This window comes from Oncorhynchus keta, chromosome 29, assembly GCF_023373465.1.
Source record: "Oncorhynchus keta strain PuntledgeMale-10-30-2019 chromosome 29, Oket_V2, whole genome shotgun sequence".
Lineage (NCBI taxonomy): Eukaryota > Metazoa > Chordata > Actinopteri > Salmoniformes > Salmonidae > Oncorhynchus > Oncorhynchus keta.
This window is the reverse complement of record NC_068449.1, coordinates 2967369-3037841: the sequence shown is the minus strand read 5'-3', so window position 1 is coordinate 3037841 and position 70473 is coordinate 2967369. Positions and strand designations below refer to the sequence as shown.

The following is a 70473-nucleotide window of genomic DNA, read 5'->3' as shown; positions in this document are numbered from 1 at the left end:
TATGTTGTCTTGATGTTGTCTTTATGTTGTCTTTCTCTTGGCTTTATGTTGTCTTTATGTTGTCTTTGTTGTCTTTATGTTGTCTTTCTGTTGTCTTGATGTTGTCTTTCTCTTGTCTTTCTCTTGTCTTTATGTTGTCTTTATGTTGTCTTTCTCTTGTCTTTATGTTGTCTTTATGTTGTCTTTCTGTTGTCTTGATGTTGTCTTTCTCTTGTCTTTCTCTTGTCTTTATGTTGTCTTTATGTTGTCTTTATGTTGTCTTTCTGTTGTTTTATGTTGTCTTTATGTTGTCTTTTCTGTTGTCTTTCTGTTGTCTTTATGTTGTCTTTCTGTTGTCTTTTTTGTTGTCTTTATGTTGTCTTTATGTTGTCTTTCTGTTGTCTTTATGTTGTCTTTATGTTGTCTTTGTTGTCTTTATGTTGTTATGTTTTCTCTTGTCTTTATGTTGTCTTTATGTTGTCTTTATGTTGTCTTTCTTTATGTTGTCTTTATGTTGTCTTTCTGTTGTCTTTATGTTGTCTTTATGTTGTCTTTCTGTTGTCTTTATGTTGTCTTTCTTTCTTGTCTTTATGTTGTCTTTATGTTGTCTTTATGTTGTCTTTATGTTGTCTTTATGTTGTCTTTATGTTGTCTTTATGTTGTCTTTATGTTGTCTTTTCTTGTCTTTATGTTGTCTTTTCTTTCTGTTGTCTTTATGTTGTCTTTATGTTGTCTTTATGTTGTCTTTCTGTTGTCTTTCTGTTGTTGTCTTTATGTTGTCTTTCTGTTGTCTTTATGTTGTCTTTCTCTTGTCTTTATGTTGTCTTTGTTGTCTTTATGTTGTCTTTTATGTTGTCTTTACGTTGTCTTTATGTTGTCTTTTGTTGTCTTTATGTTGTCTTTATGTTGTCTTTATGTTGTCTTTATGTTGTCTTTCTGTTGTCTTTATGTTGTCTTTATGTTGTCTTTATGTTGTCTTTATGTTGTCTTTATGTTGTTGTCTTTATGTTGTCTTTATGTTGTCTTTTGTTGTCTTTCTGTTGTCTTTATGTTGTCTTTATGTTGTCTTTATGTTGTCTTTGTTGTCTTTATGTTGTCTTGATGTTTCTTTGTTGTCTTTATGTTGTCTTTATGTTGTCTTTGTTGTCTTTGTTGTCTTTGTTGTCTTTCTCATGTCTTTATGTTGTCTTTATGTTGTCTTTGTTGTCTTTCTCTTGTCTTTATGTTGTCTTTATGTTGTCTTTATGTTGTCTTTATGTTGTCTTTGTTGTCTTTTGTTGTCTTTCTCTTGTCTTTGTTGTCTTTATGTTGTCTTTATGTTTCTTTGTTGTCTTTCTCTTGTCTTTATGTTGTCTTGATGTTGTCTTTATGTTGTCTTGATGTTGTCTTTCTGTTGTCTTTATGTTGTCTTTATGTTGTCTTTATGTTGTCTTTGTTGTCTTTCTCTTGTCTTTATGTTGTCTTTATGTTGTCTTTATGTTGTCTTTCTGTTGTCTTTATGTTGTCTTTATGTTGTCTTTGTTGTCTTTATGTTGTCTTTATGTTGTCTTTATGTTGTCTTTCTCTTGTCTTTATGTTGTCTTTATGTTGTCTTTGTTGTCTTTATGTTGTCTTTATGTTGTCTTTCTGTTGTCTTTATGTTGTCTTTATGTTGTCTTTGTTGTCTTTATGTTGTCTTTATGTTGTCTTTATGTTGTCTTTATGTTGTCTTTCTGTTGTCTTTATGTTGTCTTTATGTTGTCTTTCTGTTGTCTCTTGTCTTTCTGTTGTCTTTATGTTGTCTTTCTCTTGTCTTTCTGTTGTCTTTATGTTGTCTTTATGTTGTCTTTATGTTGTCTTTATGTTGTCTTTATGTTGTCTTTATGTTGTCTTTATGTTGTCTTTATGTTGTCTTTCTGTTGTCTTTATGTTGTCTTTATGTTGTCTTTATGTTGTCTTTATGTTGTCTTTCTCTTGTCTTTATGTTGTCTTTATGTTGTCTTTCTGTTGTCTTTATGTTGTCTTTATGTTGTCTTTATGTTGTCTTTCTGTTGTCTTTATGTTGTCTTTATGTTGTCTTTATGTTGTCTTTATGTTGTCTTTATGTTGTCTTTCTGTTGTCTTTATGTTGTCTTTATGTTGTCTTTGTTGTCTTTATGTTGTCTTTATGTTGTCTTTATGTTGTCTTTATGTTGTCTTTATGTTGTCTTTCTGTTGTCTTTATGTTGTCTTGATGTTGTCTTTATGTTGTCTTTATGTTGTCTTTCTCTTGTCTTTATGTTGTCTTTATGTTGTCTTTATGTTGTCTTTATGTTGTCTTTATGTTGTCTTTGTTGTCTTTATGTTGTCTTTCTGTTGTCTTTCTGTTGTCTTTCTGTTGTCTTTATGTTGTCTTTCTCTTGTCTTTATGTTGTCTTTCTGTTGTCTTTTGTTGTCTTTATGTTGTCTTTATGTTGTCTTTATGTTTTGTCTTTATGTTGTCTTTATGTTTCTTTGTTGTCTTTATGTTGTCTTTATGTTGTCTTTATGTTGTCTTTTCTGTTGTCTTTATGTTGTCTTTATGTTGTCTTTGTTGTCTTTATGTTGTCTTTATGTTGTCTTGATGTTGTCTTGATGTTGTCTTTGTTGTCTTTATGTTGTCTTTATGTTGTCTTTATGTTGTCTTGATGTTGTCTTTCTGTTGTCTTTATGTTGTCTTTATGTTGTCTTTATGTTGTCTTTATGTTGTCTTTATGTTGTCTTTATGTTGTCTTTATGTTGTCTTTCTGTTGTCTTTATGTTGTCTTTCTCTTGTCTTTATGTTGTCTTTATGTTGTCTTTATGTTGTCTTTTGTTGTCTTTATGTTGTCTTTATGTTGTCTTTCTCTTGTCTTTCTGTTGTCTTTATGTTGTCTTTCTCTTGTCTTTCTCTTGTCTTTATGTTGTCTTTATGTTGTCTTTATGTTGTCTTGATGTTGTCTTGATGTTGTCTTTATGTTGTCTTTATGTTGTCTTTATGTTGTCTTTCTCTTGTCTTTCTGTTGTCTTTATGTTGTCTTTGTTGTCTTGATGTTGTCTTGATGTTGTCTTGATGTTGTCTTTATGTTGTCTTTCTCTTGTCTTTTGTTGTCTTTATGTTGTATGTTTTGTTGTCTTTATGTTGTCTTGATGTTGTCTTTATGTTGTCTTTATGTTGTCTTTCTCTTGTCTTTCTGTTGTCTTTATGTTGTCTTTTGTTGTCTTTATGTTGTCTTTATGTTGTCTTTATGTTGTCTTTATGTTGTCTTTATGTTGTCTTTCTCTTGTCTTTATGTTGTCTTTCTCTTGTCTTTCTGTTGTCTTTATGTTGTCTTTATGTTGTCTTTATGTTGTCTTTCTCTTGTCTTTATGTTGTCTTTCTCTTGTCTTTCTCTTGTCTTTATGTTGTCTTTCTGTTGTCTTTCTCTTGTCTTTATGTTGTCTTTATGTTGTCTTTATGTTGTCTTTATGTTGTCTTTCTCTTGTCTTTCTGTTGTCTTTATGTTGTCTTTCTCTTGTCTTTATGTTGTCTTTCTCTTGTCTTTCTGTTGTCTTTCTGTTGTCTTTATGTTGTCTTTATGTTGTCTTTATGTTGTCTTTATGTTGTCTTGATGTTGTCTTTATGTTGTCTTTATGTTGTCTTTATGTTGTCTTTATGTTGTCTTTATGTTGTCTTTCTGTTGTCTTTATGTTGTCTTTCTTGTTGTCTTTATGTTGTCTTTCTGTTGTCTTTATGTTGTCTTTATGTTGTCTTTATGTTGTCTTGATGTTGTCTTTATGTTGTCTTTCTCTTGTCTTTATGTTGTCTTTTGTCTTGTCTTTATGTTGTCTTTTCTTGTCTTTCTGTTGTCTTTTGTTGTCTTTCTGTTGTCTTTATGTTGTCTTTATGTTGTCTTTATGTTGTCTTTCTCTTGTCTTTATGTTGTCTTTCTGTTGTCTTTATGTTGTCTTTATGTTGTCTTTATGTTGTCTTTATGTTGTCTTGTCTTTCTCTTGTCTTTATGTTGTCTTTTTATCTTGTCTTTCTCTTGTCTTTCTGTCTTTATGTTGTCTTTTATGTCTTTATGTTGTCTTTCTCTTGTCTTTCTCTTGTCTTTATGTTGTCTTTCTCTTGTCTTTCTCTTGTCTTTATGTTGTCTTGATGTTGTCTTTATGTTGTCTTTATGTTGTCTTTATGTTGTCTTTGTTGTCTTTATGTTGTCTTTCTGTTGTCTTTATGTTGTCTTTATGTTGTCTTTATGTTGTCTTTATGTTGTCTTTATGTTGTCTTTCTCCTGTCTTTATGTTGGCTTTATGTTGTCTTTATGTTGTCTTTCTCTTGGCTTTCTCTTGCAAAATAACTTTGAATTAACTTTGTTTGAAATGTCAACATATTAAATCACATTAAGGTGGGATGTTCACTGTATTAAAAGGAACAATATCAGGTAAATTTTGCACCAGTAGCTGAGAGAGGGAGGAGGAGTGAAGAGGTGGAATGGTTCTGGGTGTGGAACGACCAATGAGTGGGTCTCCCTGTAGGTCCTGCTTTTTATGTTACACATCCATAGGCTTATCAACACTAAAGATAACAATTACAATAATTATATCACTTATTTTTAAAAAATAAAGAAATGCACAATGGCAACGCTAGCTAGGCCTCAACTGTCCTTACACAATGGCAACGCTAGCTAGGCCTCAACTGTCCTTACACAATGGCAACGCTAGCTAGGCCTCAACTGTCCTTACACAATGGCAACGCTAGCTAGGCCTCAACTGTCCTTACACAATGGCAACGCTAGCTAGGCCTCAACTGTCCTTACACAATGGCAACGCTAGCTTGGCCTCAACTGTCCTTACACAATGGCAACGCTAGCTAGGCCTCAACTGTCCTTAGACAATGGCAACGCTAGCTAGGCCTGAACTGTCCTTACACAATGGCAACGCTAGCTTGGCCTCAACTGTCCTTACACAATGGCAACGCTAGCTAGGCCTCAACTGTCCTTACACAATGGCAACGCTAGCTAGGCCTCAACTGTCCTTACACAATGGCAACGCTAGCTAGGCCTCAACTGTCCTTACACAATGGCAACGCTAGCTAGGCCTCAACTGTCCTTACACAATGGCAACGCTAGCTTGGCCTCAACTGTCCTTACACAATGGCAACGCTAGCTAGGCCTCAACTGTCCTTACACAATGGCAACGCTAGCTAGGCCTCAACTGTCCTTACACAATGGCAACGCTAGCTTGGCCTCAACTGTCCTTACACAATGGCAACGCTAGCTAGGCCTCAACTGTCCTTACACAATGGCAACGCTAGCTAGGCCTCAACTGTCCTTACACAATGGCAATGCTAGCTAGGCCTCAACTGTCCTTACACAATGGCAACGCTAGCTTGGCCTCAACTGTCCTTACACAATGGCAACGCTAGCTAGGCCTCAACTGTCCTTACACAATGGCAACGCTAGCTTGACCTCAACTGTCCTTACACAATGGCAACGCTAGCTAGGCCTCAACTGTCCTTACACAATGGCAACGCTAGCTAGGCCTCAACTGTCCTTACTAAACCATCCCAGCTGTCTTGATGCAAAAAAAAACATGTTGATATTGCGATGTTCCAGGAAACATATCTCGTCCGTCAGGACGCACATAGAAAAGGTGAATCATTTGTACAAAAACATAGAAAAGGTGAATCATTTGTACAAAAACATAGAAAAGGTGAATCATTTGTACAAAATGGCTGCTCTTTCCATCAGCCCCAAACACAACTAAAAGTTTAAGCATAATGATGCATAAGGAACTCTAAAATCATCAACGTGACTAAAGAGAACGACCAAGAAGGTAGAATCACTTCCCTTTAAATGTATCAATAATGGGGGACTGGCTTTATTAATGTGGACGATTCATTTGATACTACATGTGATTCTCTGAAACGGATATTGTTAGAATGAACGAAAACGATCGTAATATTCACAAATGGATCCATGCAGGCAAGTCCCTTGATTGTATTACAAAATGAACAATACATGTTTAGATTAGAAAGATTGGAAACATTTAATTATAGCGGACGGGGGGGTGGATGTAATGAGTAATACGTTCAGACCATATGACAGACACATCTTCATCTCAAGCCAAGCCTGGGGGGGGGATATTATTTTAGATCGGAAGGGGGGGGGAGGACTGGAGGACTGGAGGACTGGAGGACTGGAGGACTGGAGGACTGGAGGACTGTAAGACAAGAGACAGGAGGCAGGAAGGACACAATCTTGTCTGGTACATTTTGATTGTTTAAAAGCTCAAATCCAGCAGGACACACGACAACATACAAACAGTACGCAGTAAAGTGATTATGCATTACAACACACACACACACACACACACACACACACACACACACACACACACACACACACACACACACACACACACACACACACACACACACACACACACACACACACACACACACACACACACACACACACGCAGCACCTTAAATACTAAGACAAAGAACTGAACTGACTATCCTCATCCTCTCTATATAAAACAACTGACATCTACACAGCTAAGACGCTCTATCGGGATGAGAGTTTTTTTTGTCTTTAGTCCAACATATTGCTGCAATGGGACAATAGAGATGTGGTCGTAGAGTATGGACCTGAGGACACACGCTGGGTGTGTTGTGAAATCTGTTACAAATGTATTGTAATGTTTTTAAAATTGTATAACTCCCTTAATATTGCCAGACCCCAAGAAGAGAAGGTGTCAGCTAATTGTGATCCATAATAAATACAAATACACACTCCGATCTACACTTGTAATATCTAATCTGTCCAGCAGGTGGCGGCAGAGGGCTTTATTATAAAACGATAAATATCCAAAAGCAACCACCAGGGATAAACCCACAACCACTTTCTAATAATTAAATAATTAAATCGTTCACCAATCGTTAAAGGGGTAATCTGCAGATTTAAAAAAAACAAAAAACAAAGACGCCACCATGCGATTGTTTTGGTAAACAGCTGAGAGGATGGGGCTTGAGAAATGCAACCACTCTCAAATTCATAGACAGAGCTATGGATACAAAGAATGACAATCCATGATGTGAAAATTATAGTTTTAACCATGTTTAGAGGCTATACAGTGTTTGTTAACAAACAACGGAGTATTCAAGTTTATATTTTTGCGTTGTAATGGAGTAAGACAGTTGAACGATGCTCATTAGGCGTGTATTAATTATATTATTCTAGAATCATTGGGGACATATCATTTAAAAAATTACAATCCCCAAGATAATGTAGCAACTGCAAATTGCCCCTTTAATACATTGCTATTAGTTTGGCCACATGATGGTGGTACAAGACGGTTAATGATTTATCTCCAACATCTGAACCACAGACAGGAAGACAACAGGTAACTGAGTCACCGTGTCTAGCAGGACTACAACAGGTAACTGAGTCACCGTGTCTAGCAGGACGACAACAGGTAACTGAGTCACCGTGTCTAGCAGGACTACAACAGGTAACTGAGTCACCGCGTCTAGCAGGACTACAACAGGTAACTGAGTCCCCGTGTCTAGCAGGACTACAACAGGTAACTGAGTCACCATGTCTAGCAGGACGACAACAGGTAACTGAGTCCCCGTGTCTAGCAGGACTACAACAGGTAACTGAGTCACCATGTCTAGCAGGACGACAACAGGTAACTGAGTCACCGTGTCTAGCAGGACGACAACAGGTAACTGAGTCACCGTGTCTAGCAGGACGACAACAGGTAACTGAGTCACCGTGTCTAGCAGGACGACAACAGGTAACTGAGTCACCGTGTCTAGCAGGACTACAACAGGTAACTGAGTCACCGTGTCTAGCAGGACGACAACAGGTAACTGAGTCACCGTGTCTAGCAGGACGACAACAGGTAACTGAGTCACCGTGTCTAGCAGGACGACAACAGGTAACTGAGTCACCGTGTCTAGCAGGACGACAACAGGTAACTGAGTCACCGTGTCTAGCAGGACGACAACAGGTAACTGAGTCACCGTGTCTAGCAGGACGACAACAGGTAACTGAGTCACTGCGTAGCAGGACGACAACAGGTAACTGAGTCACCGCGTCTAGCAGGACGACAACAGGTAACTGAGTCACCGCGTCTAGCAGGACGACAACAGGTAACTGAGTCACCGTGTCTAGCAGGACGACAACAGGTAACTGAGTCACCGTGTCTAGCAGGACGACAACAGGTAACTGAGTCACCGTGTCTAGCAGGACGACAACAGGTAACTGAGTCACCGTGTCTAGCAGGACGACAACAGGTAACTGAGTCACCGAGTCTAGCAGGACGACAACAGGTAACTGAGTCACCGTGTCTAGCAGGACGACAACAGGTAACTGAGTCACCGAGTCTAGCAGGACGACAACAGGTAACTGAGTCACCGTGTCTAGCAGGACGACAACAGGTAACTGAGTCACCGTGTCTAGCAGGACGACAACAGGTAACTGAGTCACCGTGTCTAGCAGGACGACAACAGGTAACTGAGTCAAGTCTAGCAGGACGACAACAGGTAACTGAGTCACCGTGTCTAGCAGGACGACAACAGGTAACTGAGTCACCGTGTCTAGCAGGACGACAACAGGTAACTGAGTCACCGTGTCTAGCAGGACGACAACAGGTAACTGAGTCACCGTGTCTAGCAGGACGACAACAGGTAACTGAGTCACCGTGTCTAGCAGGACGACAACAGGTAACTGAGTCACCGTGTCTAGCAGGATGACAACAGGTAACTGAGTCACCGTGTCTAGCAGGACGACAACAGGTAACTGAGTCACCGTGTATAGCAGGACGACAACAGGTAACTGAGTCACCGTGTCTAGCAGGACGACAACAGGTAACTGAGTCACCGTGTCTAGCAGGACGACAACAGGTAACTGAGTCACCGTGTCTAGCAGGACGACAACAGGTAACTGAGTCACCGTGTCTAGCAGGACAACAGGTAACTGAGTCACCGTGTCTAGCAGGACGACAACAGGTAACTGAGTCACCGTGTCTAGCAGGACGACAACAGGTAACTGAGTCACCGTGTCTAGCAGGACGACAACAGGTAACTGAGTCACCGTGTCTAGCAGGACGACAACAGGTAACTGAGTCACCGTGTATAGCAGGACGACAACAGGTAACTGAGTCACCGTGTCTAGCAGGACGACAACAGGTAACTGAGTCACCGTGTCTAGCAGGACTACAACAGGTAGCTGAGTCACTGTGTCTAGCAGGACTACAACAGGTAACTGAGTCACTGTGTCTAGCAGGACTACAACAGGTAACTGAGTCACTGTGTCTAGCAGGACTACAACAGGTAGCTGAGTCACTGTGTCTAGCAGGACTACAACAGGTAACTGAGTCACTGTGTCTAGCAGGACTACAACAGGTAACTGAGTCACTGTGTCTAGCAGGACTACAACAGGTAGCTGAGTCACTGTGTCTAGCAGGACTACAACAGGTAACTGAGTCACTGTGTCTAGCAGGACTACAACAGGTAACTGAGTCACTGTGTCTAGCAGGACGACAACAGGTAACTGAGTCACTGTGTCTAGCAGGACTACAACATGTAGCTGAGTCACTGCGTCTAGCAGGACTACAACAGGTAGCTGAGTCACTGTGTCTAGCAGGACTACAACATGTAGCTGAGTCACTGTGTCTAGCAGGACTGGTCTGGTTCCTGACAGGACTACAACAGGTAACCGAGTCACTTTTACAATAGCTCCACCTAATCCTAGGCCGTCATTGAAATAAGAATTAGTTCTTAACTGACTTGCCTAGTTAAATAAAGGTAAATAATGTGTCTAGTCTGTGTACTTTGAGATGCAGAGAACAAGACTTTAAGTCCTTCAGCAATCTGACCTGTTCCTTGTGGTTACACTGCCCCCTAGTGTCCACTTAAAACTTCACATCTGACTTATTGACATTCAATTTGAATGTGATGGATGCCACTGGGAATGTTCTCTGACACGCTGTAATTGTAAACATAACCTCTACTTCCTCGTTGTTTTGTTCAGTTGATGTGATGTGTCCAGGTTTTGTCTGTATTTGTTGTGTATCACTTGTTTTCTTTGGTGAAGAAAAAAAATAATCTGTGGAATGGCATGTCTCCTTTAACCTGAGCCAGATCAACCGTTATCATCCCTGTCAGCCCTGTCATCCCTGTCTTCTGATTTCCTGCCAGACTGGTCATCTTTGAACTCTATTCCATGACCATTGTTGTGTCTTGTTTTTATTCATTCACTATTATAATTCAATATTTTTTTTAAATAATTTGTTCTGTAAAGTCTGTTGAGACATGGTGAAATACACTTGACATAAAAAGTAGTGGCCACCAGGCTAATGCCCTGCGTGTCTGGTCGGTAACCGGCCTTGCTGCTATGTCAGGGGTCCCTAAACTTTTTCTGCAGATGACCCCAAATTGACACTAGAAAATGCAGGGGACCCTATTTGGAAAAATGTGAACCCCTTGGTAATGCAGGTAGCTTAGAGGTTAATAGCATTGGGCCAGTAACCGAATACCCTAGCCGACTAGGTAACACATCTGCCAAGGTACATTTGAGCAAGGCACGTAATCCTAATTGTTCCTGTAAATCACTCTGGATAAGAGTGTCTGCAAAATGACTAAAATGTCAATGTCAATGCTGTTTGTTCATATTATAATTCACTCCATTGTAGGTGCAGCAGCCTGTACCAGCACACACAATGACGTGAACGTGCATTCTAATAGTGTAAAAAGCCCTTACTTGAAACTAAAAGGCTGTATTCTATACCCATTTGGAGAGAAACAAGTACTTCGATTTGTTTGATAAAATAAATATAAATATCAACTTCTGTCCATAGCTGTACCCCTTTCTAGCCGAGACCAAATCGCATGGCGAAAAAATAAGGAATATGACATCACTTCCGCCTGTACTTCCTGGAGCCACAACCCTCAGACGTCGACTTCAAAACGCTTCCGTAAAATATTCCACTCCGGTGCGTACTGCTACGTTTTCAGTGTACTAGCTAGTATACGACGTTTTTGGAAATATTTTTCAACATTTATCTAAATAGAATGAAGGCCAAGGGATTTGCAGTTACCCATCACCTGTAAAGGTAAAGCGTTTAGTTAGCAGGTTACGGACAACTAACATAGTTATTTTACTCGCCATTTTGATAAGAGCTACGACCCGAAATTATTTTAATAGCAAGTTAGGAGGGCAGTTTTGCCATCCCTAATTATTTTTCATAACCTTAACCAAATTGTCCGAACCTGCAACATTGAATTTCATAAACCCGTTGCGTAATACTTTGTACTAATCTGCTACGAAAAAGTAACTTCCGGTCGTAACTGTATCGAAGTGGCGCGAAGAGTGTTTCTCATGGTTAGATAACGACATCTCCAAATACGATGTAGGCATTTGGCCAGGTAATTTATATAGTGGAAATTACATTATCTGTCTAGTTCATGTGGAGAGGAATGTCATCGGGGTGTTTTTGATTACTTTGTAGAGACATTGGTCCAAAATGGATGTTGACGTTAAACTAGAGGAAGATGAGAGGGAGATATCCCATACAGTAATTTGGTCTGATTCGATTAATGCCTGGGTAGATTACCCAAATTCAACATTGTCAGAAAACACAGAAACAGGTTACCATGTGGGTTTACTGAAAGAGCATTCACATGTACCTCCCATCAGTCCCCAAACAACAAGCCACGGGCAGATTTTACGTCTTTTTCCTGAAATGACCGGGACCGGAGCAAGTGATGGGGAGAACAGGGCTGTCAAAGTGGTTTATTTCTGTAAAGATCAAGATACCATCGGCACATCTGAAGGGAATTCAATCAAAGAGCAGTCATGGCATTTAGCACCGTCCAGTGATATTCTGACAGGACATGCATCCACTTTCAGTGGTTATTTTGAAGCTCAAATCAACCCAACTTCACAGGTTTCTAGGCAAACACAGACCAATAATAAATTGCCCTCTGACAATGTTAATATCCCAAGCCCTAGTACTGCCATTCATTCTGTGCTAACCTCACCTGCTCCAGAAAACGACTGTCATTTAGCTGTATCTACTAGGCCTATTCTTCCGGAATATTGTGAGCCATTGAACTTTCCCTCTGATGAAGAGGAAGACTACAATGCCAATTTAAGTCAAAGACGACAATGGCGGAAAACGTTAGAGGATAAATGGATACGTCAGTGTCGTGGCAGTTACTCAAGACCCAACCTAAGAAAGTTTACGAGATATTGGAAAGATCCATATGTCAAGTGCAAGGAGATCGGTGTAGATTTCAATGTTGGATCTGGAGCGAAACAGAAACTGAATTTGCATTTACTGACAGTTGGTGTAATGCTTGAGGTGTCAGAATATGCTAGAATCATTAATAGATCTCGCCCTCATGTTATCTTTGATATTCTAGATTACAACTTTGTTCTTGGTGTACAAAATGAACAACAATATGACTTTTCACACAGGGTAGAAAAGAAATTAAAAGAAATGCTGAAGATGCATTCTAAGAGAACACCTGAGTGGTTAACAGAAGTCTTTGACCTTCCTGATCCAAAGACAGTTACAGTTTTGGAATACTCCCTTAAATGGGCACAGTTCTATTTGCAAAACAGCTTGTCAAATCCTACACCTTTTGACGTTTGCATAAAGGAGGAGCCTGTTGTGGGCCTGATCTCTCCTCTGCATGTGAAGACTGAGAGCTTCTCCACTGAGACAGATGTGACACGGTGTGCTGATGAGACGGCAATCCTTGGCCCTGAAAATGGACGTAATGATACCTGCACAAGGTATGAGCCTTATATGGGCATCGTCTGTCCTCAACATGTCCAGACGGAAACCTTCCCAACTCAGACAGATATAAAAATGGATCAATCCTTCATGATGCCTACTGTAGAAGAAGCATTGAGGGAACTCTACCCGATCTGTAAGGGAAAAGGACTTGACCTTGTTGTGAAATCAAAATATGGGAAAAATAAGAAACTTGACTTGCATCTATTGACCAGAGATGTAATGTTTGAATTGGCTGATTTTGCCTCACAAGTGTGTGGAAATCGGAAGCAGGTTGTGTGTGAGTTTCTCGAGCATAATTTTGATTTGGATTTAAAAAGTGGGAAAACTGAGCTGGCCGAAGATATTATGAGAAGGTTAAGAGCAGTTTTACGGCGCAAGACAGGTAAAAAACGTACATGGAGATTGGGACTTGAAAATGAAGCTTTCTTAAAGAAGTCACGCAAACGAAAGAACCCTGCGGAGATGTCCACTAACCAGAAGGTCACTACAGCATCACTTGAGCCGAAATACCAAATGAAAGAAGTATCGAAAAGGAGGAGATTGAATTTAATGAGGAAGAAGAAAGACATGGACATGTTAGTAACCAAGGAGACCGAGGGAGGCCATTTCTCTGAAGTAGTACAAATAGAACCTCGTCTTGTCAAAATAGAGAGAATCTCTGATGAGACTGACCTTGCACTTTGTACTGACGAAACAAAGCAAATTGACGTTAGCAACTTGGACCAATCAAATGTGACGTCTCACACCATAAATATGGTGAAAACCATAGCGTGCTACCCACTCTGTGAGGAAATAGGTGTGGACCTAGATGTCACATCCAAACCATCTAAACAGAAACTGGAATTGAATTTACTGACAAACGGTGTCATATTTGAGGTGCATAAATATGCAGGGGTAAAATCCCATCATAAAAAAAAAAAAAGTGGGCGCATTCTCATTGATATTCTAAAATACAATTTTGATTTTAGTTTGCAAAATCAGAGACGTGATCTATTTCCACTGCATATTTGCTGTAAAGTGAAACAAATGGTTCAGAAACACAAATCTGAGCTTGTGAGAAAAAGAGAAATCTCAAAAGAGGTGTTCATAATACCGAGTGTGCTTAAAAGCCAAGCAAAAACAACTGCGCTTTCAGATGATTTTCCTGACAAAAATATGGAACAAAACGCAAGGCTGGTTTATCCTCATCATGGTAAAGACACTATCTCCGTGGAGACAGCTGAAACAGTCTCCAGTGATGAAGCAGCGATGCTTGACCGGGATAATGGACCTGCTGAGATCTGCATAAAGGAGGAGGAGGAGTCAGAATCTTCACTCTGAGGTCAAACTGGTTTATTTCTGAAAAAGACCCAAGATACCGTCAGAACATCTGAAGAGCATTTGATCAAAGATGGATCATGGCATGGATCAACACCCAGTAATATTCTGACTGGAAATGTATTCAGCCTTCCACAGTCACCACTACCAGCTGCAGAAAGTGGTCCTTTCGGAAGTAAAACCGAGCCAACTTCACAGATCTAACCAGACGGTCCAATGCAGAATCACTCGAGACAAAATACCATAAACTTGACAGAAGTAACCAGGGGAAAAAGGGGTTTAATGAGGATAAATACATGTTTATAGCCAAGAAGGAAAAGAAAGTTGTCAGACAAGTAGAACCTCATTGAGATGAGATGGATCTGCCAGGGAAAAGAAAAGCGCTTCCTTTACTTCCTGACTGAGATCTCAGGGGGGGGGGGTACAAGATGGAAAGAAAAGTCTGATCTGCTCGCTGTGAAACGCCAGTTTATCATTTGCCTGAAAAAAAAGTGAGAAAAAGATTGATATTGTTGGACAGGATGGAGTTTCAGTCTGGACAGGATGGAGTTTTAGTCTGGACAGGATGGAGTTTTAGTCTGGACAGGATGGAGTTTTAGTCTGGACAGGATGGAGTTTTAGTCTGGACAGGGTGTAGTTTTAGTCTGGACAGGATGGAGCTTCAGTCTGGACAGGATGGAGCTTCAGTCTGGACAGGATGGAGCTTCAGTCTGGACAGGATGGAGCTTCAGTCTGGACAGGATGGAGCTTCAGTCTGGACAGGATGGAGCTTCAGTCTGGACAGGATGTAGCCTAACTGGAAAAACAGAAATTGGTACACAAGAAGGAGGAGCACTAGTATTTTTAGGATTAAGTGAAAATAGGGAGACAATGTATTTGCATTAAGGGTTTAGTCTTTGAATCGTGGATTTGTGCAGATTCCCTTGGCCTTCCTTCCTGTTTAACCTCTGATGTCTGGTCTTGCTGTAGAGACTGAATACAGCAGGATTATTGCCAGACTTTTATTTGTTTTCTTTCTTTCTTTTACGACGTATTCATTGACGAAACGAACTCCACTACAAATACAAGCCTCTATAGAAGAACCTCTGATCCTTTTTTTTGTCAGAAATAAAAAGACAAAGATGTTTTATTTTCTAAGAGTATGTAGTAGTAGCATTAGTGAAATAACCTACTATGATGGATCATATTTTTTCTTTTTTTATCAGTGGGCTATTTTTTTATTTATTTTTTCCTTTTTTTGTGGAAAGATTCAGAGACTGTATCCAGACCTGCCTTACTGTTACCAATATATTCCATTTTTTTGTGGAAAGATTTAGAGACTGTATCCAGACCTGCCTTACTGTTACCAATATGTTCCTTTTTTGAACAGGGAGTTATTCTACCGTAAACTAAGATTATTTTCACATATTTTTTTTTTTTTTTAAGGATACTTCCACTGACATTCTTAGAGCTGTCATTTTATTGCGAGGAACTGCAGTTCGATCGGAATAGTTTTTCTGTTTTCGTCCTCTGTTTTGTGAGTGACCCTCTCACTCAGTCAACTCGTCTCAGTGCACAAGTCTCCCCTTCTCCAGACACCGCGTATGAATCAGAATCCGTAGCTCGTTGTGACACGTGAGCCTCTGGATGAAAAGGTATGCAAAGTCATTTGTTTTTTATGAGGGGGGTTAAATTATGATAACATTTTAAGAATTCATAGAATCTGACTGGTGCCAATAGCATTCAGGTCAACACTTAAAGGAATGTGAATTAGCTGTAATTGCTTGGTCTGATATCTTCATACATGTGTTTGTGTTTCCAGCAGAGTATCTCTAAAGCAGCGTGGTCCTATCAGCCCCTCATGTTGGACTAAACACTTTCAACTCTACACAAGTGAAAACCCCAAATCCCTAAAGGTGTGTTTAAATCCCTAAATGTTATTTTTAAGAATCAGAATTTTTTTGGACAATTTGTCTGAATTTGTTTTCTTTGGTAATTGGTCTCTTGACTTATCAGATCAGCTTTGAAAAATATCTGATGTGATTGGTCAAACATTGTGGCTTAGAAGAATAGCTTAATGGGGATGTCAATGTTATCCAATTATTATACTGTATGTGGAGTGGACATCACTGTGATTAACAATGGAACTAAACACTGTGATTAACAATGGAACTAAACACTGTGATTAACACTGGCACTAAACACTGTGATTAACACTGGCACTAAACACTGATTAACACTGGCACTAAACACTGATTAACACTGGAACTAAACACTGTGATTAACACTGGAACTAAACACTGTGATTAACACTCAAACTAAACAATGTGATTAACACTGGAACTAAACACTGTGATTAATACTGGCACTAAACACTGTGATTAACACTGGAACTAAACACTGTGATTAACACTGGAACTAAACACTGTGATTAACACTGGAACTAAACACTGTGATTAACACTGTCACTAAACACTGTGATTAACACTGTCACTAAACACTGCGATTAACACTGGAACTAAACACTGTGATTAACACTGTGATTAATACTGGCACTAAACACTGTGATTAACACTGGAACTAAACACTGATTAACACTGTGATTAACACTGGCACTAAACACTGTGATTAACACTGTGATTAATACTGGCACTAAACACTGATTAACACTGGAACTAAACACTGTGATTAACACTGGAACTAAACACTGATTAACACTGTGATTAACACTGGAACTAAACACTGTGATTAACACAGGCACTAAACACTGATTAATGAGTTCTTTAGGGGCGGCAGGGTAGCCTAGTGGTTAGAGTGTTGGACTAGTAAACGAAAGGTTGCAAGTTCAAATCCCCGAGCTGACAAGGTACAAAATCTGTCGTTCTGCCCCCTGAACAAGGCAGTTAACCCATTGTTCCCCGGTAGGCCGTCAATGAAAATAAGAATTTGTTCTTAACTGTCTTGCCTAGTTAAATAAAGGTACAAATAAATATATATATATAATATTTAACCACCTATGGAATGTTGATTGCATCATTTCTCTCTTCATTTTATTCACAGATCCTCTATTTGCCATACTAGAGGGACATGAAGTCTGACTCCATCCTCAACATGTGGACCTGCCCTGAGGATGTTGGACACCACTGTTACACCTTCAGCCTTCGTTGATTTCCTGTCAGACTGGTTGTTTTTCAACTCCATTCCACGGACGGACTGACCTGAACTTTTACCAGAACAGGAACACAATGTTCATCAGACTCCCTCCTCACCAGTGGACTGACTACTCAGACTGGTTGTCTTTGAACTCAAGAGGATCACAATGTTCATCAGACTCCCTCCTCACCAGTGGACTGACTACTCAGACTGGTTGTCTTTGAACTCAAGAGGATCACAATGTTCAACAGACTCCCTCCTCACCAGTGGACTGACTACTCAGACTGGTTGTCTTTGAACTCAACAGGAACACAATGTTCAACAGACTCCCTCCTCACCAGTGGACTGACTACTCAGACTGGTCGTCTTTGAACTCAAGAGGATCACAATGTTCATCAGACTCCCTCCTCACCAGTGGACTGACTACTCAGACTGGTCGTCTTTGAACTCAAGAGGATCACAATGTTCAACAGACTCTACTCAGACTGGTTGTCTTTGAACTCAAGAGGATCACAATGTTCATCAGACTCCCTCCTCACCAGTGGACTGACTACTCAGACTGGTCGTCTTTGAACTTAAGAGGATCACAATGTTCAACAGACTCCCTCCTCACCAGTGGACTGACTACTCAGACTGGTTGTCTTTGAACTCAAGAGGATCACAATGTTCAACAGACTCCCTCCTCACCAGTGGACTGACCACTCAGACTGGTCGTCTTTGAACTCAAGAGGAACATAATGTTCATCAGACTCCCTCCTCACCAGTGGACTGACTACTCAGACTGGTCGTCTTTGAACTCAAGAGGATCACAATGTTCAACAGACTCCCTCCTCACCAGTGGACTGACTACTCAGACTGGTTGTCTTTGAACTCAAGAGGATCACAATGTTCAACAGACTCCCTCCTCACCAGTGGACTGACTACTCAGACTGGTCGTCTTTGAACTCAAGAGGATCACAATGTTCAACAGACTCTCTCCTCACCAGTGGACTGACTACTCAGACTGGTTGTCTTTGAACTCAACAGGATCACAATGTTCAACAGACTCCCTCCTCACCAGTGGACTGACTACTCAGACTGGTTGTGAGGTCACAGGAAATAGAGTCACGTTTTGGAAATTCAATGGTCATTAAAAAATAAAATCTGCATTTACACTGTTTCGCTTTTTTGTGGTGGAGATTTTTTTTGTGCATCTTAAGAGTGGAAACCCTATGTGATTCGCTCTTTCAACATTTCATCTAGCCTATCAGTGGGTATGTTTTGTCACTTTGCTTTGTTACACCACGATCGTTTGAGTTTTATGTTAATTCTAGTCTGGCAAAAGGTTCTTCGGTTTAAATCAAATGAGATCTCCTGGGGCCAGTTTCTCAGACGTACATAAATCGAAAAAGGGGGTCAAATACAACAAAAAAATGATTTGGGGTGTAGGTTTTTCCGTCTAAGTGACTAGTCCAACAAATTGCTGCAATGGAACAATTCACACTCCAATGTACAACTTTAACATATCGTCTGTCCAGAAGACTGCAGCAGAGATCACTATTATATAAAGATAAAGAACCAACTGTCACCACCAGGTGGCGACACAACCATTATCTAATTCACTAATGCGACCCTCAGTTCAGACAAAATAAATTGGTCCAATAATAATATATGCCATTTAGCAGACGCTTTTATCCAAAGCGACTTACAGTCATGTGTGCATACATTCTACGTATGGGTGGTCCCGGGAATCGAACCCACTACCCTGGCGTTACAAGCGCCATGCTCTACCAACTGAGCTACAGAAGTCCAGACGTTGCTGGAATAATCATTGACTGTCTTGTACCAACATCGTTTGCCCAAAAGATATCAATACATTCACCTGGGAGTTGGTCAATTAAATATATCTCAATTGTACATGAGAAATTCAGAGTTTCCGCACTTCTGATCTCCTCCAATGAGTTGCGAGAAGTCCAATGAACGCAATTGAGATTCTCCCACTGACCCACACCCAAGCTAATTCATATTATCTTTTGGCCACACGATATCTAATCAATGGAAGATGGAATTAAAATTATGTCATTAAAAGTTAGGCTACAACGACCAAGTGCCAACAGGTATACTTCTACTTGATATTCTGAATGGAGTGATTGTTATCTGTAGGATTGGAAAGCGCGTGCTCTGCAGCCTTAATTAACCTAGCGAGCTAACGTTATCTGGCTTAACTAGTTTCTCCTCGTTTGATGCCGTCAAAGGGACCTGCTAGAACCTCTCTCTCGCGCCCTTTATTATCTCCGGTTAATGAAGTAGCTTTAAAAAAAAGTTGTCCTCAGGTCCGGTTCGTAACAGGTCTCCTATATTTTAAACATATCTGGTCCTCGTGGGAAAGCCCCAGGTCCGTTTCGTAACAGGTCCAACTTTTTTAGACCCACGAAGACCCCCTAGCGTGTGTGCGCGTGCACGAGAAAAATGTATGGGTCTAACCAGAGAATTGTATATAAAATCCCTATTAATTTAGTATAATTTCTGTAGGACCTAGTAAAGATTGTTCATGTAACTTTTATCATGCCTTTTTAATGTGGCATAAATACAACCAGTCATGATGTTTTCATCTGATTGGTCAACCACTTCAAAAGGTGCTCCCGTTGGCTTCCCGCACACGTTTTGTCCAATCACAGAATCATTCCATCATCCAAACAGTGCGCTGATGGAACGAGACACCCGTTACGTAAAACCTGAAGGTGTTTGTCATTAAGTCCACGTGTCGTCTGAATTGATGCTGCCAGTCTGCTGTACACGCGCGTCTCACTTATCTCCACCTTGGGGTGAATAAAAATGTTGTTCTCTAACCTCAGTTTAGAAGTGTATAGCGCCCGTTTCAAAGTGAATTCGCTCATTTTCCTGCAGCTGACATGCCGTAATGTTAAATAATGGTCTGAATTATTGTGACAGGTTCAAGTTTTACTGGGGTGATTATTTGTTTTTACCGGACAATACCGGATGACTTTCATTCTTGGCTATTCCACCCTTTCCCAAAATTCCCAGAACTCCAGGTTGGAAGATTTCCTTCTTAATCCCGATTTCAAATATACTTATGTAAATGTAATATTGCAAAGATTTCTAAAAATGTGTTTTTGTTCTGTCATTATGGGGTATTTTGTTTAGATTGATGTTGGAAAAATACTATTGAATCCATTTTAGAATTAGGCTGTAAGGTAACAAAATCAAGGGGTATTGTATTTTTTTATTTTATTTGGTCCATTTAATTGTAGTTATAACATCTTTGAATCTTAATTCATCCCATTACTCTTGAAGAGTTATTCCACACTAATTTGACCTGGTGAGGAACAACAAAGATGAAGGGAACTGTGAGGCAGTGGGCCCCGTCAGTGTGGTCTTCAACTGTAGTGGGCCCCGTCAGTGTGGTCTTCAACTGTAGTGGGCCCCGTCAGTGTGGTCTTCAACTGTAGTGGGCCCCGTCAGTGTGGTCTTCAACTGTAGTGGGCCCCGTCAGTGTGGTCTTCAACTGTAGTGGGCCCCGTCAGTGTGGTCTTCAACTGTAGTGGGCCCTGTCAGTGTGGTCTTCAACTGTAGTGGGCCCCGTCAGTGTGGTCTTCAACTGTAGTGGGCCCCAGTGTGGTCAGTGTGGTCTTCAACTGTAGTGGGCCCCGTCAGTGTGGTCTTCAACTGTAGTGGGCCCCGTCAGTGTGGTCTTCAACTGTAGTGGGCCCCGTCAGTGTGGTCTTCAACTGTAGTGGGCCCCGTCAGTGTGGTCTTCAACTGTAGTGGGCCCCGTCAGTGTGGTCTTCAACTGTAGTGGGCCCCGTCAGTGTGGTCTTCAACTGTAGTGGGCCCCGTCAGTGTGGTCTTCAACTGTAGTGGGCCCCGTCAGTGTGGTCTTCAACTGTAGTGGGCCCCGTCAGTGTGGTCCAACTGTCAGTGGGCCCGTCAGTGTGGTCTTCAACTGTAGTGGGCCCCGTCAGTGTGGTCTTCAACTGTAGTGGGCCCCGTCAGTGTGGTCTTCAACTGTAGTGGGCCCCGTCAGTGTGGTCTTCAACTGTAGTGGGCCCCGTCAGTGTGGTCTTCAACGTCAGTGTAGTGGGCCCCGTCAGTGTGGTCTTCAACTGTAGTGGGCCCCGTCAGTGTGGTCTTCAACTGTAGTGGGCCCCGTCAGTGTGGTCTTCAACTGTGCAGTGGGCCCCGTCAGTGGGCCCCGTCAGTGTGGTCTTCAACTGTAGTGGGCCCCGTCAGTGTGGTCTTCAACTGTAGTGGGCCCGTCAGTGTGGTCTTCAACTGTGATGCAGTGGGCCCCGTCAGTGTGGTCTTCAACTGTAGTGGGCCCCGTCAGTGTGGTCTTCAACTGTAGTGGGCCCCGTCAGTGTGGTCTTCAACTGTGAGCAGTGGGCCCCGTCAGTGTGGTCTTCAACTGTGATGCAGTGGGCCCCGTCAGTGTGGTCTTCAACTGTAGTGGGGCAGTGTGGTCTTCAACTGTGTGCAGTCAGTGTGGTCTTCAACTGTAGTGGGCCCCGTCAGTGTGGTCTTCAACTGTAGTGGGCCCCGTCAGTGTGGTCTTCAACTGTAGTGGGCCCCGTCAGTGTGGTCTTCAACTGTAGTGGGCCCCGTCAGTGTGGTCTTCAACTGTAGTGGGCCCCGTCAGTGTGGTCTTCAACTGTAGTGGTGCCCCGTCAGTGTGGTCTTCAACTGGGCCCCGTCAGTAGTGGGCCCCGTCAGTGTGGTCTTCAACTGTGTAGTGGGCCCCGTCAGTGTGGTCTTCAACTGTAGTGGGCCCCCAGTGTGGTCTTCAGTGTGGTCTTCAACTGTAGTGGGCCCCGTCAGTGTGGTCTTCAACTGTAGTGGGCCCCGTCAGTGTGGTCTTCAACTGTAGTGGGCCCCGTCAGTGTGGTCTTCAACTGTAGTGGGCCCCGTCAGTGTGGTCTTCAACTGTAGTGGGCCCGTCAGTGTGGTCTTCAACTGTAGTGGGCCCCGTCAGTGTGGTCTTCAACTGTAGTGGGCCCCGTCAGTGTGGTCTTCAACTGTAGTGGGCCCCGTCAGTGTGGTCTTCAACTGTACAGTGTGGTCTTCAACTGTAGTGGGCCCCGTCAGTGTGGTCTTCAACTGTAGTGGGCCCCGTCAGTGTGGTCTTCAACTGTCAGTGTGGTCTTCAACTGTGAGTGGGCCCCGTCAGTGTGGTCTTCAACTGTAGTGGGTCTTCCTGTAGTGGGCCCCGTCAGTGTGGTCTTCAACTGTAGTGGGCCCCGTCAGTGTGGTCTTCAACAACTGTCAGTGTGGTCTTCAACTGTCAGTGTGGTCTTCAACTGTCAGTGGGCCCCGTCAGTGTGGTCTTCAACTGTAGTGGGCCCGTCAGTGTGGTCTTCAACTGTAGTGGGCCCCGTCAGTGTGGTCTTCAACTGTAGTGGGCCCCGTCAGTGTGGTCTTCAACTGTAGTGGGCCCCGTCAGTGTGGTCTTCAACTGTAGTGGGCCCGTCAGTGTGGTCTTCAACTGTAGTGGGCCCCGTCAGTGTGGTCTTCAACTGTAGTGGGCCCCGTCAGTGTGGTCTTCAACTGTAGTGGGCCCGTCAGTGTGGTCTTCAACTGTAGTGGGCCCCGTCAGTGTGGTCTTCAACTGTAGTGGGCCCCGTCAGTGTGGTCTTCAACTGTAGTGGGCCCCAGTGTGGTCTTCAACAGTGTGGTCTTCAACTGTAGTGGGCCCCGTCAGTGTGGTCTTCAACTGGTCTTCAACTGTAGTGGCCCCGTCAGTGTGGTCTTCAACTGTAGTGGGCCCCGTCAGTGTGGTCTTCAACTGTAGTGGGCCCCGTCAGTGTGGTCTTCAACTGTAGTGGGCCCCGTCAGTGTGGTCTTCAACTGTAGTGGGCCCCGTCAGTGTGGTCTTCAACTGTAGTGGGCCCCGTCAGTGTGGTCTTCAACTGTAGTGGGCCCGTCAGTGTGGTCTTCAACTGTGAGGCAGTGGGCCCCGTCAGTGTGGTCTTCAACTGTAGTGGGCCCCGTCAGTGTGGTCTTCAACTGTAGTGGGCCCCGTCAGTGTGGTCTTCAACTGTAGTGGGCCCCGTCAGTGTGGTCTTCAACTGTAGTGGGCCCCGTCAGTGTGGTCTTCAACTGTAGTGGGCCCCGTCAGTGTGGTCTTCAACTGTAGTGGGCCCCGTCAGTGTGGTCTTCAACTGTAGTGGGCCCCGTCAGTGTGGTCTTCAACTGTAGTGGGCCCCCAGTGTGGTCTTCACTGTGTGGTCTTCAACTGTAGTGGGCCCCGTCAGTGTGGTCTTCAACTGTAGTGGGCCCCGTCAGTGTGGTCTTCAACTGTAGTGGGCCCGTCAGTGTGGTCTTCAACTGTAGTGGGCCCCGTCAGTGTGGTCTTCAACTGTAGTGGGCCCCGTCAGTGTGGTCTTCAACTGTAGTGGGCCCCGTCAGTGTGGTCTTCAACTGTAGTGGGCCCCGTCAGTGTGGTCTTCAACTGTGAGGCAGTGGGTGTGGTCTTCAACCAGTGGGCCCGTCAGTGTGGTCTTCAACTGTAGTGGGCCCCGTCAGTGTGGTCTTCAACAACAGTGTGGTCTTCAACTGTGGGCCCCGTCAGTGTGGTCTTCAACTGTAGTGGGCCCCGTCAGTGTGGTCTTCAACTGTAGTGGGCCCCGTCAGTGTGGTCTTCAACTGTAGTGGGCCCCGTCAGTGTGGTCTTCAACTGTAGTGGGCCCCGTCAGTGTGGTCTTCAACTGTGAGGCACTGTGTGGCCCCGTCAGTGTGGTCTTCAAGTGTGGTCTTCAACTGATGCAGTGGGCCCCGTCAGTGTGGTCTTCAACTGTGTGGGCCCCGTCAGTGTGGAGGCAGTGTGGTCTTCAACTGTGGGCCCCGTCAGTGTGGTCTTCAACTGTAGTGGGCCCCGTCAGTGTGGTCTTCAACTGTAGTGGGCAGTGGGCCCCGTCAGTGTGGTCTTCAACTGTGATGGCAGTGGGCCCCGTCAGTGTGGTCTTCAACTGTGATGCAGTGGGCCCCGTCAGTGTGGTCTTCAACTGATGCAGTGGGCCCGTCAGTGTGGTCTTCAACTGTGAGTGGGCCCCGTCAGTGTGGTCTTCAACTGTAGTGGGCCCCTCAGTGTGTCTTCAACTGCAGTGGGCCCCGTCAGTGTGGTCTTCAACTGTGATGCAGTGGGCCCCGTCAGTGTGGTCTTCAACTGTAGTGGGCCCCGTCAGTGTGGTCTTCAACTGTGTGGGCAGTGGGCCCCGTCAGTGTGGTCTTCAACTGTGGGAGTGTGGTCTTCAACAGTGGGCCCCGTCAGTGTGGTCTTCAACTGTGAGGCAGTGGGTCCCCAGTCAGTGTGGTCTTCAACTGTAGTGGGCCCGTCAGTGTGGTCTTCAACTGTAGGGCCCCCGTCAGTGTGGTCTTCAACTGTGAGGCAGTGGGCCCCGTCAGTGTGGTCTTCAACTGTGGGATGGCAGTAGTGGGCCCCGTCAGTGTGGTCTTCAACTGTGAGTGTGGCAGTGGGCCCCGTCAGTGTGGTCTTCAACTAGTGGGCCCCGTCAGTGTGGTCTTCAACTGTAGTGGGCAGTGTGGTCCCTGTAGTGGGTCAGTGTGGTCTTCAACTGTGAGTGTGGCAGTGGGCCCCGTCAGTGTGGTCTTCAACTGTGGGCCCGTCAGTGTGGTCTTCAACTGTAGTGGGCCCCGTCAGTGTGGTCTTCAACTGTAGTGGGTGAGTGTGGTCTTCAACTGTAGTGGGCCCCGTCAGTGTGGTCTTCAACTGTAGTGGGCCCGTCAGTGTGGTCTTCAACTGTAGTGGGCCCCGTCAGTGTGGTCTTCAACTGTAGTGGGCCCCGTCAGTGTGGTCTTCAACTGTAGTGGGCCCCGTCAGTGTGGTCTTCAACTGTAGTGGGCCCCGTCAGTGTGGTCTTCAACTGTAGTGGGCCCCGTCAGTGTGGTCTTCAACAGTGTGAACTGTAGTGGGCCCCGTCAGTGTGGTCTTCAACTGTAGTGGGCCCCGTCAGTGTGGTCTTCAACTGTAGTGGGCCCCGTCAGTGTGGTCTTCAACTGTAGTGGGCCCCGTCAGTGTGGTCTTGGTCTTCAAGTGTGGTCTTCAACTGTAGTGGGCCCCGTCAGTGTGGTCTTCAACTGTAGTGGGCCCGTCAGTGTGGTCTTCAACTGTAGTGGGCCCCGTCAGTGTGGTCTTCAACTGTAGTGGGCCCCGTCAGTGTGGTCTTCAACTGTAGTGGGCCCCGTCAGTGTGGTCTTCAACTGTAGTGGGCCCCGTCAGTGTGGTCTTCAACTGTAGTGGGCCCCGTCAGTGTGGTCTTCAACTGTAGTGGGCCCCGTCAGTGTGGTCTTCAACTGTAGTGGGCCCCGTCAGTGTGGTCTTCAACTGTAGTGGGCCCCGTCAGTGTGGTCTTCAACTGTAGTGGGCCCCGTCAGTGTGGTCTTCAACTGTAGTCAGTGTGGTCTTCAACTGTAGTGGGCCCGTCAGTGTGGTCTTCAACTGTAGTGGGCCCCGTCAGTGTGGTCTTCAACTGTAGTGGGCCCCGTCAGTGTGGTCTTCAACTGTAGTGGGCCCCGTCAGTGTGGTCTTCAACTGTAGTGGGCCCCGTCAGTGTGGTCTTCAACTGTGTAGTGGGCCCCGTCAGTGTGGTCTTCAACTGTAGTGGGCCCCGTCAGTGTGGTCTTCAACTGTAGTGGGCCCCGTCAGTGTGGTCTTCAACTGTAGTGGGCCCCAGTGTGGTCTTCAGTGTGGTCTTCAACTGTAGTGGGCCCCGTCAGTGTGGTCTTCAACTGTAGTGGGCCCCCAGTGTGGTCTTCAACTGTGTGGGCCCCGTCAGTGTGGTCTTCAACTGTAGTGGGCCCCGTCAGTGTGGTCTTCAACTGTAGTGGGCCCCGTCAGTGTGGTCTTCAACTGTAGTGGGCCCCGTCAGTGTGGTCTTCAACTGTAGTGGGCCCCGTCAGTGTGGTCTTCAACTGTAGTGGGCCCCGTCAGTGTGGTCTTCAACTGTAGTGGGCCCCGTCAGTGTGGTCTTCAACTGGTCTTCAACTGTGGGCAGTGGGCCCCGTCAGTGTGGTCTTCAACTGTAGTGGGGCCCCGTCAGTGTGGTCTTCAACTGTAGTGGGCCCCGTCAGTGTGGTCTTCAACTGTAGTGGGCCCCGTCAGTGTGGTCTTCAACTGTAGTGGGCCCGTCAGTGTGGTCTTCAACTGTAGTGGGCCCCGTCAGTGTGGTCTTCAACTGTAGTGGGCCCCGTCAGTGTGGTCTTCAACTGTAGTGGGCCCCGTCAGTGTGGTCTTCAACTGTAGTGGGCCCCGTCAGTGTGGTCTTCAACTGTAGTGGGCCCCGTCAGTGTGGTCTTCAACTGTAGTGGGCCCCCAGTGTGGTCTTCAACTGTAGTGGGCCCCAGTGTGGTCTTCAACTGTAGTGGGCCCCGTCAGTGTGGTCTTCAACTGTAGTGGGCCCCGTCAGTGTGGTCTTCAACTGTAGTGGGCCCCCAGTGTGGTCTTCAGTGTGGTCAGTGTGGTCTTCAACTGTAGTGGGCCCCGTCAGTGTGGTCTTCAACTGTAGTGGGCCCCGTCAGTGTGGTCTTCAACTGTAGTGGGCCCCGTCAGTGTGGTCTTCAACTGTAGTGGGCCCCGTCAGTGTGGTCTTCAACTGTAGTGGGCCCGTCAGTGTGGTCTTCAACTGTAGTGGGCCCCGTCAGTGTGGTCTTCAACTGTAGTGGGCCCCGTCAGTGTGGTCTTCAACTGTAGTGGGCCCCGTCAGTGTGGTCTTCAACTGTAGTGGGCCCCGTCAGTGTGGTCTTCAACTGTAGTGGGCCCCGTCAGTGTGGTCTTCAACTGTAGTGGGCCCCGTCAGTGTGGTCTTCAACTGTAGTGGGCCCCGTCAGTGTGGTCTTCAACTGTAGTGGGCCCCGTCAGTGTGGTCTTCAACTGTAGTGGGCCCCGTCAGTGTGGTCTTCAACTGTAGTGGGCCCCGTCAGTGTGGTCTTCAACTGTAGTGGGCCCCGTCAGTGTGGTCTTCAACTGTAGTGGGCCCCGTCAGTGTGGTCTTCAACTGTAGTGGGCCCCGTCAGTGTGGTCTTCAACTGTAGTGGGCCCCGTCAGTGTGGTCTTCAACTGTAGTGGGCCCCGTCAGTGTGGTCTTCAACTGTAGTGGGCCCCGTCAGTGTGGTCTTCAACTGTAGTGGGCCCCGTCAGTGTGGTCTTCAACTGTAGTGGGCCCCGTCAGTGTGGTCTTCAACTGTAGTGGGCCCCGTCAGTGTGGTCTTCAACTGTAGTGGGCCCCGTCAGTGTGGTCTTCAACTGTAGTGGGCCCCAGTGTGTCAGTGTGGTCTTCAACTGTAGTGGGCCCCCAGTGTGGTCTTCAACTGTAGTGGGCCCCGTCAGTGTGGTCTTCAACTGTAGTGGGCCCCGTCAGTGTGTCAGTGTGGTCTTCAACTGTAGTGGGCCCCGTCAGTGTGGTCTTCAACTGTAGTGGGCCCCGTCAGTGTGGTCTTCAACTGTAGTGGGCCCCGTCAGTGTGGTCTTCAACTGTAGTGGGCCCGTCAGTGTGGTCTTCAACTGTAGTGGGCCCCGTCAGTGTGGTCTTCAACTGTAGTGGGCCCCAGTGTGGTCTTCAACTGTAGTGTGGTCTTCAACTGTAGTGGGCCCCGTCAGTGTGGTCTTCAACTGTAGTGGGCCCCGTCAGTGTGGTCTTCAACTGTAGTGGGCCCCGTCAGTGTGGTCTTCAACTGTAGTGGGCCCGTCAGTGTGGTCTTCAACTGTAGTGGGCCCCGTCAGTGTGGTCTTCAACTGTACAGTGTGGTCTTCAACTGTAGTGGGCCCCGTCAGTGTGGTCTTCAACTGTAGTGGGCCCCGTCAGTGTGGTCTTCAACTGTAGTGGGCCCCGTCAGTGTGGTCTTCAACTCAGTGGGCCCCGTCAGTGTGGTCTTCAACTGTAGTGGGCCCCGTCAGTGTGGTCTTCAACTGTAGGGCCCCGTCAGTGGGTCTTCCTGTAGTGGGTCAGTGTGGTCTTCAACTGTAGTGGGCCCCGTCAGTGTGGTCTTCAACTGTAGTGGGCCCCGTCAGTGTGGTCTTCAACTGTAGTGGGTAGTGGGTCCCGTCAGTGTGGTCTTCAACTGTAGTGGGCCCCGTCAGTGTGGTCTTCAACTGTAGTGGGCCCCGTCAGTGTGGTCTTCAACTGTAGTGGGCCCCGTCAGTGTGGTCTTCAACTGTAGTGGGCCCCGTCAGTGTGGTCTTCAACTGTAGTGGGCCCCGTCAGTGTGGTCTTCAACTGTAGTGGGCCCCGTCAGTGTGGTCTTCAACTGTAGTGGGCCCCGTCAGTGTGGTCTTCAACTGTAGTGGGCCCCGTCAGTGTGGTCTTCAACTGTAGTGGGCCCCGTCAGTGTGGTCTTCAACTGTAGTGGGCCCCGTCAGTGTGGTCTTCAACTGTAGTGGGCCCCGTCAGTGTGGTCTTCAACTGTAGTGGGCCCCGTCAGTGTGGTCTTCAACTGTAGTGGGCCCCGTCAGTGTGGTCTTCAACTGTAGTGGGCCCCGTCAGTGTGGTCTTCAACTGTAGTGGGCCCCGCCCAGTGTGGTCTTCAACTGTAGTGGGCCCCGTCAGTGTGGTCTTCAACTGTAGTGGGCCCCGTCAGTGTGGTCTTCAACTGTGTCAGTGTGGTCTTCAACTGTAGTGGGCCCCGTCAGTGTGGTCTTCAACTGTAGTGGCCCCGTCAGTGTGGTCTTCAACTGTAGTGGGCCCGTCAGTGTGGTCTTCAACTGTAGTGAGTGTGGTCTTCAACTGTAGTGGGCCCCGTCAGTGTGGTCTTCAACTGTAGTGGGCCCCGTCAGTGTGGTCTTCAACTGTAGTGGGTGTCAGTGTGGTCTTCAACTGTAGTGGGCCCCGTCAGTGTGGTCTTCAACTGTGGGAGTGTGGTCTTCAACTGTAGTGGGCCCCCAGTGTGGTCTTCAACTGTAGTGGGCCCCGTCAGTGTGGTCTTCAACTGTGTGGGGCAGTGGGTCTTCCTGTCAGTGTGGTCTTCAACTGTGAGTGCAGTGGGCCCCGTCAGTGTGGTCTTCAACTGTAGTGGGCCCCGTCAGTGTGGTCTTCAACTGTGTGGGCAGTGGGTCTTCCTGTAGTCAGTGTGGTCTTCAACTGTGAGGCAGTGGGCCCCGTCAGTGTGGTCTTCAACTGTGAGGCAGTGGGCCCCGTCAGTGTGGTCTTCAACTGTGAGGCAGTGGGCCCCGTCAGTGTGGTCTTCAACTGTGAGGCAGTGGGCCCCGTCAGTGTGGTCTTCAACTAGTGGGCCCCGTCAGTGTGGTCTTCAGTGGGCCCCGTCAGTGTGGTCTTCAACTGTGAGGCAGTGGGCCCCGTCAGTGTGGTCTTCAACTGTGAGGCAGTGGGCCCCGTCAGTGTGGTCTTCAACTGTAGTGTCAGTGTGGTCTTCAACAGTGGGCCCCGTCAGTGTGGTCTTCAACTGTGAGGCAGTGGGCCCCGTCAGTGTGGTCTTCAACTGTGAGGCACTGTAGTGGCCCCGTCAGTGTGGTCTTCAACTGTGAGGCAGTGGGCCCCGTCAGTGTGGTCTTCAACTGTGAGGCAGTGGGCCCCGTCAGTGTGGTCTTCAACTGTGAGGCAGTGGGCCCCGTCAGTGTGGTCTTCAACTGTGTGGGGCAGTGTGGTCTTCCTGTAGTGGGCCCCGTCAGTGTGGTCTTCAACTGTGAGGCAGTGGGCCCCGTCAGTGTGGTCTTCAACTGTGAGGCAGTGGGTCTTCCCGTCAGTGTGGTCTTCAACTGTGAGGCAGTGGGCCCCGTCAGTGTGGTCTTCAACTGAGGCAGTGGGCCCCGTCAGTGTGGTCTTCAACAGTGGGCCCCGTCAGTGTGGTCTTCAACTGTGAGGCAGTGGGCCCCGTCAGTGTGGTCTTCAACTGTGAGGCAGTGGGCCCCGTCAGTGTGGTCTTCAACTGTGAGGCAGTGGGCCCCGTCAGTGTGGTCTTCAACTGTGAGGCAGTGGGCCCCGTCAGTGTGGTCTTCAACTGTGCAGTGGGCCCCGTCAGTGTGGGGCAGTGGGCCCCGTCAGTGTGGTCTTCAACTGTGAGGCAGTGGGCCCTGTAGTGGGTCAGTGTGGTCTTCAACTGTAGTGGGCTCCGTCAGTGTGGTCTTCAACTGTAGTGGGCCCCGTCAGTGTGGTCTTCAACTGTAGTGGGCCCCGTCAGTGTGGTCTTCAACTGTAGTGGGCCCCGTCAGTGTGGTCTTCAACTGTAGTGGGCCCCGTCAGTGTGGTCTTCAACTGTGTGCAGTGGGCCCCGTCAGTGTGGTCTTCAACTGTGTGGGCCCGTCAGTGGGTCTTCAAACTGAGGCAGTGGGCCCGTCAGTGTGGTCTTCAACTGTAGTGGGCCCCGTCAGTGTGGTCTTCAACTGTGAGGCAGTGGGCCCGTCAGTGTGGTCTTCAACTGTGATGCAGTGGGCCCCGTCAGTGTGGTCTTCCTGTAGCAGTGGGCCCGTCAGTGTGGTCTTCAACTGTAGTGGGCCCCGTCAGTGTGGTCTTCAACTGTGAGTGTGGTCTTCAACTGTAGTGGGCCCCGTCAGTGTGGTCTTCAACTGTAGTGGGCCCCGTCAGTGTGGTCTTCAACTGTAGTGGGCCCCGTCAGTGTGGTCTTCAACTGTAGTGGGCCCGTCAGTGTGGTCTTCAACTGTGAGGCAGTGGGCCCCGTCAGTGTGGTCTTCAACTGTGTAGTGGGCCCCGTCAGTGTGGTCTTCAACTGGCAGTGGGTCCCAGTGGGCCCCGTCAGTGTGGTCTTCAACTGTGTCAGTGTGGTCTTCAACTGTGAGTGGGCCCCGTCAGTGTGGTCTTCAACTGTGGGCCCCGTCAGTGTGGTCTTCAACCAGTCAGTCAGTGTGGTCTTCAACTGTGATGCAGTGGGCCCCGTCAGTGTGGTCTTCAACTGTAGTGGGCCCGTCAGTGTGGTCTTCAACTGTAGTGGGCCCCGTCAGTGTGGTCTTCAACTGTAGTGGGCCCCGTCAGTGTGGTCTTCAACTGTGATGCAGTGGGCCCCGTCAGTGTGGTCTTCAACTGTGATGCAGTGGGCCCCGTCAGTGTGGTCTTCAACTGTGAGGCAGTGGGCCCCGTCAGTGTGGTCTTCAACTGTGAGGCAGTGGGCCCCGTCAGTGTGGTCTTCAACTGTGAGGCAGTGGGCCCCGTCAGTGTGGTCTTCAACTGTGAGGCAGTGGGCCCCGTCAGTGTGGTCTTCAACTGTGAGGCAGTGGGCCCCGTCAGTGTGGTCTTCAACTGTGATGCAGTGGGCCCGTCAGTGTGGTCTTCAACTGTAGTGGGCCCCGTCAGTGTGGTCTTCAACTGTAGTGGGCCCCGTCAGTGTGGTCTTCAACTGTAGTGGGCCCCCAGTGTGGTCTTCAGTGTGGTCTTCAACTGTAGTGGGCCCCGTCAGTGTGGTCTTCAACTGTAGTGGGCCCCGTCAGTGTGGTCTTCAACTGTAGTGGGCCCCGTCAGTGTGGTCTTCAACTGTAGTGGGCCCCGTCAGTGTGGTCTTCAACTGTAGTGGGCCCCGTCAGTGTGGTCTTCAACTGTAGTGGGCCCCGTCAGTGTGGTCTTCAACTGTAGTGGGCCCCGTCAGTGTGGTCTTCAACTGTAGTGGGCCCCGTCAGTGTGGTCTTCAACTGTAGTGGGCCCCGTCAGTGTGGTCTTCAACTGTGATGCAGTGGGCCCCGTCAGTGTGGTCTTCAACTGTAGTGGGCCCCGTCAGTGTGGTCTTCAACTGTGGGCCCCGCAGTGGGCCCGTCAGTGTGGTCTTCAACTGTAGTGGGCCCCGTCAGTGTGGTCTTCAACTGTAGTGGGCCCGTCAGTGTGGTCTTCAACTGATAGTGGGCCCCGTCAGTGTGGTCTTCAACTGTAGTGGGCCCCGTCAGTGTGGTCTTCAACTGTGAGTGGGCCCCGTCAGTGTGGTCTTCAACTGTAGTGGGCCCCGTCAGTGTGGTCTTCAACTGTGAGGCAGTGGGCCCCGTCAGTGTGGTCTTCAACTGTGAGGCAGTGGGCCCCGTCAGTGTGGTCTTCAACTGTGAGGCAGTGGGCCCGTCAGTGTGGTCTTCAACTGTAGTGGGCCCCGTCAGTGTGGTCTTCAACTGTGTGGGCCCCGTCAGTGGGCCCCTGTAGTGGGTCAGTGTGGTCTTCAACTGTGTGGGCCCCGTCAGTGTGGTCTTCAACTGTGATGCAGTGGGCCCCGTCAGTGTGGTCTTCAACTGAGGCAGTGGGCCCCGTCAGTGTGGTCTTCAACTGTAGTGGGCCCCGTCAGTGTGGTCTTCAGTGTGGTCTTCAACTGTAGTGGGCCCGTCAGTGTGGTCTTCAACTGTAGTGGGCCCCCAGTGTGGTCTTCAACTGTGTGGTCTTCAGTGTGGTCTTCAACTGTAGTGGGCCCCGTCAGTGTGGTCTTCAACTGTAGTGTCAGGTCTTCAACTGTAGTGGGCCCGTCAGTGTGGTCTTCAACTGTGATGCAGTGGGCCCCGTCAGTGTGGTCTTCAACTGTAGTGGGCCCCGTCAGTGTGGTCTTCAACTGTAGTGGGCCCCGTCAGTGTGGTCTTCAACTGTAGTGGGCCCCGTCAGTGTGGTCTTCAACTGTAGTGGGCCCGTCAGTGTGGTCTTCAACAGTGTGGTCTTCAACTGTAGTGGGCCCCGTCAGTGTGGTCTTCAACTGTAGTGGGCCCCGTCAGTGTGGTCTTCAACTGTAGTGGGCCCCGTCAGTGTGGTCTTCAACTGTAGTGGGCCCCGTCAGTGTGGTCTTCAACTGTAGTGGGCCCCGTCAGTGTGGTCTTCAACTGTGATGCAGTGGGCCCCGTCAGTGTGGTCTTCAACTGTAGTGGGCCCCGTCAGTGTGGTCTTCAACTGTAGTGGGCCCCGTCAGTGTGGTCTTCAACTGTAGTGGGCCCCGTCAGTGTGGTCTTCAACGTCAGTGTCTTCAACTAGTGGGCCCCGTCAGTGTGGTCTTCAACTGTAGTGGGCCCCGTCAGTGTGGTCTTCAACTGTAGTGGGCCCCGTCAGTGTGGTCTTCAACTGTAGTGGGCCCCGTCAGTGTGGTCTTCAACTGTAGTGGGCCCCGTCAGTGTGGTCTTCAACTGTGTAGTGGGCCCCGTCAGTGTGGTCTTCAACTGTGATGCAGTGGGCCCTGTAGTGGGCCCCCAGTGTGGTCTTCAACTGTAGTGGGCCCCGTCAGTGTGGTCTTCAACTGTGCCCGTCAGTGTGGTCTTCAACTGCAGTGGGCCCCTGTAGTCAGTGTGGTCTTCAACTGTAGTGGGCGTCAGTGTGGTCCCGTCAGTGTGGTCTTCAACTGTAGTGGGCCCCGTCAGTGTGGTCTTCAACTGTAGTGGGCCCCGTCAGTGTGGTCTTCAACTAGTGTCATGGTCTTCAACAGTGGGCCCGTCAGTGTGGTCTTCAACTGTAGTGGGCCCCGTCAGTGTGGTCTTCAACTGTAGTGGGCCCGTCAGTGTGGTCTTCAACTGTAGTGGGCCCCGTCAGTGTGGTCTTCAACTGTAGTGGGCCCCGTCAGTGTGGTCTTCAACTGTAGTGGGCCCCGTCAGTGTGGTCTTCAACTGTAGTGGGCCCCAGTGTGGTCTTCAGTGTGGTCTTCAACTGTAGTGGGCCCCGTCAGTGTGGTCTTCAACTGTAGTGGGCCCCGTCAGTGTGGTGTAGTGGGCCCCGTCAGTGGTCTTCAACTGTGATGCAGTGGGCCCGTCAGTGTGGTCTTCAACTGTAGTGGGCCCCGTCAGTGTGGTCTTCAACTGTAGTGGGCCCCGTCAGTGTGGTCTTCAACTGTAGTGGGCCCCGTCAGTGTGGTCTTCAACTGTAGTGGGCCCCGTCAGTGTGGTCTTCAACTGTAGTGGGCCCCGTCAGTGTGGTCTTCAACTGTAGTGGGCCCCGTCAGTGTGGTCTTCAACTGTAGTGGGCCCCGTCAGTGTGGTCTTCAACTGTAGTGGGCCCCGTCAGTGTGGTCTTCAACTGTAGTGGGCCCCAGTGTGGTCAGTGTGGTCTTCAACTGTGAGTGTGGCAGTGGGCCCCGTCAGTGTGGTCTTCAACTGTGGGGCAGTGGGCCCCGTCAGTGTGGTCTTCAACTGTAGTGGGCCCCGTCAGTGTGGTCTTCAACTGTAGTGGGCCCGTCAGTGTGGTCTTCAACTGTGTGGTGGGCCCCGTCAGTGTGGTCTTCAACTGTAGTGGGCCCCGTCAGTGTGGTCTTCAACTGTAGTGGGCCCCGTCAGTGTGGTCTTCAACTGTAGTGGGCCCCGTCAGTGTGGTCTTCAACTGTGATGCAGTGGGCCCCGTCAGTGTGGTCTTCAACTGTGATGCAGTGGGCCCCGTCAGTGTGGTCTTCAACTGTGAGTGCAGTGGGTCTTCAACCCGTCAGTGTGGTCTTCAACTGTGATGCAGTGGGCCCCGTCAGTGTGGTCTTCAACTGTGATGCAGTGGGCCCCGTCAGTGTGGTCTTCAACTGTGATGCAGTGGGCCCCGTCAGTGTGGTCTTCAACTGTAGTGGGCCCCGTCAGTGTGGTCTTCAACTGTGAGGCAGTGGGCCCCGTCAGTGTGGTCTTCAACTGTGAGGCAGTGGGCCCCGTCAGTGTGGTCTTCAACTGTGAGGCAGTGGGCCCCGTCAGTGTGGTCTTCAACTGTAGTGGGCCCCGTCAGTGTGGTCTTCAACTGTGAGGCAGTGGGCCCCGTCAGTGTGGTCTTCAACTGTGAGGCAGTGGGCCCCGTCAGTGTGGTCTTCAACTGTAGTGGGCCCCGTCAGTGTGGTCTTCAACTGTAGTGGGCCCCGTCAGTGTGGTCTTCAACTGTGAGGCAGTGGGCCCTGTGATGCAGTGGGCCCCAGTGTGGTCTTCAACTGTGAGGCAGTGGGCCCCGTCAGTGTGGTCTTCAACTGTGAGGCAGTGTGGTCTTCAACTGTGATGCAGTGGGCCCCGTCAGTGTGGTCTTCAACTGTGATGCAGTGGGCCCCGTCAGTGTGGTCTTCAACTGTGAGGCAGTGGGCCCCGTCAGTGTGGTCTTCAACTGTGAGGCAGTGGGCCCCAGTGTGGTCTTCAACTGTCAGTGTGGTCTTCAACTGTGATGCAGTGGGCCCCGTCAGTGTGGTCTTCAACTGTGAGGCAGTGGGCCCCGTCAGTGTGGTCTTCAACTGTGAGGCAGTGGGCCCCGTCAGTGTGGTCTTCAACTGTGAGGCAGTGGGCCCCGTCAGTGTGGTCTTCAACTGTGAGGCAGTGGGCCCCGTCAGTGTGGTCTTCAACTGTGAGGCAGTGGGCCCCGTCAGTGTGGTCTTCAACTGTGATGCAGTGGGCCCCGTCAGTGTGGTCTTCAACTGTGATGCAGTGGGCCCCGTCAGTGTGGTCTTCAACTGTGATGCAGTGGGCCCCGTCAGTGTGGTCTTCAACTGTGATGCAGTGGGCCCCGTCAGTGTGGTCTTCAACTGTGATGCAGTGGGCCCCGTCAGTGTGGTCTTCAACTGTGAGGCAGTGGGCCCCGTCAGTGTGGTCTTCAACTGTGATGCAGTGGGCCCCGTCAGTGTGGTCTTCAACTGTGAGGCAGTGGGCCCCGTCAGTGTGGTCTTCAACTGTGAGGCAGTGGGCCCCGTCAGTGTGGTCTTCAACTGTGAGGCAGTGGGCCCCGTCAGTGTGGTCTTCAACTGTGAGGCAGTGGGCCCCGTCAGTGTGGTCTTCAACTGTGATGCAGTGGGCCCCGTCAGTGTGGTCTTCAACTGTGAGGCAGTGGGCCCCGTCAGTGTGGTCTTCAACTGTGAGGCAGTGGGCCCCGTCAGTGTGGTCTTCAACTGTGAGGCAGTGGGCCCCGTCAGTGTGGTCTTCAACTGTGAGGCAGTGGGCCCCGTCAGTGTGGTCTTCAACTGTGAGGCAGTGGGCCCCGTCAGTGTGGTCTTCAACTGTGATGCAGTGGGCCCCGTCAGTGTGGTCTTCAACTGTGATGCAGTGGGCCCCGTCAGTGTGGTCTTCAACTGTGATGCAGTGGGCCCGTCAGTGTGGTCTTCAACTGTGATGCAGTGGGCCCCGTCAGTGTGGTCTTCAACTGTGATGCAGTGGGCCCCGTCAGTGTGGTCTTCAACTGTGATGCAGTGGGCCCCGTCAGTGTGGTCTTCAACTGTGATGCAGTGGGCCCCGTCAGTGTGGTCTTCAACTGTGATGCAGTGGGCCCCGTCAGTGTGGTCTTCAACTGTGATGCAGTGGGCCCCGTCAGTGTGGTCTTCAACTGTGATGCAGTGGGCCCCGTCAGTGTGGTCTTCAACTGTGATGCAGTGGGCCCCGTCAGTGTGGTCTTCAACTGTGAGGCAGTGGGCCCCGTCAGTGTGGTCTTCAACTGTGATGCAGTGGGTCCCCGTCAGTGTGGTCTTCAACTGTGAGGCAGTGGGCCCCGTCAGTGTGGTCTTCAACTGTGAGGCAGTGGGCCCCGTCAGTGTGGTCTTCAACTGTGAGGCAGTGGGCCCCGTCAGTGTGGTCTTCAACTGTGAGGCAGTGAGCCCCGTCAGTGTGGTCTTCAACTGTGATGCAGTGGGCCCCAGTGTGGTCTTCAACTGTCAGTGTGGTCTTCAACTGTGATGCAGCAGTGGGCCCCGTCAGTGTGGTCTTCAACTGTGATGCAGTGGGCCCCGTCAGTGTGGTCTTCAACTGTGATGCAGTGGGCCCCGTCAGTGTGGTCTTCAACTGTGATGCAGTGGGCCCCGTCAGTGTGGTCTTCAACTGTGATGCAGTGGGCCCCGTCAGTGTGGTCTTCAACTGTGATGCAGTGGGCCCCGTCAGTGTGGTCTTCAACTGTGATGCAGTGGGCCCCGTCAGTGTGGTCTTCAACTGTGATGCAGTGGGCCCCGTCAGTGTGGTCTTCAACTGTGAGGCAGTGGGCCCCGTCAGTGTGGTCTTCAACTGTGATGCAGTGGGCCCCGTCAGTGTGGTCTTCAACTGTGAGGCAGTGGGCCCCGTCAGTGTGGTCTTCAACTGTGATGCAGTGTGACGCAGTGGGCCCCGTCAGTGTGGTCTTCAACTGTGATGCAGTGGGCCCCGTCAGTGTGGTCCTCGGCATTTAGACTTGTTCCAAGGAATTTCATGGACTTCGTATTACAGGGGGCCTGGTCACACACACACACAACATTGATGACCTGTCGCATTTAAAGTAATTACTGTAAATTCCCCCACAATATAGTAGTGATGAAACTGGATTATTGTATTTAGACATTATTATTTACATTCAATCTTATACCTTTTAGTCTCTTTATTGCCTCAGCCAAAATATCAGTAGTCTCTTGGGCTGGTGTTTGCCGATTTAGCCAGGAAATATGCCATATATGCCACTTGTGTGGGAGACGTAAACAAGGCAGGGGTAAGTCAATCAAGTGTCTTATTAGTGAGTAAAATTCTAGGAAAGATAAACTGTAGTCATGTAGTCACTGATAGCTCGGTCACATAATTACCTGTTTCCATTTCGATGGAACTCTCCTAACCACAACAACCATTGCCTGATTGGCAACGTCGCCCCTTGATGGTTAAAGCATTCGGTGGGGTCTCTTTCACGATTGTAGTCTAGATGTTTTTCTATTGCCATTTTGTCAAACATTAGGGACATATTTATTTCGGTGTTGCTCATATTCCTGACCAGGAGTTCAAATCTTCATGACAGAGTCGAGGAATCCGGGCTTCAAACTAAGTTTTAAAAAATGAATATCATCTTTTAGATCATTTCTGAAACAATAAATGAATCCTCTTGTAACAGCTAACCATGTGTATGTGACCAATAAAATTTGATTTTTGATTGTTTTTAATAGTACTCTACAGTTCATTTAAACAGCAGCCATGTCGTTTTTTTTTATAGCTAGAAATGTACCTTTGCTCCTTGCAGCCACAAGGTCATTTTGATGCTGCACTTGTGTAACAGTATACTTTTAAACCGTCCCCTCGCCCATACCCGGGCGCGAACCAGGGACCTTCTGCACACAACGACAACAGTCACCCTCGAAGCATCGTTACCCATCGCTCCACAAAAGCCGCGGCCCTTGCAGAGCAAGGGGAACTACTACTTCAAGGTCTCAGAGCAAGTGACGGAACCGATTGAAACGCTATTTAGCGCACACCGCTAACTAAGCTAGCCGTTTCACATCCGTTACACTTGCGTAACAGGTGGTCTGCCTGCCACGCAGTCTCCTCGTGGATTGCATTATAATCGCCGTATAAAAATGCAGATTATCGATTGTTATAACTTGAAATCCGCCATGCCGATTTAATATAACATGTTTTACAGACATCTACCATAATTTAAGAGTTACAGCTTGATAAATTACCTTGAAATGACCCAGCGTCACAAATGATTGTCTTCTATTGATTGTGCAGCATAGCCTTGGATGTAATACAGCTGGACACATTGGTAAACTAACCTTAACTAGCTGCTTCATGCTAGTTGTGTTAAACCCAGCTGTAGTTTAGTTTTCATTGCTGGTATGTGTAATACATCAGTGGTCATTGCTTTGGTGATTGATTGCATGGGTAGTCATGGATCCAGCCCATTACTGATTACACAGCCAACGACGTGTGCTTCGCCATGCCTTAATTACTCCAAATGCATCTTCTCATTATGTACTACATACCTTTCTGTTGGAAACTGGAACATTGATTTTTACTCCCTTCCTCTGGACAGTATTGCAGCACATAGCCTCAACTTTGTAATAATTGCAGTCGTTATCTGTATCTTTGACAACAAACACATGAGATTCCAGCTCAACAATTTCATAATCAAACGGGAAATTCGATTTGAATGATGATTCGTGTTGCTTCTTCCCCGTAAACAAAAAAAACAGAACATTTTACAGTAACCAAGGTATTTATTTATTGATGACATGTGTTTCTTATCGTGGAAAATAAGTTGATTCACAGAAGGAGTACTAAAGTGGGAAAACTTGCAAAGACATCGATTTGTAGCTATTTAAACTAAGTACATTTTGGAGGGGGGGGAGTGAGTTGTGAATTAGCCAGCTAGTTAAATATCTACTTGGGACAAGCTGGCTACCGTCAAAAAGAGGATGAAGAACATTTGTGCCTTACTGAATGACGGTCATTAGGAAAACACCCACTATCTTAGTGCACTCGTCCTAAATAAAGTCATATCCATAAACAATTAGGTAAGTCTACCAAATGTTGTGCACTCTGTTTGAATGTTAAATGAGGAGACGGAGGCGTTGATGCGAGTCACTTGTTCAGAACATCACAACACATCCGGGTATCTCAAGCACCCCGGTAAAACACAAGAGTTGCAGTAATGAACATTTACCAACAGATGGCAGCACTGTGCCATCAAACACCCATAACAGTAGGTAGCTACAGTAGATGAAATATGTTAACATCTTGAGGTTTTGTTTCATTAAATGTATTTTATGTCATCTTGGGTGCTTGCGTCACCTACTAACACCCTGGTACAACCCGTAGCTCCCGTTCTCCTCAGTCTGAGAAAACACTGAGAGAAAAGTATGTGTTGCAGATTACTCCTTCGTAGAAGTCCATAACGCGATATAAATAAAACATCCCGATGTTAATGCTGTAGATATTGTGATAAGGGAGTGTGAGACTATTGAAACATGTAACTTTCAGAGTTTTATTGTTATTAATATAGTTTACAGAGTGCTAAAAGTGCTGCTGTTGCTAGCTAGCATGCCTTTCTGTGATGCAGACGGTTAGCTGCCCACTGGTGCTGCATTATGGGAAATGTAGTTTTGTCCTCTACGGTCTGAATGGGATAGAGGCGATTTCACGTTGTAACTTGTTTGTGTTGCAGTGTTTTTGTACATGAGTTGTTGTATTTTGGTACTGTCAACACTGAAAGCACCTAGCAATGTGTTGGGGATGTGAGACAGGTTATGTGTTTGACCTTTCTTCATGCTCCTGTGTAGAACAACTGGTCAGATGGTGCATTGGAGACTTATGTGTTCCTGTCCTGTCTTTTCACAATACTATTGCAGATCGACATAAGCCACAGCAGCATACCACCCTGCATACCACCGCAGGCTTGCTTCTGAAGCTAAGATGCTGCTGGAAGTGGTGTTGGATGGCCAGTAGGAGGCACTCTTTCATCTGGTCTAAAAAATATCCCAATACCCCAGGAAAAGGATTGGGAACACTGCCCTGTGTAAGGGTGTTGTCTTTTAGCTGGGATGTTAAACGGGTGTCCTGACTCTGAGGTCATTAAAGTTCCTATGACACTGATCGTAAGAGTAAAGGTGTGTTAACCCCGGTGTCCTGGCTAAATTCCCAATCTGGCCCTCAAACCATCTCAGTCACCTAATAATCGCCAGTTTACAATTGGCTCATTCATCCCCCTCCTCTCCCCTGTAACTATTCCCCAGGTAATTTCTGAAAATGAGAATGAGTTCTCATCTCAGTAAACTTACCTGGTAAAATAATGGATTGGGGGGAAAAAAGTATAGAAGACAGTCGCTCTTCATTTCCTGCTTCTCCTGTGGTGCATATAAGACCCGCTACATAAAGACAACATGTCTACTACATGTGTTATAGATTTATCACTCGTCTCACTTCCCAGGTCATGTTTGGACTGGAACTTAAAGAAGGTTTTAAGACTTTTTCTGGTGATCTTTTCTAAGATGCATTCTGTTTACCCAGAAATCAAAGCCTTCACTGGTTGAAAAATGGATCTAGAATTACATTTCCCCAAAATATAGACTCTTAGATTTCATTTGACACCCAATTACACATGCTCCTATGAACGGCATAATTGGTGCTTAAATCAAAATCAAAATGTATTGGTCACAACACATGGTTAGTAGATGTTATTGCGAGTCTAGCGAAATGCTTGCACTTCTAGTTCCGACAGTGCAGTATTATCTAACAAGTAATATCTAACAATTTCACAAATACCTAATAGACAATCCTTTCACATGGAAATGCTCTACTGTACCTCTAGAGATACTATCCATCCCCAACTAGTAATAAAGTGGTCGGGCTGGTTGCTACTGGCCTCTCCAGCTTCAGGCTGAATCTCACCCATGATGAGAGGAGGTTTACTGGACATACAGGGAGAAACTACAGTCTGAATCACACCCATGATGAGAGGAGGTTTACTGGACACACAGGGAGAAACTACAGTCTGAATCACACCCATGATGAGAGGAGGTTTACTGGACATACAGGGAGAAACTACAGTCTGAATCCCACCCATGATGAGAGGAGGTTTACTGGACACACAGAGAGAAACTACAGTCTGAATCACACCCATGATGAGAGGAGGTTTACTGGACACACAGGGAGAAACTACAGTCTGAATCACACCCATGATGAGAGGAGGTTTACTGGACACAGGGAGAAACTACAGTCTGAATCACACCCATGATGAGAGGAGGTTTACTGGACACAGGGAGAAACTACAGTCTGAATCACACCCATGATGAGAGGTTTACTGGACACACAGGGAGAAACTACAGTCTGAATCACACCCATGATGAGAGGTTTACTGGACACACAGGGAGAAACTACAGTCTGTATCACACTCATGATGAGAGGAGGTTTACTGGAGATACAGGGAGAAACTACAGTCTGAATCACACCCATGATGAGAGGAGGTTTACTGGACATACAGGGGGAAACTACAGTCTGAATCACACCCATGATGAGAGGAGGTTTACTGGACATACAGGGAGAAACTACAGTCTGAATCACACCCATGATGAGACGACCTTTAAGGCTTAAGGGTTTGGTTAATCTTAGGGTTAATCTTAGGGTTAAGGTTAGGGTCAGTTTTAGGTTTCAGGTGTTGGCTAGACGGGCTGTCAATGGGATGTTGGCCAGAAAAGTCCATTTAGTCTTTCCCTTCTCAAACCTGTCCTCCCCCTAACCAGTTCATATCATGTATTCCACCACCAGCACACCTGATTCACTAATCAGAGGTTTGGATGATTAGTTGACCAGTGGAACAAAGTGGACTGGATCTAGGTGAACTATGTGGAGAGTCTTCCAGGGACAGTACAGTACAGACTGAGAAGCTAACAACAGTGTAGTTTACTCAACTCATTCAAACAATCATGAATATTGTTTAGAGAAAAGATCTGCACAAGGGCATAACGTTTAAGATATAGCAAGAAAGGACAATATGCAAGGTAGCCAAAGTGTAATCAAAAGTCATAGGCCTAATCATCAATAAATATGAAATATAAGACCAAAATATAATCTACATATAAAGACAACATGTCATCTACATGTGTTATAGAATAGCTCCCTTCTCACATCCCAGGTCATGTTTGGACTGGAACGTGACAACTCAACGGGCTATGTAGGCTATAGCCTACAGACAACTTTCCTGAGTGCAATGTCATTAATGTGACCGATATGTACAGTATAATAAGCAGAGTGAAGAAGGAAAAGATCCCACCTCTGACGCACAGCAGAGACATCACTGCTGAGATTTCCTCTGGAGCAAGAGTCCCGCAAGAATTTTAAAAAACAGTCATTGCGTTTCAATGAATGTCCTCCCCAAACGCTTGTTGCATCGTGATCTATCCTCCCAGTCCCTTGGGATTTCAGCGGATGGATGATGCGCCGCTGCCATTTACTTGGATGAGAAGTTGGACGAACGCTCCTCCAGCTCACGATACGAAATGGTGGAGAACTACAGTGTAATGATGTGTCGTTCACGAACGAACGGCTGTTTTTGAACGGATATTTTTGTTGAACGTCGGGAACCGAATTGCATCGGTGAAAGAGCCATTCATCTGGCTCTATGATTTGCAAACTGCTACTACTGCTTGTTGAGCTCAGAACAACGTTTTTCTGTAGATAAATTACAACATAATTATCTAAAGGGGGTGAATCCTCACTGCAGAAATAATAAATAGTGGGGAGAGTGGGTCAATCTGGTCCACGAGGATTTATTTCATTGAACTTCAGGCCCATACAAAGACAAATCACACAACATAGACTACCAAATAACCGTAGACAAAAATACACGAAATGAAAGTCAAGTGAAAATAGTTCTGACTTAATTGAAGCCTACCGTTTGTTCTTTACATTTAATATTAGCATTTCTTTAATTGTTCTAGATTGATTTTAAGCATTTTGAAGGAAGATCTGTTTATGAGCCAAATGAACCCGCTCTTTTTCTTGAACGGAGCCAAATGTGCCGGTTCACCGAAAAGACTCAGAAAGCCCATCACTCCGACAGCGGAGAGATGAGATCCAAAGAGAGCACCACAAAATCACCAGACACACTCAACAGGCAGGCGGTAAGGGCGTTGGGATTTGACTGTCACAGGGACAAACTAATACGAGGTTATACTTCATTGGAATAGGCGGTTCTTGAGGTAACGGTGGTCAATTGAAAACGGATCGACTGGATTCTTGTACCCCGGGGAACAGGTGTCGTCCAGCAGTTGGTGATGGTGACATACTGAACAGTTTGACCTGGACAGGTGCACCAGAGTTGTGATTGTATGTTTGTTTGTACAGTTATGGCTGTTCTGTTATTATTTTGTGTTCTCACTAAACACCCACATTTGTATTTGTGTGGGAAATGTTTGTAGGCTATGGTTGCTGTTTGTATTTCATTGAACTTTAGGCCCATGCAAAGACAAATCACACAACATAGAATTCCAAATAACCTTAGGCAAAAATACAAGTGAAAATAGTTGTAAATGTCTTTATCAATTATGAGTAGCTAAACAATATCGACTTTTGGACACTGATGCGCAGGAGAACCCCGAGCTGTCAATCAAGCAGGCGCGTTGAACGGATTATGACGCTCAAGCGTTCCAAATGACGCAACAATACAGCTCCAGACCAGAGAAAGTTCATGCGGAAGATATTCTTCAGTTCAACACTAAAACTGCGCGTTGACACGTGTGATTTGAGGTGAGTCAAATATTTACGAAAGTTTACAATACATTAATCGTCCGCTAGCCTACTTAGCCTATAATCCTGTCATGGTAAAATAACACACGTGAAGGTGAACGTTAATGTATTTGAAATATGTTTTCTTTCTGACATTATATAGCTAGCCTAATAAAATACAATTATTTATAATTGCTTTGTTATTTCTGTTGCTATCAATCACACCATCTGTATCTACTCTTCTGTCTGTCTGTCAGACTATCTGCATTGTCTGTGTACTGTCTAGCCAGCATTATGCCAGAAAGGTTCTTTCACATAGGCTCATATTCACAAAGTCTCATAGAAGGAGTGCTGATCAATTATCAGTTTTGTCTTTTAAATCAAACTGAATACGTTTTGATGGACAGGAGGCGACCTGATCCTAGATCAGCACTCCTACCCTGAAACACTTTGTGAACAATATCCAGGTGTACTGTGATTATGAAGTTGTGATGAGGTGTTATTATATTAGTTGTGCTGATGCATTATGGGTTGTAGGCTAGAGCTTGAGGACTCAACTCTGAAGACTGTTTCTGAATTCACTGACCTGGTGAGTAAATGTTGTGTACAATGTCACCATCTAGTGACAGGAACATAGAAACACACATTGTTGCTGAACGAAGGCATCTCTTTATTTTCCAGAAATAAAACTAGTAGACCTTTCCTGCAGTCACTGAGGAGATGGACACCTCTTCTTCTCCTGGACGATCTCCGTCTCCTACTGGGACTGTCTTCTTACCCCCTCCTATCATATGGAACAGTCTGTAAGTCATTCATTACATAACCTAGCTCTGGTCCAGGGCATTATGTCTCCTACTGGGACTGTCTTCTTACCCCCTCCTATCATATGGAACAGTCTGTAAGTCATTCATCACATAACCTAGCTCTGGTCCAGGGCATTATGTGTGGCTTGCTGAAGGAAGGCTCAGTGTCTGCAAGCTGTACGTAACGCCCTGGACCAGAGTGACACATTACCCACCTCTGGCCATCATGGACAGTCAACTCATCACATTCATGTACTGTAAGTCACAGTTGTGTGATGTGTTATTAAAGACAGTTACATTGAGCAGAAGTTGAATTATTATTTTAATATTGTAGTAAATTGTCTGAGTTCACTTCCTAAATAATGTGTTGACATTCCTTTGCTCCCAGCTACAAGCAGGCAGAGATGGAGGTTCACTTCCCGAGAGAAGAGAAGAAGACCTGTACAGAGAAGGAAGCCCACATGCTTGAGTTGATGGGGAAGGATCGAACGATCCGAAATCAGAAGAAGGAGATGGACAGACTTCAAGTGTGCCTCTGGGAAGAGGAAAAGAAGAAGAGGAATGGTGGATCGGAGATGGACAAGATCATTGAACAATTACAGTCTGAGTCAGACAATCTCCGAGCCCTTTTAAAAGATGAAAGGAGGAGAAGAAGAGTAGAAAGGGGTATATTGAAAGAGTGGAAGGCTGAGATCCTGAGACTGAGGGAGGCAGAGAGCCAGAGGGAGGCAGAGAGCCAGAGGGAGGCAGAGAGCCAGAGAGAGGCAGAGAGAGAGAGAGATGCAGAGAGAGAGAGAGATGCAGAGAGAGAGAGAAAGGCAGAGAGACAGAGAGAAGCAGAGAGACACAGAGAAGCAGAGCGAGAGAGGGAAGCAGAGAGACAGAGGGAGGCAGAGAGACAGAGAGAAGTAGAGAGACAGAGGGAGGCAGAGAGACAGAGGGAAGCAGAGAGACAGAGGGAGGCAGAGAGAGCCACAGAAGCAATAGAGCACCAGAGAAAAATGCAGGAGATCCACAGACTCAAACAACTGCTGGATCTACTGATGGTGGACCTACAACTGGCCCACGTAAGACATGTCATTGTTATTATTAGAAGGCAGTGTATATTTACCAGCTGAAAATGAATAGTGGCAGACAGCAGTACGCTAACCCAATGTTAACTTTTATTCCTTTCCTTAACCCTTACCTTAACCTCACTGAAACGATACCTGACCTTTACCTTAACCCAAACCTAGGTCCTGAACCTAACCTTCATTTATCTCAACCCCTATGCCTTTCTTCTGCCGGTTGAATATCCTCTTCCTTATTAACGTCATTACTGTTGTTGTTGTTGATAACTGTATCTGTGCAGGTTGTAAATAACTGCATTAGTGAAGCCTCATTTGTATAAACATCAGAGGCAACATTGTTGTAACATCACACAAATTGTAACAGGAATTTCTCAAACCCCTAACTGAATGGGCAAGAAGGTTGTGTGCTTGTATTTGTACACATTTGGGACATAATTGATACCATAAAATGTCTCGTAATTTTTTCTAACCATGATAATACATTAATGACAATGAACTGTCCAGATGAATTGATCAAAATGACCCCGCTATTGATGTTGTCCAGTGTTTGATTCAATTACCTAGCTCTAGGTTGTATTTCTGTGTATCATTCTCTGCAAATCCTTTGAAAGTATGTCTTTGTAATAGATTATCACTAATTTAACCTTTTAAAATGAAGCAAGAGATTGAGAGATTGAGGCTATGGCAGAAAGTCATGGAGGATCAGCGACCAAGACTGGCCTGGAACAACAAACCTATTGAGACAGGAAAGAGAGAGGGAAAGAGAGAGGGAAAAAAGAGAGAGAAAGGGAGATGGAAAGGGAGAGAAAAGCAGAATTGGAAAGACAAGAAATGAAGAAGAAAATGGAACAGGCAGAAGAAACGATAAAAGTGTTAGAACGAGAGATTGAGAGATTGAAAGAGATTGAGAAGGAAATCATATTTGAAAGAGAAAGAGACGTGCGTATTGCAGAGAATGAGAAAGTCAAACTGGTTAACGAAAAGGTAAAAGAGTTAGAGAGAGAGGTTGAGAGACTGAAAGAAGATATGACAACAAAAGAGATTCAATACAAAATCAAATTTGAAAGAGCGAAAGAAGCGTTTAGAAGACAGAATGAGAGAGTGAAACAGGTTAACCAAAATGTACTAGTGTTAGACAGAGAGGTTGTGAGAATGAAAGAAGAGATTAGATTGAAAGACGAGACTGAACCAGAGAGAACATTTGATAGAGACAGAGAGAGAGAAAATGATTGGAGACGAAGTGAAGAGGAGATGAAAAATAGAGTGGAGAGAGAGATGGAGATGGAGACGGCCCTCCTCAATGACAAAAAGACGTCTGAATTGGAGGAAGTCTTCAAGAAAATCAAGGAACAGCGGATAGAATTAGAAAATATGGAAACAGACAAATATAAATGGACACAGAACCAAATGGACATGGAGGAGAAGATGGAGGGTGAGCACAACAAACAGAAAGAGGTTGAAAGAAAGAGAATGGAGAAAATACCAAAACAGAGACAAGAAGAAGATGAGAAGAAGAAGGAGATGGAGAGAGAAGAAGAGGAGAGACGCAAACAGAAGCACATAGAGATGGAAGAGGAAGAAAGAGAGAGGGAGAAAGAGAGACAGAGACAGATCAGAAGACAGAGAATGGAGAAGAGACAGAAAATTATGGAAAGAGAAGAAGAGAGACAGAGAGAGATTGAAAGAGAGATTGAAGAAGAAAGATGTGGACAGAAGCAAATAGAGATGGAAGAGGAAGAACGAGAGAGGGAGAAAGATAGACAGAGAGAGATTGAAAGACAGCATGAAGAAGAAAGATGTAAACAGAAGAAAATAGAGATGGAAGAGAAAGAAAGAGAAGAAGAGAGACAGAGAGAGATTGAAAGAGAGCACAAAGAAGAAAGATGTAAACAGAAGCAAATTGAGATGGAAGAGGAAGAACGAGAGAGGGAGAAAGAGAGACAGAGAGAGATTGAAAGAGAGCACGAAGAAGAAGGATGTAAACAGAAGCAAATTGAGATGGAAGAGGAAGAACGAGAGAGGGAGAAAGAGAGACAGAGAGAGATCAAAAGAAAGATCATGGAAAAGAGACAAAAACATATCGAACAAGAAGAAGAGAGACAGAGAGAGATTGAAAGAGAGCACGAAGAAGAAAGATGTAAACAGAAGCAAATAGAGATGGAAGAGGAAGAACGAGAGAGGGAGAAAGAGAGACAGAAAGAGATTGAAAGAGAGAATGAAGAAGAACTATTTGAACAGAAGCAAAAAGAGATGGAAGAGGACAAACGAGAGAGGGAGAAAGAGAGACAGAAAGAGATCAAAAGAAAGAGAATGGAGAAGAGACAGAAAATTATGGAAAGAGAAGAAGAGAGACAGAGAGAGATTGAAAGAGAGATTGAAGAAGAAAGATGTAAACAGAAGCAAATAGAGATGGAAGAGGAAGAAAGAGAGAGGGAGAAAGAGAGACAGAAAGAGATCAAAAGAAAGAGAATGGAGAAGAGACAGAAAATTATGGAAAGAGAAGAAGAGAGACAGAGAGAGATTGAAAGAGAGATTGAAGAAGAAAGATGTAAACAGAAGCAAATAGAGATGGAAGAGGAAGAAAGAGAGAGGGAGAAAGAGAGACAGAGACAGATCAAAAGAAAAATAATGGAAAAGAGACAAAAACATATCGAAAGAGAAGAAGAGAGACAGAAAGAGATTGAAAGAGAGCACGAAGAAGAAAGATGTAAACAGAAGCAAATAGAGATGGAAGAGGAAGAAAGAGAGAGGGAGAAAGAGAGACAGAAAGATATTGAAAGAGAGAATGAAGAAGAACTATTTGAACAGAAGCAAAAAGAGATGGAAGAGGAAGAACGAGAAGAAGAGAGACAGAGAGAGATCAAAAGAGAGAATGATGAAGAAATATGTAAACAGATGCAAAAAGAGATGAAAGAGGAAGTACAAGAGAAGGAGAAAGAGAGACAGAGAGAGATCAAAAGAAAGATAATGGAAAAGAGACAAAAACATATCAGAGGAGAAGAAGAGAGACAGAAAGAGATTGAAAAGAGAATGAAGAACAACTATTTAAACAGAAGCAAATAGAGATGGAAGATGAAGAACGAGAAGAAGAGAGACAGAGAGCGATCGAAGAGAAAGAGAGACAGAGAGAGATGGGAGAGAAAGAAAGACGACAACAACAAGAGGAGAGAAAGATCATGTTTGAGAGAGATCAAGAAGAAGAAAATATATGGAAACAGAAGCAAATTGACATGGAGAAGGAGGGAAGAGAGAGGGAGAACAAGAGACAGAGAGATAGAAGAGATACACAGACGACAACAACAAGAGGAGAGACAGAAACAAAAGGAGAAGGAGAAAGAAAGGGAGAAAGACAATGACAATCAGAGAGAGATGGAATTAAGAGATCAGCAACAGAAAGAGATGGAGAAAGACAAGATGATTATGAGACAAAGGGAGGAAGCAGGAAGAAGAAAGGAGGGGCAGAAAAATATTTTAGGGAAATTGAGGGACAGAATGAACTGGAGATAGAACAGGAGAGAGAGATGGAAGAAAAGCAGGAAGTGATTAAGGAAGCAGAGGAAGAGTACGGGGAAAGAGAAGAGAGAGGAAAGGAAGTAAGCATGAAGAAACATGTAGTAGTTAATGTTAAAGCAAAAGCACGGGAAGTTTTCAATAGGCGTAAAGAGAGGAGGTTAGAAGTGTTGAAGGGGGAACGAGAACACATAGAAAGAGGACAACAAATCAGGAGGGAGAAGGAGGAAAGACGGCTGGAGATGGAAAGAAAACAGGAGAGGGCAAGACAACAAGAGGAGCAGGATAGAAAACGAGAGATTGAAATTGCTAGACAGAAAGAAATGTTGAGACTAAGAGAGGAGGAGAGGCAGAGAGAGGATGAGAGAGAGGAGGAGAGAAAGAAAGCCATTAAATGCCATTTATCTTTAATTAGAGAGAGACAAAAAATAATACAGGCAAAAAAAAGAGAGGAGATGGTGGAAGAGGAAAGAAGGGAGATCCTTGAGTACAAGAGGGGTGACTTAGAGGAGGAGGAGAAGGAATATGACAAGGAGGACATTCTCCCACCTGATAAAAGTATCAGAAGGAGAGCTGTCGGCTGGGTGAATAAAACATGGGAGAAGAGGAACCTCAGAAAGATAGAGAGAACGTATCAGAGAGAGGCTGAGGAGGGCCATAAGATCGTCCACATAGGTAAGACCTGTTTTCCCTCTACTTATGACATCATCCTCTGTAGTCTCCTCTACACACATACGTTCCACACCAGTCATCATGTTGCATCAGTTCATAAGAAACACACACAAAAACGTGTTTTGGGGGGATCCGGGGGCTACTAGTGGCCATGGGGCCCTAAGCGATCACATATGCCCTGGCACTATACAAAGAATAGGTGCCATTCTGGACACACGTTCAATTTAGGACCATGTCAATTCGGGATGGGAATTATTGCACTTTATTGACACATTCCATGCCTTGCTCAACTGAAAAGAGTAAAGAATCATTGAGATCCAATTGTGTTTTCTATTCTTCATTCCCTGTGTCCATTACATTTAAGTTGATACCAGATCCACTAAGTTGAATGTAAACTCTACTTCTTCTCCCCTCCCAGCCATCCCTGGACACACAAGGCTAACATCCACCATGACCCGGGCAGAGAGAGAGAGGGAGAAGAGGAAGGAGCTGCTGAAGGCTGAGGAGAGAAGGAAGAAGATGGAGGATTTCAATAAGCAGTGGAGAGAGAGGTCCCTGCTTAAAAAACACACTCATCAAAAACTGAAGGAGGAGAGGGAGAGGATGAAGGAAAACTACCTGGATCAGATGAATCTGGAGGCTGATGCTCAAATCAACACCCGGTGTCTAACCACCCAACACAGCCACGATTACAACCACGGTCAGGAGTTGCCCGGATGGGCCACAGGCCAACAAGTAAGCCAAGAGCCCACTGGATCTGCTGATGGCCACCAGGAAAGGCCAAGGAGGCAACAGGCATGGGCAGAGAACCAGGAGGGGAGTTCAGAGAACCAGCAGGAGGGGCCAGAGAACCATCAGGGGGGGCCAGACAGCCAGCAGCTAGAAGCTCCAGAAGAGGCTGAAACATCAGAGCCAATCTCCAACACAAAGACAAAGAAAAAGCCAAGCATCTGGAAGAAAATTAGGATCAGGTAAAGAATGTTTAAACATCTATTCATGTTTTACACTGTTAATATACATGTCATCACTTTAAAAAGTGACATTATCCAAATGTGAGGGTTTAGTGTACATGCAACACACATGTAAATATATAGATACTTACCTGTCTCTGTGATGTCTTACAGCCTTCCTGATGTGCTGTCTGCCTAGAGCTGGAACTCGATGAAGCCACAGTTCCACTGAGGTTACGTTGGTAATTAAAAGTGTCGCCCAATAATTTTTCCTCCTCTTTAAGTCATCGAGCCACATTTCCTCCTCAAAACATTATAGTCTCCTCAAGCCAGCAAGTATCCTCTTTATCAGGCAACAAACCATCGAAGGTCAGTGATCCTCCTCCCAAGAACAGAGACTCTCATCTGTATCCTAGTTAAATTCATCTCTGATCACCACCTCTACAGTCCTAGAAAATATCCCAAAAATGGAAATGGTTTCAACAGAAGTCCTCCCCTCAGACCAGTGGCTCCACAGACCAGAGTTTCTCATCTTTATTCAAGTTGAATGCAACTCTGATCATTTCCACCACCTCTCCTGTTAAGGGGAGGTGCTGAAAAGGAGGTCTGGGAGGAGGTCTGCAGGTAGCCTGGACCGGACCGGTAGCAGCTAAGTTGCTGGCTCCATCCCCGGGCAGAGCTGCTCAAGTCAGGCCAGTGATGTTTGATGATGTCATTTTTGATAGCAAAGTTTTATTCTTTAATAAAAGCATTTAGTAAAAAAGCAATATTGTTGTTACGGTGTGGATTGTTTTGTTATTTATTAGAATTGAAACATCCAGTAGTCATGGTAGATGTTAGACTTTCAATGAGACACCTGACATTCCATCAGTTTGATACAATGTGTGACATGTTATATTAGAGAGGAGTCTTCTATACACATCTATTTTAGACCATAGGAGAAATATCAGATTGAAATAGCTTCTCTAAGAGTCTGAGGAGAGAGCAACAGTAGACGCATCGTTATCTCTCCCACCTCCAGTTCAGTACTTGGGTCATTCCACTAGTTGAGTACCTTTTGGGGAGTGTAACTTTATATTTCACCTAATTCTAACATTGTGTCATAAAGAGCACATGTTCAACTTAATATAAAATATGTTTCCCATCTCAAGAGTAACAAATACATACTATAGCAAGTGCCTATTAAGGGCCAAATAAAGTGACAGGGTTGACTGTAACAGAGTTGACTATTTCATCTAGAATCAACCATAGATCCCCATCTGACAGGGGGAATGGAATGCAAGCTTACCAAACACATGTAAATAGTTTAAACATTTCTAGACTGTCTATCTATAGGTAACAGGGTTGATGTGTTATAATTCACCCACCCAGTGGTGATTGCAGCATGTACATCTTGGTGGGGAAAACTCCCCCAAAATGTTTTAGATGAATGCCAGCAAAGCCACTACACAACACAACACTAAACAATACATTAATTGCACTATAACTTACATAGCTGATATGGCTAACTTGCTTATGTACAAACTATGGCACAAGGGGACAACGAGTGGACAACAGGATATCTGTAATTTAGATTAAGACAATGAGAGACCTAGGATGGACGTCGTCAATATCACCATTTGTTCAGCACTTTTGAAATGTACAGCGACAGAATTTTGAACATGGGCCATTCTTACAGTATTCTCCCTGTACACCAAGTCATAACTGCATATAAGCAGACAATGAAAGCTCGTACAATATTCGATGATTACATTTCTCTAAAACAGGCTATAGTCTACATGTGCAGCATCAAGTCAGAGCAGTAGGCTAAGTTATGGGAGTGGAAAGGGACAACATTATTAGGGTGAGGCACATGGGCTACTAACAGCTTACTACACAACCTACACTTAGTATTACTATCTTATCTACAGTTCACACATCTCCCTGGTTTATTACTACACAACGTACACTTAGTATTACTATCTTATCTACAGTTCACACATCTCCCTGGTTTATATTTAGTTCAGAGTTCCCAGTTGTCTTGAACTCACTGAAGTCTAAGATATCCCAGTCAGAGGTCCCAGTTGTCTTGAACTCACTGAAGTCTAAGATGTCCCAGTCAGAGTTCCCAGTTGTCTTGAACTCACTGAAATCTAAGATGTCCCAGTTCAGAGTTTCCAGTTGTTTTGATTGCGGCAGGAGTCATGTTGAATAGCAGGCTAGTGATTGCTTTCTTAAGTTTGCAGTTAGCCACTGATTCCTTCCAAACCACTGATTGTTGAATTTGCGATTTTCCAACTTTTTGTGTTTATTTGGAAAGGTTGATGACCACTGATACTTTTTATCTATAATTTCTCTTCATATGACAAGGATTGAAAAGGATTTGCCAGGAGATTGTTGTCTGGATGCATGATGATGACTGCCAGCTTGGTAGCTATGATTTTGTAAATATGATGTTGAACCAATCACGGCGCAACCAGAGAACATTACCAACCCCTACGCTCCGTATTTCTCACTGGCTGCCCCACCACCACAGAAAGCACTAAGCTGGGCTGAAACACCTGCATTTATGAGCTGCGATAGTAGCTTTATAATAAAGATTCAGACTTTGCTCTTCAAACCTCTTCAACGGAACATGCACTGTTGACTAGGCTACCGGGGGCGGCAGGTATCCTAGTGGTTAGAGTGTTGGGTCAGTAACCAGCAGGTATCCTAGTGGTTAGAGTGTTGGGTCAGTAACCAGCAGGTAGCCTAGTGGTTAGAGTGTTGGGTCAGTAACCAGCAGGTATCCTAGTGGTTAGAGTGTTGGGTCAGTAACCAGCAGGTATCCTAGTGGTTAGAGTGTTGGGTCAGTAACCAGCAGGTATCCTAGTGGTTAGAGTGTTGGGTCAGTAACCAGCAGGTATCCTAGTGGTTAGAGTGTTGGGTCAGTAACCAGCAGGTATCCTAGTGGTTAGACTGTTGGTTCAGTAACCGAAAGGTTGCTAGATAGAATCCCTGAGCTGACAAGGTAAAAATCTGTCATTCCTCCCTTGAACACGGCAGTTAATAATTAACCTACTGTTCGTAGGCCGTCGTTGTAAATACGAATTTGTTCTTAACTGAATTCCGTTTTTGTAGGTGAAATGTAGCTAAAAATGTGTCATCCTCTGCTCAGAGGGTTAAGGAACCATCTTAAAACTGCATCGCATACAATTGCCTGTAAATGAAAAATATCAATACCTTCTCAACGACATGACATAGAGATCTCAAACTAATTTTAAACTGATAAGAGATCTCTTTTCTCGAATGCAATTAGTTTTAAAAAATGTACTTCTATAAAATCTACTGAAAGTAAAACAAATCACTTTACACAAAAATACATTAAAACATCAATATCTTCCACCCCACTAGACTTTCATGAAAACAACCAACTGTTATTGGTTCAGGGAGTCATGCCTCCAATCAACACAAAGTTGTGTTGTATTTGTTGACTTTGGATACTTTTTTACAAATGTTAATTAAATTTGCATGAATAATACTTTAAAATGTCAATAGATTCCACCCCATGTGACATTCATGAGTTAAACTAACTGTGATTGGTTCAGGGACCTCATCCCTGCAATCAATAGCAATTACTTTTGTATTTCTTGACTTTGGTGATATTCTACCAACTGAAATTGACTTTACATTAAAGATACTTTCTTAAAACATCAATAGCTTCCACCCCATATTACTTTAATGAATACAAACAACTATCATTGGTTCAGGAACCTCATCCCACTAATAAATATCAATAACTTTTTGTATTAAAAAAAAACGTTTTATTTTTTTAATGAATTTGAATGGACTTTACCTGAAAAATGCTTCCCTAAAACTTCAGTAGCTTCCACTTTTATGAATACAACAAACTGATATTGGTTCACAGACCTCTTCCCTCCAATCCACGGTAATTACGTTTGGACTTTTGGACATTACAAATTAAGTCAAAATGAAAACATTATTGGTGTTGTTGAATTAGGTTTTCGTAATAGCACGCTAGGACTAATGGTTTGGTTATCTAAAATAGCAAGTATGTTTGTTTGTTACCAAGGCAACTACTGTAACTATCTAGTAGCGACTTCAATGGATGTATAAAAGGGATAATCAACTCAGGGCTTTATGGTTCTCTAGAAAATAATGCAAGTCCATGGAAGGTCAGTTCCACAGTGTTCATTATTTACCTTAGAACTCATAGTCCCTCGTTGATTATCCCTTACATCACTTTATGAGCTGGATTTGCCTTTCTTTGCAACAGTGGAAGCTGCTGAGGAGACGACGGCTCATAATAATGGTTGGAATGGAGTCCATGGAGTGGGATCAGCCACATCAAAGATGTTTCCATGTGTTTGATACCACTCAATTGACTTCATTCCAGACATTATTATGAGTTGTCTTCCCCTCAGCAGCCTCCACTGCTTTGCAATTAGTTTGTTTGTTTTCAGTTGTTAGCATTTAGCTAACAGCGTCTATGTGAATTTGCTATCAGTTTGTGCTAATTTGTTAGCATTCTGGAAATAGAGGGCAATATGTTTTTCTTGTGTTTTTAGCACCCACTCATGTGCTATGCCGGGAATACTGTAAATCCCGGTATGAGAGAAGTATGGTATGACAATATGAAAATCTGGATACCGCCCAACCCTATGTACCACAACTACCACACCAACCTACCAAAACTAACACAACTGCCACACCTACCATACCACACCTATCATCACCACAACTACAAAACCTACCATCACCAAACCTACCTAACACAACCACCACACATATGTACCACAACTACCACACCTACCTACCAAAACTGCCACAACTACCAAACCTACCTACCACAACTACCACATCGACCTACCACAACTATCACACCTACCATCAACACACCTACAATCCACCAATACCACAACTATCACATCTACTATCATCAAACCTACTACACCTTCCAAACCTACCTACCACACCTACCACAACTACCTACCCAAACTACCACAACTATAATCACCATACCTACCATATCTAACATCACCAAACCTACCAAACTTACCTACCATCACCACTTCTCTCAAACCTACATCAAAAAACCTAACACACCTACCATACCTACCTTCACCAAACCATCCATCACCACACCTATCACACCTACCATAACCACAGCTACCTCACGTACCATCACCACACCACACCCACCAAACCTACCTACCTACCTACCTACCTACCTACCTACCTACCTACCTACCTACCTACCTACCTACCTACCTACCTACCTACCTACCTACCTACCTACCTACCTCAGCTACCACACCTACCTACCACAACTATCACACCTAACAAAAACACACCTACCATCACCATACCTACCATTACACCTACCGTCACCACACCCACCATACCTACCATCCATACACCTACCATCACCACACCTATAACACCTACAATCACTACACCTACCATCATACATACCATCACCACACCTATCACACCTACCACCACCACAAACACCATGCCATAATTACTTCACCACACCTACCATCAGACCTGCCATCACCACACCTACCATCATCACATCTACCATAACCACACCTACCTTCACAACACCTACCGTCACCACACCTACAATCACCACACCTACAACCACTCCACTTACCATTACACCTACCACCACCACACCTATCACACCTACCATACCTACCACCACCACACCTACCATCCCTACCATCCCTACCACCACCACACCTACCATAATAAATGTGGATAGGTATGCTGCTTCATTCAATGACCACGGTATTGTAGAAGGTAGATACAGGAGGAGCCTATAGTCTACAATAATAACGTCATTGAATGTACTATAGTATCATTTATTTAATTGATGAATGAAATTGTAAATAGGCTCCTTCATTCAGTGAATACTGGATGTCTTTCTATCTCTGGGAGGATGTTAATGAAGGCTTTTCAGCTGTTGAACTATGGCAATGTCCAACAAATGTCTAAATCTGTCTTTCTTTTAGTCAACAAGTGATGAGCCAGAGCAACCAATCAATGTCACTGCAGCTGTTCTGCTGTGATGAGGGTGAGAGCATCCAGTATGAAAATAAAGACCCCTTGGGATCTAAAATGAGTGTGGGGGCCCCCTTGTGTCTCCTTTCTGTCCGTTTGAGGATACTACAGTCACCCCTGGTGGAGGATCTTGGAACACTGCTATTTAAGAGGTTGATGAAAACCTTCAACGGTGGTGATGCTCTGTTGCATGTTATCTTGAATACCAATCAGCAGTTTGAGGACAGAATGAAATGGTGTAAACTTAACAGGTTGAACTTGTTGAGGACACTCTTCTAAAAAGGGGTTCCAACAGGGTTCTTGGCTGTCACCGAAGGAAAGTCCTTTTTGGTTCCAGGTAGAACCCTCTGTGGAATGGAGCCCAAAAGTGTTCTACCTCGGCACAGAAGGGGTTCTACCTGGAACCCAAAAGGGTTCTCCTATGGGGACAGAGGAATAATCCTTTTAGGTTGTAGAAAGAACCTTGTTCTTAGTGTAGGTCTATATTGCAGTGGTGGTTCAGTGGGTTTCTGTAATACAATAAATGGTTCATTGGTGGTGGGGAGTTAAGATGATCTGAAATCATATGAAACATCCCCACGCATTCATTTATTGATTGGTTTAAAGTACTTAAGTACAACTACTGCAAAGTACTTCTTAAGTCGTTTTTTGGGGGGTATCTGTACTGTATTTTACTATTTATATTGTTGCCAACTTTTACTTTTACTTCCCTACATTCATAAAGAAAATAATGTACTTTTTAATCCATACATTTTCCCTGACACCAAAAAGTACTTGTTACATTTTGACAGGAAAATGGTCCCATTTCAAATCAAATCAAATTTTATTTGTCACATACACATGGTTAGCAGATGTTAATGCGAGTGTAGCGAAGTGCTTGTCCTTCTAGTTCCGACAATGCAGTAATAACCAACAAGTAATCTAGCTAACAATTCCAAAACTACTACCTTATAGACACAAGTGTAAGGGGATAAAGAATATGTACATAAAGATATATGAGTGAGTGATGGTACAGAGCGGCATAGGCAAGATACAGTAGATGGTATCGAGTACAGTATATACATATGAGATGAGTATGTAAACAAAGTGGCATAGTTAAAGTGGCTAGTGATACATGTATTACATAAAGATGCAGTAGATGATATAGAGTACAGTATATACGTATACATATGAGATGAATAATGTAGGGTATGTAAACATTATATTAGGTAGCATTGTTTAAAGTGGCTAGTGGTATATTTTACATCATTTCCCATCAATTCCCATTATTAAAGTGGCTGGAGTTGAGTCAGTGTGTTGGCAGCAGCCACTCAATGTTAGTGGTGGCTGTTTAACAGTCTGATGGCCTTCAGATAGAAGCTGTTTTTCAGTCTCTCGGTCCCAGCTTTGATGCACCTGTACTGACCTCGCCTTCTGGATGATAGCGGGGTGAACGGAAAGGCTTGGGTGGTTGTTGTCCTTGATGATCTTTATGGCCTTCCTGTGACATCGGGTGGTGTAGGTGTCAAGGAGGGCAGGTAGTTTGCCCCAGGTGATGCGTTGTGCAGACCTCACTACCCTCTGGGCGGAGCAGTTGCCGTACCAGGCGGTGATACAGCCCGACAGGATGCTCTCGATTGTGCATCTGTAGAAGTTTGTGAGTGCTTTTGGTGACAATCCGAATTTCTTCAGCCTCCTGAGGTTGAATAGGCGCTGCTGCGCCTTCTTTGCGATGCTGTCTGTGTGAGTGGACCAATTCAGTTTGTCTGTGATGTGTATGCCGAGGAACTTAAAACTTGCTACCCTCTCCACTACTGTTCCATCGATGTGGATAGGGGGGTGTTCCCTCTGCTGTTTCCTGAAGTCCACAATCATCTCCTTAGTTTTGTTGACGTTGAGTGTGAGGTTATTTTCCTGACACCACACTCCGAGGGCCCTCACCTCCTCCCTGTAGGCCGTCTCGTCGTTGTTGGTAATCAAGCCTACCACTGTTGTGTCGTCCGCAAACTTGATGATTGAGTTGGAGGCATGCGTGGCCACGCAGTCGTGGGTGAACAGGGAGTACAGTACAGGAGAGGGCTCAGAACGCACCCTTGTGGTGCCCCAGTGTTGAGGATCAGCGGGGTGGAGATGTTGTTGCCTACCCTCACCACCTGGGGGCGTCCCGTCAGGAAGTCCAGTACCCAGTTGCACAGGGCGGGGTCGAGACCCAGGGTCTCGAGCTTGATGATGAGCTTGGAGGGTACTATGGTGTTGAATGCCGAGCTGTAGTCGATGAACAGCATTCTCACATTGATATTCCTCTTGTCCAGATGGGTTAGGGCAGTGTGCAGTGTGGTTGAGATTGCATCGTCTGTGGACCTATTTGGGCGGTAAGCAAATTGGAGTGGGTCTAGGGTGTCAGGTAGGGTGGAGATGACATGGTCCTTGACTAGTCTCTCAAAGCACTTCATGATGACGGAAGTGAGTGCCACGGGGTGGTAGTCATTTAGCTCAGTTACCTTAGCTTTCTTGGGAACAGGAACAATGGTGGCCCTCTTGAAGCATGTGGGAACAGCAGACTGGTATAGGGATTGATTGAATATGTCCGTAAACACACCGGCCAGCTGGTCTGCGCATGCTCTGAGGGCGCGGCAGGGGATGCCGTCTGGGCCTGCAGCCTTGCGAGGGTTAACACGTCTAAATGTCTTACTCACCTCGGCTGCAGTGAAGGAGAGTCCGCATGTTTTCGTTGCAGGCCGTGTCAGTGGCACTGTATTGTCCTCAAAGCGGGCAAAAAAGTTATTTAGTCTGCCTGGGAGCAAGACATCCTGGTCTGTGACTGGGCTGGATTTCTTCTTGTAGTCCGTGATTGACTGTAGACCCTGCCACATGCCTCTTGTGTCTGAGCCGTTGAATTGAGATTCTACTTTGTCTCTGTACTGATGCTTAGCTTGTTTGATAGCCTTGCGGGTTGGACCGAGTTTGGAGCGAGCGGTCGCATTCGCACTTCGGTCCGCAGGTAGTATTACTTTTCATTACTTTTCATTACATTTCATTATAGTACAACGGTTTGATTTGTCTAAACTTAGCAATTTCTTCTTAGCTAGCTACATAGCCGTCTTTGTATCAAAGATAATTGCGTAATTATCATATTTCGTCGTCCTAACGTAGTCTACTGCCCAGCTAACGTCCACCGTCTACCGAATAGCAGCACTGTAGAAACTATTACACTCAACTGAACGACTTGATTAGTGTAGTGTTAGCTAGCTACATAGTTGTCTTTGCTGTCTTCGTATCCAAAATAATTGTGTAGTTTAGAGTGTGTAGTCTTAGAGTGATTATCTTAATTTACCGAGGTTAGCTAGCCAGCTATTTGTCGTCCTTAACGTAGGAGACACTGCTAGCTAGCTAACAGCTAGCCAACGTCTACCGAATATAACTTCAACAACCCGGTCGCATTCCGCTTCGCTCCACAGGTAGTATCACATTTTCATTTCATTTCATTACAGCACAACGGTTTGATTTGCTTGATCGTAGCTAGCTACATAGCTAGCTACATAGCCGTCTTTGTATCAAAGATAATTGTGTAGTCTAGAGCGATTTTCTAGGTTAGCTAGCCAGCTATTGTCGTTCTTTTAACGCAACGTAACGTAATCAACACTGCTAGCTAGCCAGCTAGCCCCCGAATAGCTGCACTGTAGAAACTATTACACTCAACGGAACGACTTGATTAGTGTAGTGTCAACAACGCAGCCACTGCCAGCTAGCCTACAAAGTCAACAACGCAGCCACTGCCAGTTAGCCTACTTCAGCAGTACTGTATCATTTTAATCATTTTAGTCAATAAGATTCTTGCTACGTAAGCTTAACTTTCTGAACATTCGAGACGTGTAGTCCACTTGTCATTCCAATCTCCTCGCATTAGCGTAGCCTCTTCTGTAGCCTGTCAACTATGTGTCTGTCTATCCCTGTTCTCTCCTCTCTGCACAGACCATACAAACGCTCCACACCGCGTGGCCGCGGCCACCCTAATCTGGTGGTCCCAGCGCGCACGACCCACGTGGAGTTCCAGGTCTCCGGTAGCCTCTGGAACTGCCGATCTGCGGCCAACAAGGCAGAGTTCATCTCAGCCTATGCCTCCCTCCAGTCCCTCGACTTCTTGGCACTGACGGAAACATGGATCACCACAGATAACACTGCTACTCCTACTGCTCTCTCCTCGTCTGCCCACGTGTTCTCGCACACCCCGAGAGCTTCTGGTCAGCGGGGTGGTGGCACCGGGATCCTAATCTCTCCCAAGTGGTCATTCTCTCTTTCTCCCCTTACCCATCTTTCTATCGCCTCCTTTGAATTCCATGCTGTCATGGCCCTCTCCTATTCTCGCTATACACCAAGTCACTTGGCTCTGTCATAACCGCACATGGTCTCTCCTATCATTGCTATGAAGACGACACACAATTAATCTTCTCCTTTCCCCCTTCTGATGACCAGGTGGCGAATCGCATCTCTGCATGTCTGGCAGACATATCAGTGTGGATGACGGATCACCACCTCAAGCTGAACCTCGGCAAGACGGAGCTGCTCTTCCTCCCGGGGAAGGACTGCCCGTTCCATGATCTCGCCATCACGGTTGACAACTCCATTGTGTCCTCCTCCCAGAGCGCTAAGAACCTTGGCGTGATCCTGGACAACACCCTGTCGTTCTCAACTAACATCAAGGCGGTGGCCCGTTCCTGTAGGTTCATGCTCTACAACATCCGCAGAGTACGACCCTGCCTCACACAGGAAGCGGCGCAGGTCCTAATCCAGGCACTTGTCATCTCCCGTCTGGATTACTGCAACTCGCTGTTGGCTGGGCTCCCTGCCTGTGCCATTAAACCCCTACAACTCATCCAGAACGCTGCAGCCCGTCTGGTGTTCAACCTTCCCAAGTTCTCTCACGTCACCCCGCTCCTCTGCTCTCTCCACAGGCTTCCAGTTGAAGCTCGCATCCGCTACAAGACCATGGTGCTTGCCTACGGAGCTGTGAGGGGAACGGCACCTCAGTAGCTCCAGGCTCTGATCAGGCCCTACACCCAAACAAGGGCACTGCGTTCATCCACCTCTGGCCTGCTCGCCTCCCTACCACTGAGGAAGTACAGTTCCCGCTCAGCCCAGTCAAAACTGTTCGCTGCTCTGGCCCCCCAATGGTGGAACAAACTCCCTCACGACGCCAGGACAGCGGAGTCAATCACCACCTTCCGGAGACACCTGAAACCCCACCTCTTTAAGGAATACCTAGGATAGGATAAAGTAATCCTTCTCACCCCCCTTAAAATATTTAGATGCACTATTGTAAAGTGGCTGTTCCACTGGATGTCATAAGGTGAATGCACCAATTTGTAAGTCGCTCTGGATAAGAGCGTCTGCTAAATGACTTAAATGTAAATGTAACGGTGGTCAATTGAAAACGGATCAACTGGATTCTTGTACCCCGGGGAACAGGTGTCGTCCAGCAGTTGGTGATGGTGACATACTGAACAGTTTGACCTGGACAGGTGCACCAGAGTTGTGATTGTATGTTTGTTTGTACAGTTATGGCTGTTCTGTTATTATTTTGTGTTCTCACTAAACACCCACATTTGTATTTGTGTGGGAAATGTTTTGTAGGCTATGGTTGCTGTTTGTATTTCATTGAACTTTAGGCCCATGCAAAGACAAATCACACAACATAGAATTCCAAATAACCTTAGGCAAAAATACAAGTGAAAATAGTTGTAAATGTCTTTATCAATTATGAGTAGCTAAACAATATCGACTTTTGGACACTGATGCGCAGGAGAACCCCGAGCTGTCAATCAAGCAGGCGCGTTGAACGGATTATGACGCTCAAGCGTTCCAAATGACGCAACAATACAGCTCCAGACCAGAGAAAGTTCATGCGGAAGATATTCTTCAGTTCAACACTAAAACTGCGCGTTGACACGTGTGATTTGAGGTGAGTCAAATATTTACGAAAGTTTACAATACATTAATCGTCCGCTAGCCTACTTAGCCTAGTTGTGCTGATGCATGATGGGTTGTAGGCTAGAGCTTGAGGACTCAACTCCGAAGACTGTTTTTGAATTCACTGACCTGCTGAGTAAATGTTGTGTACAATGGCACCATCTAGTGACAGGAACATAGAAACACATTGTTGCTGAACGAAGCCATCTCTTTATTTTCCAGAAATAAAACTTGTAGACCTTTCCTGCAGTCACTGAGGAGATGGACGCCTCTTCTTCTCCTGGACGATCTCCGTCTCCTACTGGGACTGTCTTCTTACCCCCTCCTATCATATGGAACAGTCTGTAAGTCATTCATCACATAACCTAGCTCTGGTCCAGGGCATTATGTCTCCTACTGGGACTGTCTTCTTACCCCCTCCTATCATATGGAACAGTCTGTAAGTCATTCATCACATAACCTAGCTCTGGTCCAGGGCATTATGTGCGGCTTGCTGAAGGAAGGCTCAGTGTCTGCAAGCTGTACGTAACGCCCTGGACCAGAGCTACACATTACCCACCTCTGGCCATCATGGACAGTCAACTCATCACATTCATGTACTGTAAGTCACAGTTGTGTGATGTGTTATTAAAGACAGTTACATTGAGCAGAAGTTGAATTATTATTTTAATATTGTAGTAAATTGTCTGAGTTCACTTCCTAAATAATGTGTTGACATTCCTTTGCTCCCAGCTACAAGCAGACAGAGATGGAGGTTCACTTCCCGAGAGAAGAGAAGAAGACCTGTACAGAGAAGGAAGCCCACATGCTTGAGTTGATGGGGAAGGATCGAACGATCCGAAACCAGAAGAAGGAGATGGACAGACTTCAAGTGTGCCTCTGGGAGGAGGAAAAGAAGAAGAGGAATGGTGGATCGGAGATGGACAAGATCATTGAACAATTACAGTCTGAGTCAGACAATCTCCGAGCCCTTTTAAAAGATGAAAGGAGGAGAAGAAGAGTAGAAAGGGGTATATTGAAGTGGAAGGCTGAGATCTTGAGACTGAGGGAGGCAGAGAGCCAGAGGGAGGCAGAGAGCCAGAGGGAGGCAGAGAGCCAGAGAGAGGCAGAGAGAGAGAGAGATGCAGAGAGAGAGAGAGATGCAGAGAGAGAGAGAAAGGCAGAGAGACAGAGAGAAGCAGAGAGACAGAGAGAGGCAGAGAGACAGAGGGAAGCAGAGAGACAGAGGGAGGCAGAGAGACAGAGGGAAGCAGAGAGACAGAGGGAGGCAGAGAGACAGAGGGAAGCAGAGAGACAGAGGGAGGCAGAGAGAGCCACAGGAGCAATGGAGCACCAGAGAAAAATGCAGGAGATCCACAGACTCAAACAACTGCTGGATCTACTGATGGTGGACCTACAACTGGCCCACGTAAGACATGTCATTGTTATTATTAGAAGGCAGTGTATATTTACCAGCTGAAAATGAATAGTGGCAGACAGCGGTACGCTAACCCAATGTTAACTTTTATTCCTTTCCTTAACCCTTACCTTAACCTCACTGAAACTATACCTGACCTTTACCTGAACCCAACCCTAGGTCCTGAACCTAACCTTCATTTATCTCAACCCCTATGCCTTTCTTCTGCCGGTTGAATATCCACTTCCTTATTAACGTCATTACTGTTGTTGTTGTTGATAACTGTATCTGTGCAGGTTGTAAATAACTGCATTAGTGAAGCCTCATTTGTATAAACATCAGAGGCAACATTGTAGTAACATCACACAAATTGTAACAGGAATTTCTCAAACCCCTAACTGAATGGGCAAGAAGGTTGTGTGTTTGTATTTGTACACATTTTGGACATAATTGATACCATAAAATGTCTCGTAATTTTTTCTAACCATGATAATACATTAATTGACAATGAACTGTCCAGATGAATTGATCAAAATGACCCCGCTATTGATGTTGTCCAGTGTTTGATTCAATTATCTAGCTCTAGGTTGTATTTCTGTGTATCATTCTCTGCAAATCCTTTGAAAGTATGTCTTTGTAATAGATTATCACTAATTTAACCTTTTAAAATGAAGCAAGAGATTGAGAGATTGAGGCTATGGCAGAAAGTCATGGAGGATCAGCGACCAAGACTGGCCTGGAACAACAAACCTATTGAGACAGGAAGAGAGAGGGAAAGAGAGAGGGAAAAAGAGAGAGAAAGGGAGATGGAAAGGGAGAGAAAAGCAGAATTGGAAAGACAAGAAATGAAGAAGAAAATGGAACAGGCAGAAGAAACGATAAAAGTGTTAGAACGAGAGATTGAGAGATTGAAAGAGATTGAGAAGGAAATCATATTTGAAAGAGAAAGAGACGTGCGTATTGCAGAGAATGAGAAAGTCAAACTGGTTAACGAAAAGGTAAAAGAGTTAGAGAGAGAGGTTGAGAGACTGAAAGAAGATATGACAACAAAAGAGATTCAATACAAAATCAAATTTGAAAGAGCGAAAGAAGCGTTTAGAAGACAGAATGAGAGAGTGAAACAGGTTAACCAAAATGTACTAGTGTTAGACAGAGAGGTTGTGAGAATGAAAGAAGAGATTAGATTGAAAGACGAGACTGAACCAGAGAGAACATTTGATAGAGACAGAGAGAGAGAAAATGATTGGAGACGAAGTGAAGAGGAGATGAAAAATAGAGTGGAGAGAGAGATGGAGACGGCCCTCCTCAATGACAAAAAGACGTCTGAATTGGAGGAAGTCTTCAAGAAAATCAAGGAACAGCAGATAGAATTAGAAAATATGGAAACAGACAAATATAAATGGACACAGAACCAAATGGACATGGAGGAGAATATGGAGGGTGAGCACAACAAACAGAAAGAGGTAGAAAGAAAGAGAATGGAGAAAATACCAAAACAGAGACAAGAAGAAGATGAGAAGAAGAAGGAGATGGAGAGAGAAGAAGAGGAGAGACGCAAACAGAAGCACATAGAGATGGAAGAGGAAGAAAGAGAGAGGGAGAAAGAGAGACAGAGACAGATCAGAAGACAGAGAATGGAGAAGAGACAGAAAATTATGGAAAGAGAAGAAGAGAGACAGAGAGAGATTGAAAGAGAGATTGAAGAAGAAAGATGTGGACAGAAGCAAATAGAGATGGAAGAGGAAGAACGAGAGAGGGAGAAAGAGAGACAGAGAGAGATTGAAAGAGAGCACGAAGAAGAAAGATGTAAACAGAAGCAAATTGAGATGGAAGAGGAAGAACGAGAGAGGGAGAAAGAGAGACAGAGAGAGATTGAAAGAGAGCACGAAGAAGAAAGATGTAAACAGAAGCAAATAGAGATGGAAGAGGAAGAACGAGAGAGGGAGAAAGAGAGACAGAGAGAGATCAAAAGAAAGATCATGGAAAAGAGACAAAAACATATCGAACGAGAAGAAGAGAGACAGAGAGAGATTGAAAGAGAGCACGAAGAAGAAAGATGTAAACAGAAGCAAATTGAGATGGAAGAGGAAGAACGAGAGAGGGAGAAAGAGAGACAGAGAGAGATCAAAAGAAAGATCATGGAAAAGAGACAAAAACATATCGAACAAGAAGAAGAGACAGAGAGAGATTGAAAGAGAGCACGAAGAAGAAAGATGTAAACAGAAGCAAATAGAGATGGAAGAGGAAGAACGAGAGAGGGAGAAAGAGAGACAGAAAGAGATTGAAAGAGACAATGAAGAAGAACTATTTGAACAGAAGCAAAAAGAGATGGAAGAGGACAAACGAGAGAGGGAGAAAGAGAGACAGAAAGAGATCAAAAGAAAGAGAATGGAGAAGAGACAGAAAATTATGGAAAGAGAAGAAGAGAGACAGAGAGAGATTGAAAGAGAGATTGAAGAAGAAAGATGTAAACAGAAGCAAATAGAGATGGAAGAGGAAGAAAGAGAGAGGGAGAAAGAGAGACAGAGAGAGATCAAAAGAAAGATAATGGAAAAGAGACAAAAACATATCGAAAGAGAAGAAGAGAGACAGAGAGAGATTGAAAGAGAGATTGAAGAAGAAAGATGTAAACAGAAGCAAATAGTGATGGAAGAGGAAGAAAGAGAGAGGGAGAAAGAGAGACAGAGAGAGATCAAAAGAAAAATAATGGAAAAGAGACAAAAACATATCGAAAGAGAAGAAGAGAGACAGAAAGAGATTGAAAGAGAGCACGAAGAAGAAAGATGTAAACAGAAGCAAATAGAGATGGAAGAGGAAGAAAGAGAGAGACAGAAAGATATTGAAAGAGAGAATGAAGAAGAACTATTTGAACAGAAGCAAAAAGAGATGGAAGAGGAAGAACGAGAAGAAGAGAGACAGAGAGAGATCAAAAGAGAGAATGATGAAGAAATATGTAAACAGATGCAAAAAGAGATGAAAGAGGAAGTACAAGAGAAGGAGAAAGAGAGACAGAGAGAGATCAAAAGAAAGATCATGGAAAAGAGACAAAAACATATCAGAGGAGAAGAAGAGAGACAGAGAGAGATTGAAAGAGAGCACGAAGAAGAAAGATGTAAACAGAAGCAAATAGAGATGGAAGATGAAGAACGAGAAGAAGAGAGACAGAGAGCGATCGAAGAGAAAGAGAGACAGAGAGAGATGGGAGAGAAAGAAAGACGACAACAACAAGAGGAGAGAAAGATCATGTTTGAGAGAGATCAAGAAGAAGAAAATATATGGAAACAGAAGCAAATTGACATGGAGAAGGAGGGAAGAGAGAGGGAGAACAAGAGACAGAGAGAGATAGAAGAGATACACAGACGACAACAACAAGAGGAGAGACAGAAACAAAAGGAGAACGAGAAAGAAAGGGAGAAAGACAATGACAATCAGAGAGAGATGGAATTAAGAGATCAGCAACAGAAAGAGATGGAGAAAGACAAGATGATTATGAGAGAAAGGGAGGAAGCAGGAAGAAGAAAGGAGGGGCAGAAAAATATTTTAGGGGAAATTGAGGGACAGAATGAACTGGAGATAGAACAGGAGAGAGAGATGGAAGAAAAGCAGGAAGTGATTAAGGAAGCAGAGGAAGAGTACGGGGAAAGAGAAGAGAGAGGAAAGGAAGTAAGCATGAAGAAACATGTAGTAGTTAATGTTAAAGCAAAAGCACGGGAAGTTTTCAATAGGCGTAAAGAGAGGAGGTTAGAAGTGTTGAAGGGGGAACGAGAACACATAGAAAGAGGACAACAAATCAGGAGGGAGAAGGAGGAAAGACGGCTGGAGATGGAAAGAAAACAGGAGAGGGCAAGACAACAAGAGGAGCAGGATAGAAAACGAGAGATTGAAATTGCTAGACAGAAAGAAATGTTGAGACTAAGAGAGGAGGAGAGGCAGAGAGAGGATGAGAGAGAGGAGGAGAGAAAGAAAGCCATTAAATGCCATTTATCTTTAATTAGAGAGAGACAAAAAATAATACAGGCAAAAAAAAAGAGAGGAGATGGTGGAAGAGGAAAGAAGGGAGATCCTTGAGTACAAGAGGGTGACTTAGAGGAGGAGGAGAAGGAATATGACAAGGAGGACATTCTCCCACCTGATAAAAGTATCAGAAGGAGAGCTGTGGGCTGGGTGAATAAAACATGGGAGAAGAGGAACCTCAGAAAGATAGAGAGAACGTATCAGAGAGAGGCTGAGGAGGGCCATAAGATTGTCCACATAGGTAAGACCTGTTTTCCCTCTACTTATGACATCATCCTCTGTAGTCTCCTCTACACACATACGTTCCACACCAGTCATCATGTTGCATCAGTTCATAAGAAACACACACAAAAACGTGTTTTGGGGGATTAGAATGGGGCTACTAGTGGCCATGGGGCCCTAAGCGATCACATATGCCCTGGCACTATACAAAGAATAGGTGCCATTCTGGACACACGTTCAATTTAGGACCATGTCAATTCTAGGGGATGGGAATTATTGCACTTTATTGACACATTCCATGCCTTGCTCAACTGAAAAGAGTAAAGAATCATTGAGATCCAATTGTGTTTTCTATTCTTCATTCCCTGTGTCCATTACATTTAAGTTGATACCAGATCCACTAAGTTGAATGTAAACTCTACTTCTTCTCCCCTCCCAGCCATCCCTGGACACACAAGGCTAACATCCACCATGACCCGGGCAGAGAGAGAGAGGGAGAAGAGGAAGGAGCTGCTGAAGGCTGAGGAGAGAAGGAAGAAGATGGAGGATTTCAATAAGCAGTGGAGAGAGAGGTCCCTGCTTAAAAAACACACTCATCAAAAACTGAAGGAGGAGAGGGAGAGGATGAAGGAAAACTACCTGGATCAGATGAATCTGGAGGCTGATGCTCAAATCAACACCCGGTGTCTAACCACCCAACACAGCCACGATTACAACCACGGTCAGGAGTTGCCCGGATGGGCCACAGGCCAACAAGTAAGCCAAGAGCCCACTGGATCTGCTGATGGCCACCAGGAAAGGCCAAGGAGGCAACAGGCATGGGCAGAGAACCAGGAGGGAGTTCAGAGAACCAGCAGGAGGGGCCAGAGAACCATCAGGGGGCCAGACAGCCAGCAGCTAGAAGCTCCAGAAGAGGCTGAAACATCAGAGCCAATCTCAACACAAAGACAAAGAAAAAGCCAAGCATCTGGAAGAAAATTAGGATCAGGTAAAGAATGTTTAAACATCTATTCATGTTTTACACTGTTAATATACATGTCATCACTTTAAAAAGTGACATTATCCAAATGTGAGGGTTTAGTGTACATGCAACACACATGTAAATATATAGATACTTACCTGTCTCTGTGATCTCTTACAGCCTTCCTGATGTGCTGTCTGCCTAGAGCTGGAACTCAATGAAGCCACAGTTCCACTGAGGTTACGTTGGTAATTAAAAGTGTCGCCCAATAATTCTTCCCCCTCTTTAAGTCATCAAGCCACATTTCCTCCTCAAAACATTATAGTCTCCTCAAGCCAGCAAGTTTCCTCTTTATCAGGCAACAAACCATCAAAGGTCAGTGACCCTCCTCCCAAGAACAGAGACTCTCATCTGTATCCTAGTTAAATTCATCTCTGCTTACCACCTCTTCAGTCCTAGAAAATATCCCAAAAATGGAAATGGTTTAAACAGAAGTCCTCCCCTCAGACCAGTGGCTCCACAGACCAGAGTTTCTCATCTTTATTCAAGTTGAATGCAACTCTGATCATTTCCACCACCTCTCCTGTTAAGGGGAGGTGCTGAAAAGGAGGTCTGGGAGGAGGTCTGCAGGTAGCCTGGACCGGACCGGTAGCAGCTAAGTTGCTGGCTCCATCCCCGGGCAGAGCTGCTCAAGTCAGGCCAGTGATGTTTGATGATGTCATTTTTGTTAGCAAAGTTTTATTCTTTAATAAAAGCATTTATTAAAAAAAGCAATATTGTTGTTACGGTGTGGATTGTTTTGTTATTTATTAGAATTGAAACATCCAGTAGTCATGGTAGATGTTAGACTTTCAATGAGACACCTGACATTCCATCAGTTTG

General features: G+C 45.5%; 3 protein-coding genes and 1 long non-coding RNA gene across 6 annotated transcripts; all 4 read left to right on the top strand.

Annotated features, from left to right (window-relative positions):
• Positions 1-10949: 10949 nt before the first annotated feature.
• On the top strand, positions 10950-18361 carry LOC118382879 (uncharacterized). Of its 2 annotated transcripts, none has more exons than XM_035769555.2 (3): positions 10950-15704; positions 15875-15965; positions 17110-18361. In XM_035769555.2, the coding sequence occupies exon 1, from the start codon at positions 11473-11475 to the stop codon at positions 14071-14073; it is 2601 nt and encodes an 866-aa protein (XP_035625448.1). In that variant the 5' UTR covers positions 10950-11472; the 3' UTR covers positions 14074-15704; positions 15875-15965; positions 17110-18361. The 2 variants fall into 2 exon arrangements, with proteins under 2 accessions (XP_035625448.1, XP_035625447.1); XM_035769554.2 differs by having other exon boundaries at positions 15872-15965.
• Positions 18362-43904: 25543 nt separating this feature from the next.
• Positions 43905-44796, top strand: LOC127913516 (uncharacterized). The gene is made up of 3 exons (XR_008085860.1): positions 43905-44020; positions 44537-44588; positions 44681-44796. It is a non-coding gene; the product is annotated as an uncharacterized LOC127913516 (long non-coding RNA).
• Positions 44797-46674: 1878 nt separating this feature from the next.
• Positions 46675-47869, top strand: LOC127913430 (uncharacterized). The gene is made up of 2 exons (XM_052485375.1): positions 46675-47670; positions 47862-47869. Exons 1-2 carry the CDS (start codon positions 46704-46706, stop codon positions 47867-47869), a joined length of 975 nt encoding a protein of 324 aa, XP_052341335.1. The 5' UTR covers positions 46675-46703.
• A 1483-nt stretch (positions 47870-49352) lies between these two features.
• Positions 49353-51858, top strand: LOC127913511 (trichohyalin-like). Of its 2 annotated transcripts, XM_052485639.1 has the most exons (3): positions 49353-50057; positions 50473-51025; positions 51179-51858. In XM_052485639.1, the coding sequence occupies exons 1-3, from the start codon at positions 49394-49396 to the stop codon at positions 51201-51203; spliced, it is 1242 nt and encodes a 413-aa protein (XP_052341599.1). In that variant the 5' UTR covers positions 49353-49393; the 3' UTR covers positions 51204-51858. The 2 variants fall into 2 exon arrangements, with proteins under 2 accessions (XP_052341599.1, XP_052341600.1); XM_052485640.1 differs by having other exon boundaries at positions 49353-51025.
• The last annotated feature ends 18615 nt before the right edge of the window (positions 51859-70473 follow it).

Coding starts and splice junctions, on each gene's coding strand:
- LOC127913511 (XM_052485639.1), top strand. CDS start 49,394: ATGGAAGAAAAGCAGGAAGTGATTAAGGAAGCAGAGGAAGAGTACGGG. Junction 50,058..50,472: donor CCATAAGATCGTCCACATAG/GTAAGACCTGTT, acceptor CTCCCCTCCCAG/CCATCCCTGGACACACAAGG. Junction 51,026..51,178: donor TGGAAGAAAATTAGGATCAG/GTAAAGAATGTT, acceptor GATGTCTTACAG/CCTTCCTGATGTGCTGTCTG.
- LOC127913430 (XM_052485375.1), top strand. CDS start 46,704: ATGAAGAAGAAAATGGAACAGGCAGAAGAAACGATAAAAGTGTTAGAA.
- LOC118382879 (XM_035769555.2), top strand. CDS start 11,473: ATGGATGTTGACGTTAAACTAGAGGAAGATGAGAGGGAGATATCCCAT.